Source organism: Haemaphysalis longicornis, unplaced genomic scaffold (assembly GCF_048455015.1).
Source record: "Haemaphysalis longicornis isolate Haplotype H1 unplaced genomic scaffold, Haemaphysalis longicornis Haplotype H1 scaffold_10, whole genome shotgun sequence".
NCBI lineage: Eukaryota > Metazoa > Arthropoda > Arachnida > Ixodida > Ixodidae > Haemaphysalis > Haemaphysalis longicornis.
This window is the reverse complement of record NW_027526204.1, coordinates 102700172-102761119: the sequence shown is the minus strand read 5'-3', so window position 1 is coordinate 102761119 and position 60948 is coordinate 102700172. Positions and strand designations below refer to the sequence as shown.

Genomic DNA, 60948 nt, shown 5'->3' with positions numbered 1-60948 from the left:
AGCATCGCTGATTGTCCGAACGAAGCTTGCAGCTAAGCCAATGCAGCGACCGAAGCTGTGTGTGTGTGTGTGCATCGCCTCCGGTGTGTTGTGGACGCGTTCGTTTCGCGATGAAATGCGACATTGTACTTCTGCGGGTGGATAGTGCTTCCCATGGTCTGGATTATCTTTCTCGAACGACGTACCACTCAACCTCGCATGGGGTATGTGCAGTGTGCCTGGCTAAAAGCCTTCTCGCTTGCGCGCCAGAGTTGTGACTTGCTGCTCGTCCCCGCAAACCGGGTGTGAGGTGAGTGCCGAATTTACGACGGGCAGGAGGAGGCAACTCATCGTCTGTCAATCGCGGTTCAGACTTGCAACGCATGTTGTGACGTTGCGTTCGTTCGAAACGCATCTCTGGATTGTTTTGAAGTTGAATAAAATGTACGCGTCAAACCCGGGCATTCGGCTCAGGGCGTTCTCTGCGATTGCACCAAAGAAGTGCCACGGGACTTTCTTTATGGTACGTACTCACGTAAGATAAAATCCACGTCGTGTTATGGCCGTGTTGCATTCAATACAAACGGTTAAGCGTTTGTTTACACTTGTTTCGTTTGTCGTAAAATGTCAAAGCACTCCGGCACTCCGCTGGCAGATCAGCCGGCGAGCCGACGCTGAGCAGACGACTCATCTCTTTGCCGGAAGTGCGTGAAAAAGCCGCCCAATAGCAGGATGTCTAGCTCATGACGAACATCTGGGAATCGATGATGTAGACATGTGAAGATGGCGGCGTCCAAAAACACGAAGGAAAGGGTGAGAAAAAAGCGACAAACTTTGCAACAAAAGTGTGGGCTTTCCGCTGCGCGTAAAAGAGTAATACTTGGCACAGGTGACGTTGGCGACCCAATCTAGCGATTGCGCTAGTTCATTTAGTGTGCTCAAAATGCCTTTCAGGGCCCCTTTAAAATCTTCGGCTTGCAAGAGGGCGAGTAGGTGCACAGCAGCCAGGATGTGACTGCATGCTGCACTGCAACCCGCGGGGCACTCGCACGCTGCCTCCACAATTGCCCCACTGTCCGTCTCAAAGGTGAGGCACACAACATAGGGCCGGCCACTTTTGTTCTGGGAGCGAAAGCAGCTGCTGAGCACATGGATGAGGCCCAACCTGGAAGAACAGAGAGAGTAACAGTAAATAGTACTCAGGGAAGAACAGGACTAGTCCGCTACAGTTTATGGTAAAGGGACAGAGCAGAAAGAAGTGGCCGCAAGGAACAGACTCAAAATGACCAGATTTTGTGTCTTGCTTAACACTGTTGCAAGGGAAATAGTCTACACCTCAAACAGCAATGATGTCGAAATTGTTTGTCAAGTTCGAGCGTGTAAGTATCTCTGTATGCTTTGTTAATGCATTTTCAGGAGAAGGAAGTTTAACATCTAAAAACCTCACCCTGGGTAATGATACCAGTACCCGCATAATCGTGTTCGTCATAACTTAAGGAAGCAATATTATGATTATCTGGAACTCACTTCCAAAACCTTTCGAGATAAACAGGTGAACATTCTGGCTATACAGATGACCCATTGAATTTAAAAAAATGTTCTAGTTCATTGAGGTCGAGGTTTTACTGTATCCGTGCACACCAAAAACATTCGCCTTAGAAACAAACAAAACCACTCCACCGCCAAAAAAGGAGAAGAACGACACACAAACAGATTTTTGCGGCGGAACATGCGCGATAAATATGAAAACACACACAAAAAAAGAAAATTCAAGGCGTATGTGTGCTTTTGTAGTTGGCTTCGCCGCAAAGCGCGATTGCTTTGCGGCAAACGTGCGGGCGGACGACCGTCACGGAAAACGGCCGAAACCTTTCCGTAAACAACTTCGCCAAAAATCATCCCTTAAATTCGATGTACAGCATTTGAAAATACCTAATCTCCCCACTAGCGGTACGGTCTGGCGATTGTCGCTTTCCTCTTTCAGGGTTACTGCAACAAGGTCCCAGCTACGCATTTGCATGCTAAACAACGGTGAACAAAGTGCTATACAAATGCTCATACCGGTTAACTCGCGTCAAGTGTTAACTCGCGTCAAACAAAGAAGGATTTACTTACTGCGAGTCGCACGTGTTTGTCCGCACCAATGAAGGCGAGCAATGCGCTTCAGTGGCTTGGCGGCATGCCCTGCTCCGCTGCCGCTCGGGTGGGTCTTTGGCGCGGCACCCCGAGAGGTATGAGTCTTCAGACACAGTCGGCAGCGCAGACAAGTCCTTCGTCCACAATCCGCGGTCGGGAGCCGGAAAACGCCGTCCAGTTTGAGCCATACCGCATTACGGTCACCTACTCTTCCACAGTAAACAATACGAGACTTCGCGATCGGCGCCCGTACCAATATGGCCGACGGTCTCGTTTACATCAGTGTTGCTAGATCACCAAGCAATTTCGCATAAGGTCTATTGGCTATAACATTTGAACTACCCAAGATAAGAACATTATAATTTCTGCAGAACAAAAAAGAATGATTGGCGGTTCTCAAAATGTAAGAGAGAGAGAGAGAGAGAGAGAGACAACCTTTAATAGAAAAGGATGACCACTGGTCACGATGGGGGAAAGGAATGGGGAGGGAGGGTAAGAGAAAATAAACAAATAAATGCTGGTCGTTCTCAGTAGACTCAATAACTGGGCCAGTTCTTGTAACCTGCACTCATGGTCCAGTTCATGTTGTTCGCAATAGGGTTTGTGCACATACACCAGTTCGTTCGGCGGAGGACCCGCTCAAACAACCCGTGCCAGACCGCTTTTAATTGAATAAACCGCTGTCTCATATAATAGTTGTGCATCAGTTTGTTAGATGAAAATGTAAGATGAAAACAATGGTACCTACAAAAACGCCTTTTTAAAGGTGGTGACAAAAATTATACAAACCTCTTCTGCCGCCCCTGCTACATAAGTCATCGTCTTTTACCCGCCGCCCATGATGTTCATCCCCTACCATTTCCGAAGTGGCAATGGAGGTTTGTTTACGATTTCATTTTTCATGGCGTTCGCCATGCTTGCATGCCATGTGTGGGTAACTCCATGACATTGCAACCCTTGGCTCGCGTATGGTACTTGAAAAAAAATATACTTTGCAAAGAATTTGTTGTGAACCATGAATGGACCGCCCGGCGCGGAAGTGTCACTGTCAGGGCGCATGTACGGACAATGCGCCGAAGTACACGTCTTGCCGTGTCCGGTGACGGTAGCGTGTAAGGCACGATGATGCTGCCCTGTCGCCCTGGCACCACGGGCACCGTAAGTGCCCCCGTCACATTCATCATCAGTAACTCCATGACATTGCAACGTTTGGCTAGCGTATGCTACTGCATAAAAATGTAGTTTTCAAAGAAGAATTTTCTGTGAATCATGGATGTACCGCCCGGCGTGGAAGGTTCACTGGTTGGGTGCGTGTACGAATGATGCGTCGAACTACACGCCTTGTCGTGTGCGGTGACGCCTGCGTGTAGGGTACGATGATGCTGCACTGTCCCCCTGGCACACCAGGCACTCTAAGGGCTCCCGTCACATTAATCGTTGTCTAAAGCATTGCCAACCATGCAGACCATGACGTTTTTTCGAACGCGTTGAAATATATGGTTGACAGTCGTTCCAAACCGGGGTGCAGATACGGACAATGAAGCAAAACACCCTGGGACAGGGTTGGCCAGTCCGGTGGTGCCACCTGGCAGTGGCGTTAGGAAACCCATGGAGTTGCGCAAACACGACCACTGCCAGAAGGTACCACCATATCCAATTATTCTGGAGCACCCGGCCTCTACAAAGATAACGAACCCCAGTATGTATCTGTCAGCGCCCCATGCTTTGCATTTCTGCAGTGGCTATTATTTCATTTGCTATCGCAAAAATGAAGCATTCATGTGATTTTCCATAAAGAAACACTGCAAAGATCACCTGAAATATCACCTGAAAGTGTCTGATGCTTTGCCTTAGATGCCTTGAATGTTTCGTTTTGCCTCAATAATTTTGAAACGTGTGAGCATTGCCCCCGGACTTCGATGTTTAGAAAGGGCGCTGAGTATATACACGCCTTATTAAACCTCTACAATAATGTGAGCCGGGCAGCTGAAGGGAGGAACAGACAGAGAGAGGCAGTCCGAAATTACGCCGTTCACGTGGCCCAAGAAATACTATCGTCATTTAAAACAGTAACTGTAGTGCCACCACAAAAAAAAAACAAAAAAAAACAGGAGGGTCATTAGTCGCGAAAACTTATCGCTTCTTGATTTGGTTGGGAGTCGAGACTCTCGTAGCCGAGTGAATCGCACAACAAGGTTTACCGTGATAGTTCAGACTTATCGCTGACTTCGGAGCCTGAAGCGTCCACCGCGGAAACTGCTCATGCGGAGCTGTGCTGATCAAGCAATGTTGAGGACCTCACAAGAGAGATGCGTACCATACCGCGTGTCTTAACTGACCTACCGCTTTGTCCACTGTGCGCTGCTTCAATTGCGATGGCGTCGACATAGTGCACAGCACGGCGGTGGTTTGGCGCTTAAAAGTTTTCAATTTTATCAAAAAATAACGGGCACATCGACGATTTTTTGCAATACCTTCCCATTACCGGATGCAATGAGTTCTAACTTCGCAATATCGAGCAATGTTTTTGATTGAACTGCAAGCAAAATTGTCGGTTCTAGAACATCACTTACAATTAGCTGAAAATTCCAATTATGCGACTTCGAATTATCCAACGTCATATTTAGGTTAATTTTCTGTTCGGTCCATAACACCTTTTAGCTTTTCTTATTGTCCAAATTTTTTCAATTGTCACTGATGCTATTTTTCAGATGCCTATTTTTAAAACCAGGCCTCACTAGCCCGGGCCAGAACTTTGGCTTCTCTCAATTTTCAGCCAACCTCTAGTCTATGAAATATGTTTGTTTCTTAAATATTGTTATGAATGGGCCAGCCCCGCAGTACTTCCCCGCATCACTCCTCGGCTGTGCGGCGAAGCCACTCGTGCGCCTTCGAAAACAGGCGCAATCATGTCGGTGACAAGTGGCGACAAGCCGCGTCAGACGCTTCGCTTTGAGCGCATTTCCAAAACTTCGGCGGCTCCCTGCGAGGCCCGTCTCCACGCTCTTCAAGGACACAGAGACCCCGTCGATCGCAACGGAGTCCTCCTCTCTCCCCTCTCTCGGACTCAACGTGCGCGGAGGCTACCAACGGCTTACGAACTCTGGAAAGAGTGTTGTGCGTGTTCCCACTTGTTGCGTTTGACCGTTATCGCTTTTGGGTATAAATAGAGCTGCCCAAGCGTTGTAAACCATTCCTGTTAGAGCAGCGAATCGATGTTGTCGCTCTGCTCGAGTCCTGTATTGTAACCTCGCCGGTCGGGGCATTGTTCTTTGGCTTCGGCTCACCTCTCGCTATGAAGTAAACAGTTACGTTAGCCTACGGCTTCTGGACTTCTTCACGGCTGCAACAGCGGCTGGCCGCTCGCATCATAGACGCTACCACTCGTATGTCGGAGGCCACGGAGCTCGGATCGGGTGCCCCCACCCGGTCGCAACAACTGTTGGCAGCGGTGGGATGGCAACTTCGTAACACCTGAAGCCAGCGGTGCGAGACCCAACACCACGGACGTCAAGGCGGCTTCGGACTTCGCAGAATTCACGGCGGTCAAGCGTGAGTGCGGGACTTTTCTTCACTGAGTTTTACCAGGCTTCTGAGGATAGCTGGTAGGGCGTGTGTTTTTGTCGCGTGGGTTATTCGCGCAAAACATTTTTGGAGCAGTGGGAAAGCAGTACTATGGACCGGCCATGAATTTGAAGGCGTTGAAAAAACCGCAGTTATTGGAGCTTGCAAAAGAGTTGCGCCTGGATGTTACGGACGCGCTGAGAAAGCCAGAGCTGATACAGGCTATACTCGCTGTCGGGGCTGACGATGAGGAGCTGTCGGAATGCATTGAGCTGATCAATGGCAGAGAGACCGCGAAACGTCAGGCCGCCGAGGCAGAGGCTGAGGCTGAGCGCCAGCGTGAGGAGCTCGAGAGGCAGAAACGACAGCAGGAACGCGAGGAAAGAAAACGACAGCACGAGGCAAAGATGCGATGGTACGACCTCGAATTCGAGCGCCTTGAACAGGAAAGAAGGGAGCTCGAGGGAGAGAGACTCCAACGGGAGAAGAAGAACCTAGAGCACAAAATTCAACTCGAGCAGGAAGAAGCGAAGCCTGTGTTTGAATTGTTGCTCGAAAAAGACCTCGTTGTCGAGAAAATCACCGTGCCAGCGCTGCCAGCAGCAGACGCTCGGGAGCTCGAGTCGGAGGGGACGGTTGCGGCCCATCAGCGTGTCAAGGTTGCTGAGAGAGATAACGACGGCGCATTAGCTCACACTGTCGGCAGAGGCGGCAGAGGGCAGTGCGTGTTCACTGAGTGCGAAAATATGTCGGCGTTTGTTTCGGAGATCTCGGCAGAGTGTTCGGACAGTTCAAATTCGCGGGGAGCCTTGGGAACGGCTGCTGACGTGAACGGGAACACTTCGCGAGATAGCGACGTTTCGTAGGAATGCGTAAACGATGAGGTTTCCGAGACGCCGCAAGAGTCCGCTGAAACGGAGGTTGTTCCTTCGGACGGTAGTGAAGAAACGAGCGATGTGGTGGTAAAGCCTGTAGCCGAGGCAGCGAACGGTTTGCACGGTTCAGTTGGTAGAAATGACGATCTCACCACTGAGCAAGCCGATTCCGTTATGCCACCAGCTCAGGTAGCTGACCACGAGCAACGGCCAGCCGAGCTCGTAGAGATTCAGGTGTCTGGGGCGGCTGAGCCGTCTTTTGAGACAGGGCAGCTTGGATCTAGTGTAGGCTTGACAACCGCAAAACAGAACGAAAACACCCTTCGGTGTTCGCTTGCTTAGGCTGTCGCCGAAAGCGCGAGGGGCAACGAGGTAGTGACTGTTCGAAGCTGCCAGGTGTCTAAAGAGCGGCTCGTGGCCTTGTTACTCCCAGCTGATGTTCCCGACGATAGGCCAATGTGGGCTAAGCTAGTTGAGATTTCGGTGGCGCCTGTGGCTGAGCCGAAGTCGGGAACCGACCAGCCTAAAGGAGAGAACGCAAACGCGTTCCGGCGTTTGCTTGCCGAACGCGTTCGCGAAAAGGCGAGCAAGAAGGATAGAGGGAAAACTTCCGGGCGTACTTGTGGCGCATGTTTTAATGCGAGCACGCCGAGGGGCAAGGCCATGAGCTCGCATCGCGCCAAGGGAACGCCGCCTCCTAGGAGGAGTGCGCGCCTTACGTTCGAACGCTGGAAAATCTCGTTCGCTCCTCCGCGCGCTTGACCTTTGTCGAACAAGACGACCGGTGTCTTTTCACGCGGTCGCAGCAGTCTCTTTCAGAGAACGGGCGCACCTAAAGTGCGATACAAATTGGGGAAAGCTCGGAGCAATGATGAGAGCTCGAATCGCAGCTCTCAGCGCGAGAAGTGGCTTGTAGACGCCTGACTTTCTCAAGTTCATTGTTTTTCCTGGAGCAGGTTTCGCCCTTTACGATTACATTTTTTTGTGTGTGTGGGACATTTCCAATCACGCGAAATGTCACCTTTCAGGTTTGTCACTTGTCTAAAGTACTGCTGGGCAAAAATATAACTAGAGTAGTTATTCGCGTACTTTTTCGCAACTAAAAGCCTGGTAGATCTTCAGTGTTGATTTGTCTTCGCACTTGCCGGCGATGCGGTTGTGTCTTCCTGTGTTGTTCTGTTGCTTGCCTGACCAAGCCAGAGACGTTCTTGGGGAGCCACTACTCGTCCAGTGACCCGCCCGGTGAAGCTCCAGCACGGTGTCGTACAGCCAAGGCCTGGAGTCGAGCGTCTGCCGAACACTTCACTTCGACAGCATCCCTCCGGACAACGGTTGCAGACCCTTATCCATCGGGATCTCGGACCCCCTACGAGAAGCTGTTACGAATGGGCCAGCGCTTAGTACTTCCCCGCATCACTCCTCGGCTGTGCGGCGAAGCCACTCGTGCGCCTTCGAAAACAGGCGCTATCATGTCGGTGACAAGTGGCGACAAGCCGCGTCAGACGCTTCGCTTTGAGCGCATTTCCAAAACTTCGGCGGCTCCCTGCGAGGCTCGTCTCCACGCTCTTCAAGGACACAGAGACCCCGTCGATCGCAACGGAGTCCTCCTCTCTCCCCTCTCTCGGAATCAACGTGCGCGGAGGCAGGGGGGTAAAGCGAGCTCCGAGACCGTACGAATCGTGGGCGCTGACATGATACAATTCTCATGGTTGCCAGATCAATTCTATTCAGTCCTCTAAACAGTTGTTCCGTAATTATTTAACTAAAACAAAGAACTGAAGCAAAATAGTTACAAATAATTGTCTCAGTAATTAAACTAGCTCTATAAAAAAACTATTACTGTAACTAAGCTTTAATTAGCGAACAAAGAGTAAGTGCGTAGTTCAGTTTTGGTTTCGATTTTCGTTAAGTGTGCTAGGAAGGGGCGAGGCCCTTGCGCCTGACTTGCGAAATGTGTGTATGCTGTCTCCAGCTCAGATCTGCGTGCGTGCAAAACGTGTACAACTGGAACAACTCGGATGCACGCGCTGAGCAAGTGCCTTCCCGGGCGCTCGCGAGGCTGTCATTCATTTCTTCACGTCAAGCATCCTATCTATCTCCCCTGCACCGACGCCGGAACAGCGATTCCGATCTGACCTTGACTACCGCAAGTTCACTACAGGCTACGGAGTGGAAGCGATCGTTTCCGTTGGAAGAGAAATAAAAGGAGCTTTTATAATCGTTCCGTTCCAGTTGTTTTATTCATGGAACTTCTTACAGCTCTTCGTGCTTCGAACTTTTGCGCAAACGTTCGTAAAGGTAGAACGAAAAAATGGGTAACGAAATGCGGTTTCTTTTTAAATCAGTCACAATAAGAATGTTCTCTCCCCGCGCGCTCTGTGCAGCCCATTCAGTCCCGCAAGCTTTCCCTTTGAAATGGCGGAAGGCAGCTAGAGCTTGACGAATACAGACAGAAAGGAAAACGGGACACGCCGCTGACTATTTCGCATACTTCTTTGGCATGCATTCTGCCACGCCTGCGATCAACTGCGCTCTTTCGCTACTGTGCTTCAAAGGGACCGCGATTCACCGGCAATATCAGCGTTGGCCCATGCGATAACGTTTTTTTTTCTTGGTGTCAATAAAGGCTCCACATTCAGCTAAAGTCACAGTTCACTTTACTTCATTTGAAAAACATTCAGCGACGCGCAAAATGTCACAGAATGGCAAATAAAGCGGCACAGCGCAAAAATGATCGGAGATCATGACGGAGATTCATTTTTCTGTGCGCCCCAGTACGGATCAGCTGATTCCTTGGCGTCCTCGCGCATGCGATCAGTCGCATTCAAGCTTGCGCGCAAGTGTTGTGTGAGCGTTGCCACATCTTGCTCAAATAGACTCAGTACAGCCGGTAAAACGCTTGTCTATAACAGCGATTTCAACTTCAACCAGCTACATCCGAAAAGTGCCGAAACATACTCGTTCCAAACAAGTCGGAGGCAAAAGCGAAGGGCTAAGACTTCAGAATTCCGCAGTAGTTTTATTCAAATCCCGCTCCGGCGGGGCAGGATAGGGCTGAGAGTACGAACGCTGTGTTATAGACAAGCCTTTTACCGGCTGTACATATAAGTCACACGCTGAACCGAGAACACGTCGGTTACCTACCCACAGGAGATAAAACCACGCAATGCTGTCGACGCCGCCTGCACAAAATACGCCTGGCCAGCGGTCCGCCATGTTACAATTAATCCCGGCATGCTCCGCCACAGAACAGGGAGGATTGCTTCGATAGCCGGACGCGGAAACGACACAGTAGCACGTTGCCAGATTACAACCCATCGCTTTCGGCGTTTTTAGTAACCAAAAGCTCAGCTGGCAGCCTTCAAATTGTTGTATCATGTCTGCCACTGTGTGTCGTACGGTTCCAATGCATTGGCTCAGCGGCGCGCTTTCCCTCTAGAGTAAGTATATTATCTCTATGCGCGGAGGCTACCAACGGCTTACGAACTCTGGAAAGAGTGTTGTGCGTGTTCCCATTTGTTGCGTTTGACCGTTATCGCTTTTGGGTATAAATAGAGCTGTCCAAGCGTTGTAAACTATTCCTGTTAGAGCAGCGAATCGATGTTGTCGCTCTGCTCGAGTCCTGTATTGTAACCTCGCCCGTCGGGGCATTGTTCTTTGGCTTCGGCTCATCTCTCGCTATGAAGTAAACAGTTACGTTAGCCTACGGCTTCTGGACTTCTTCACGGCTGCAACAACGGCTGGCCGCTCGCATCATACACGCTACCACTCGTATGTCGGAGGCCACGGAGCTCGGATCAGGTGCCCCCGCCCGGTCGCAACAATATTTAATCCCCAGACACGTTTACCGTCTCGAAAGAGACAGTGTAAGTTGCGGTGAGCTGGTGGTTAAATAAGCAGATAAATCTCCCGTTCCTGTTCTTTGCCTTTTCTCATCCCGACAAAAGCCGTTTGAACAGTATCTTGAATTTGTTGTATGTCAACACTGGCTGTTCCTTCAGTGCAAGGTTCCCCATTGTTCAGTATTGAGGGTAAACATTGTCCAGCACTGGCAAAGTAATAGCATGTACCCAAAAAACATTTTGTGCAAACTCCTGTTGAACGTAGGAGGTAAATGACCAAACTTTGTGGCAAAAACGATTTGAAGCCAAGGTTGCTGTTCTAGAACGAACGCGTACAGTTTCAGGGACAATTGTGCGTATTGTGAAAGGTACTAGGGTTATTTTAAGCTGAAAATGACTAAACAATGAAGCTCTTTGAAGTTTATCTTTGCACCTTGTCAGTTCAGGCGTGCACCAGCGGCTTCTCCCAGCGTCAAATTTAGAAATTCCCGCCAGACCTGTGAGCACGGGAAAGAAATGGTGGATAGCATAAAAATAAGAAACTTGTTGCGCAACAAAACGTTTTTTTTATTATGTGCCAACACCATCCTACATGGTCTTTAATGGAACCTACAAAGTTAGTTTCCACTGCAACTTAATGAAAATAAGTTACAAAGGCAGCGTACATTCGGTTTTAAGTCCGCTCATACGATGTCTTGTAGCCAGGAAAGCGTTTCCATTTATTATAACACACGTATTATGTTCCCACCACTCGTGCAGTACAAGTAACAGGACAGCTGTTCCCCCTTCCAGTGAGTTAGCATGTCCTGCCGCAGGGCTATTTCTCCTTAGGACGTTCGGCTCCCGCATTCCGAAGATAGTCTTCCTTAAGTTGACGGCGGTTGGGTTTTCCCGTGGGAGTTTGTGGTATGACGTCCACGAACTCTACGCCACCGTGAAGTCGCTTGTGAACTGCAACAAGATCTGCCAAAAAATAAATATTTTGTGTTAGCCGACGTAACATGTGACAAAGTTCGCTTGTTTTTACATGAGTTAATGAAACGGATCAATTTGACCTTAATATGCATACATTTACGCTCTGCACAAATGGGCAATCAATCGTCTTTTCTTCAGTGCGCATAAAAACGCTGGTCTCACTAAAGAATGATAAGTCCCATGAAATACATCCAACGCATTTTGTTCATGCCGACTATTTCTTGCCGTGTTGATTGTTGTTATATGCCTCGCGAATCACATTCATTTAAAACATTTCTAATGGACAGTAAAGAAATATTATGCGCAATGAATCCGAAGCCGTGACGCGTGTGGGACGCGCGAAAGTGCATCGGAGAGTAGGAGAAAGGGTTAGGAAGAAGATTGGTCGTTGAAGCACAGCAGGTCGTTGTCTTCTTCAAGTTGCCAAATGACGCTACCTTGTGCGTCGGTCCATGGTGCCGGCTCGGTTACCTCCGCAGCATTGGTATCAAAAGCTAGGAAGGGTGGTTTTGTAGCACTGTCGGGAGTGTCCAAATGAGCAGAGGCTTGCATAGAAAGCCACCATATTTCACCTTCATTCGGAACAGCACCGAGGAAAGTGAGGAGTGAGGTTTTAGCAAGGTTACAAACCACGAATAACGGGGGCCAGATACAGCCTCAAGGAGCTGGCAACCTCTCGACGGGGGAAAATATAAATTTAATTCTTCTATAGGCAGCGAGAAACCAGTAACCCTTAGGTGAGGGCCCTCTGATGATAGCGTACTGATTAGCAATTTTATCAAACGATTACAACTGCTTTCCGCAGTCGACTTATTCGCAGTTTTGTCAAACCTATATAAGTGGTTTTTCTTGATTCTTAAGCACAGAGCAAAGGAGTCCAAGTACCGGTGAAGCCAAGTTCCCAACTATGTTGCAAGATGGCTGCAACGACTTTGAAATCTCTAGCTACATATGTCTTCCGAACTCCATCACCTAGTAAAGCTGTCTGCTTAGAACCCTGGTTTTAAACAAGAACAAACGTAAACGAAAACTGCTGGTAACGTTAAAGGAAAAGTCGGTTGAAATAGACAAGCTTGTTTTCGTGCACCAACCGTAATGGTGGTCATCGGCCACCGCAGCACACACACGCAAAGATATATTGGGTAATTTCTGGGCTAGCCGCTCATCTGTGTACCCGCAAGCGCAAACCTCAGCCCTTCTGGCGGCTCATACAGCCACCACATACAAATTCAGCTGGGCCGACGAAAGTGCCTGAACTACGGAGGGCACCTTTGTAATAAAAACGAACTGTGGTCCTGCCCCATTGCTAAAGACGGCAGGGCCACACTGTCTTCGGTTCTTTTCTAGCCCACCTTCTTCCGACTTCATTGCAACAATGAGTTGGTGCGCCTCGTCACCTCTGGGGATGCTGGTAGGCAGCCCAATTCGCCCGTATGCTCGACATGCCAGCCACGCACCAGCAGCCCCTACCTAAAGACCGTCCACCAGACACCGCGGCTTCCTTTATCTTCCCCGTTCCAGAAGGCCGTTTAGCACTAGGACTTAAAACTTCAAAATAAAGTTTTCTCTGTGTTTCTTTCTCTTTTTCTGTCCACACCATACTGCCCCAGATGTTTGTTAACCGCGTAGTAGTAAAGTATAACGGTTTGCTTGATTGAAGTCGTATTTTTGTGAACAGCATAGGAGAAAATTATAACGTTTTGCTTGATTAAAATCGTATTTTTGTTTTACGTTATTGCTTGAGTGAAGAAAAAAAAAACATTAGAAAATGTAACGAACAATCATTTCCGGCTGTGCCGCATAATCGAGTAATGTACATGATGTGTATGCATTCTCAGAAAATACTCAGCCTCCAGAAAATCATTCCCGTCGTTCCTGCCCGGTGTAGGCGCCTTCTACGACAGATTTCACGTTTCTGGGTGGAAACAACACAAGTAGTGTAGCCTTTTTTTCCCAGGCAATCTTAGTTGGGCTGTTTTTATGTGCACCTTGTTGGTATATGACTTCATTGTCGCCTTAAAAACCCTATTGCATTTCCATGGATATACTACATTGCCGCCACACATGGCACACCTACCGTTTTGTTTCACTTCTTTACAGAGCGACCATGCAATAAATATTCTTTGTGCTTCACCTCACGAATACTGTTTTCTTTTTTTCTTTGTCCTCTATTTCGTAAAATATATTCCACGAACCCGAAAAAGCTTCGACACCCGTCAATTTCAAAGCCGATCGTCTGTCACCTCCACAAAATGTATCTCGGGAAAGCAAACAGCCATTCGTCGTCTTATTAATATTAAAAACCCTATTCACTTATCCACTTTGTCCGTACGCAGAAGATAATGTTTCGGTTTCCGAAGAAACAGCCATCACAGTCAAATAAAACCTGGACATGAAAAGAGCGCGTGGACAAACTGATAAACAACGTCGCCGCTCGATATGCCTGTACGTCACCGGACTGAAAAGATATCGCTCATTCCACATGTATAATGACGTCGATGTGCACACCTTTTACTCCCACAAGGCCAATTTTTCCGGCTCCCTATTCGCAAAACTGGTCAAGATTCAGTATGTACAACTGAATGAAGTACCAAAAATTGTTTGGTGTCTAGCGGCTCACTCAGGGGTCTTCCTCAATAAAGCTCTGCGGTATTATTTTGATTGGAAACGTATTTGGTTAATTCTAATTTCATTGGCGAGTGTGACCTTGGTATGTTCCCGGCAGCCGCAAGCGGCCGCAATTTAATCCTTGATTTTGTACCTACCCAAGTTAAGGTTATGGATTACCCACCTTTCCGCGCAGCAATCTGAACCGATTGGGTATGTCCACTTACTTTCGATGTATTTAACGAATTCTAGCTGCTTCGTCTCCTCTTCCTGGGGCGTTTTTGGTCGAGCCTCAGCCTTAAGCACAATAAAGGCCCTCGGTGCCTCTCCGTAAGTGCTATGAGGGACTCCTACGACGGCAGCCTGCGCGACGTCTGCGTGGTCCTGAAGCAGTTCTTCGAGTTCCGCTGGTGCCACCTGAAGGTCCATGCACTTGACGAAGTCCTTGATTCTGTCCAAGACGTACAGCTCACCACGCGCTGAGTAGTAGCCCGTGTCGCCTAGAAAAGAACTAGACTAAGGATGGACTCCTAAACAACAAAGCATCCCTCATATTTGACTACAGTGCATAAACAATGCTTGCTATTTGAGCGGCTTTGTAGAACTCCGGCGCCTACGGGAAGTGCGTCAGGGCAAAAATAAAGGCGGAGGCATCACTTCAGCGTCTGTATTCCCTGGGGAACCTCAGAAACCACCCACTGAATCCAACATTCGGCCTGCCCTGTTGCTACGGATGTTTAGGCTGGCATCATGTCTTTACTAAGGCCCCGTGATTGAAGATGTTAAACATTCTCAGTGCTTACCTAATACCCCAAACCTAGTAGCACTGCGGAACTGCGTTACACAGTACTGTTCTGGGTCCTTATCGCTGAAGAAGCTATAACTACTTTAAATAAACTCTCCAACGCTGCGAGAAAATTTTTCACATATTGTTTCGCACCTGGACGGAACGAGGAAGTTGCAGTTATCGCCACCACTCAGGGGTACTGCGTGTATTGAGCGTAGAGCAGATACGTCGCGCATTTTCTGCTTTTTTGTTGTTGTGGCTTTCTTGAAAGTGGCTATCGAGTGCGTGTATTGCTGAGAGTGTAATAAAACCGGCCAATATCCTTGATATAGATTTACTGACAAACACTCATGCGGTAAACAAGTGCCAGGACCAAAATACAGAGAAAGATATTTTAGGAACGTTTATACATTGTCTCATGGGCGTAGAGCAGCAATGTTTGTTCAGTTAAACCTGGATTTACCGAAGTCTACAAAAATTCCAAATTTTTTGTTTCATCCTTGTTTTCTTTGCATGCAGGTTTCGAGTTAGGGTTCATGTGAGGGAAGCAGAAACGCAGCCCAAATTACATAGACCAGTCGGGGTTAACTCAGCCTTTAAGGATTTATGTCATAGTAAAAAGCCGTGTGATTTGCGCATGCTGTTTCCCCATTAAGTTATACAGTCACTACACGGCACTCCAAAGAAGCAAGCTTACTTTCCCGCGTGTTCCCAAACGTAACTTAGGAATTACTTTTGACTTTTGACGCTTTTTGGTGCCTCAACGCGTTTCAAGGACCAAACTTGTGCCGAAAGGGCGCCTTTTTATGAAGTTGAGGAACTTGAGGCTCTTTTGTGCACTCAAAACTGGAGAGATGATGATAGATAGGACACTGTACCGGGTGCGACGTTCTTTTTTCTCGCCAGTGTAGATGGCGTTTAAAATTGCGAGCTTCTCTTGAAAGGCAACACTTTTCGTTTTCTGGCATCAGAAATCATCTACGAAGGGACACCACAGATTGCAGTGGAGAAACGCGACTACACGCCGACAGGCAGGTCTAGCACCTAACCAACACCACGCTCACACGTTCCAACGCAGTGTAGTTTGCGGTGCGGGCGAAATTATCTAGAATAATGCATGCCTCCTACCGTTTTTTTTTTTCAAAAAAGCGCAAAAAGCAACGACTCGTCAGTGTATCTCCAGCCGATTCTTGAAGAAAAGTGCACAAAAGAATGACTGATTAGCTTAGTGAGGTTGTTACACCAGGTTAACCTTGGCAACGCCTTCGTTACATATAGGTCGCCAACACATGCGCTTAAACGAGGCTGGCAACGGGGAATTGAAAAAAGTCGTTAAATCCAGGAATTCATTACATACAGGTTCTCTACATCCAGGTTTAACTGTATCACGCTCTTGTCGGCCCCTATGTGTAGTGGCGAATGCGCTGGTTCAATACGTTCTGGAAGTGCAAAGATTTATCAAAAAAGCAAAGTGATGTTGCAGGATCCATTGCCGGTGGAGAAGCAGCGTAATTGTATACGCCGATATCGGATAGTTTTATACAGAATTTTCTGTGAGTTCAGAGCCTCCTAATTTAGAGACGGGTGACCTCAGTCCATGTTTTCTGTGAATACTTTTGTTACTACTGTCTATAGTTATAACCGGAGTTTTTTTCTTCTACAAGTGTTTGCGAATATATGTTAACCTTCAATGTCAAAAAGTGCTTCTTTAGGCATCGTTGTAATATTTGCTTACTTCGAATCCAAACAATGCTTCGCCTTGTATGCAGAAGCCTGCTCCTTACCGGTGCGCGTCTTTTTTTACACAATCTTACCCGGGCAATGAAATGCTAGGGAAATGCATCAGCGCATGAATACTCGCGTTCAGTGACAAGACAAGCACTGCTAAATTGTGCACGCTTAAAAACGCACATCGTTTTTTCGTTCATGCGTTTTACATTCAGATTGGTTGGCTTTATTTTGGAAAAAAGAGAAGAAAAACAGTGCCTAAACTTTTCTTCCTATAAAGTCTGAATAAAGTCGTCTTTTTCAATTTGGCAAAAGCGCAGCAAGGGGTCCCAATAACTGCTGTCATTCCTATGATGAAGGGTATAGTATTTTTCCCAGCCCAATGAAGGCCTATAGATTGCATTTGAGTGCGTCGTTTATTGACATAAAGGAGTACTAATTTCCCGTGTAATTTATAACGTTATATTTCATTTTAGAATGATGTGGGCCAATTTCGGAAAGAAACACGCTAAAAAAATTTTGCGAAAGCGTTATGGATAAAAAGCACGGCAAATCGTCCATGTTATTAAAAAGTGAAAACGATGCCACCACAAATGAATCTGGTACAATAATAAAAGGCAAACAAAAAAACCTGACGGAAAGAAAAAAGTACTGACCTGATTTGACGTAACCTTCTTCGTCGTATATTTCCGCCGTTGCCTCGGGGTTGTCGAGGTAGCCTTTGAAACAAGTTGGACCTTTGATGCATATCTCTCCACACTGCCCGGGTCCAAGCTTCTTTCTTGTGTCTACATCCACCACCTGTCAAAATCAATAAGGAATCAACGCGCATATTAAAGATAGCTTTCTTGCTTATTAATTTTGAATTTTGCTGTCCAAGTTTATGTATTGGCGTTGCAGATTAATCCGGTCATCGGTAGTTTAATTTTCCCCTAGGGATTTAAGCATTATAGATATGCATTTCAGAAACTCCAATAAATTTCCGTTGAATTGCACACCTTTGTCCCCATCTCCTTTACTTGACGAAGAAGAAATTTTTTAATCTGGTTTTCTGTACTATAAAGACAACCTGATCCTCACTGACTACAGTATGTTCATCACTAAATCTCTTGCGTCTGTTTCGACAACTTTCGTTTAAGGAGCTGTCAAGTTCTTAGGTTACATTGCGAGCACTCCACGTTTAACAGTTGTGGTAAAAAATGCATCTTCAGGAAAAAGGAACAAAATAAAGGAATACCCCTTCCCGGCCGGATAAGCGCTTTGACGTTTTTGCCTAATTTCTGTGTTGTACTTTGAAAGTTTCCCCATTGTAACAGGATAAGAATAATTTTGGAGCTCCAGAAACGTTCTCGTTAACGTTAACGTCAACCGTAGGTATAGTTGTATCATTGACAGTATCAGGGATTGGACCTTGATGTTGCAGCGAAGATTTAGGTTAACGCCATACGCACGCACGAGCCTTTTGCCTCTCGCTCATATACTTATAAGTACACCAAGAACTTTGGAATCAAGCTTTGACGGTAAAGATGGCGAATAGGTGCTACTCTGCATTACAAAAAGGAGTGTGTTCTCTATGTTGTGCAAACATAATACTATTGCAGAATCCTGCAACTTACTTCATGTCACCGAAACGGCGTCAACAAATGAAACGACCCTTTACCTTAATGCTGACGCATGGTTCGGGTGTGCCTGCGGTTTTGAAGTCGTGGCACATCCCTCTGGTGTAAGCGATAGCGCAGGAAACCTCGCTCAGACCATAACCTGCGATGTGGTAGAAAAAACCAAGTGAATACTTATAAGAAGTGAAAAATATTTATGGCAGTACATGTGTGATGTATACAAGCTATAGCTTACATTTTAAGCATTTACATATCAGTATTTGTTGGTGGTGAGAACTGTGGCGGCACTAAAACAACAGCGTTAACGGCCCGGTAAGTGATGAGACATCTGCTCTGTGAATGGACCGTTTAAATCCTCCGTGTAATGTTTTTATTGCTATCTTAATCACAGTTTTTTTTTCAGCCCAGTACGAAGGGTGAGTTCAGTACATGGCGAATCGTTCTGCTTATTCGAAGCAATCGTTTGCCTCAATTCGCGATTAATTTAAACCAAGCGTAGATGTGGCCACTTGCGTCTTCCACAGGATCTTTCGCCTGCACGTATTGCTTCCACACCTACTCCGACGTGGTGTATTGATGATCTTCATTACGGCTTGCGCAACCGCAAACACCGCTTTCAAAGCATAGCTTGTGCTGCAATCTCATCAAAACTTTAGATTTCAGCCTTACACTTTGCAAAAGCAGTAGCGGGATACCAGTGAACCACAATTCGATCCGTGAAAACAAATGACGGCCGCAGAGGCGTTCTTGCCCTTTTCCGCTTTACGGTACACCTGGCCATTGCTACAAGTGAACTAGCTCAAGCACGCTTGTAACGTTATCACAAAAGCACAGCTGTATTTCGCATCCTTTCACATACCACTCGTTGAAAGAAGCAACAGACATTTTTGTCCTTGAAAAGTATAAAGTTCAAACTCTTATTCATGACCAGTAATGCCAAGTTTAGTATTGCTCGAAAAGTACTTTTAGTACCAGTTTCACCCAGTGTGGAGTCCGCTGAAACAGGGGAGCTGCGGAGATTGAGTTAGCTTCGGCTTCTTTTTCGTGCGTACTCTCAGAGTCGTCTTCGCGGACAATTGCCATTTAGCTTGTTTCCGCATAAGTCCGGTAAAAAACAGTTGCTGCCATTTTCTGCAACCATACTCCCACCTTTGTTGCCCTTGCATTTCGAGCAAACAGTAATTTCTCAAGGTCTGCAACTTCAGTGTGGGCTAACTCATTATGACAGGTAAATGAAAATAGGCATAATGATAGAGTTGTCCTAGCGGCTAATTTTCACGACTTTGTAGTAACATTGTCATAATTGTCATTTTATTGTCATAATTCTCGTAATTGTCATTATTATTGTCACTAATTGTCATGAAATTGTCATAAGCGGTTAATTGTCATAAATAGCACAAGAGCTAGAGCCGTTTCCTCGACTCATACTCCTCCCTTAGATTCCTGTGGAGGCCATGCCTGCTAAAAAACCAAGCTTCCATTGATTTTCTTAAAGTCCATTTCATCTCTAAGCACAAATGGTTGTCTGGGTAGAACGATAAGCACAAATGGTTGTCTGGGTTCTAGAGGACCGATAATTTCAAGGATAGGTTGATAGCAGTGTAAAGGCTTTACGAACGCCCTTTATCTTTACTTATGGTGCAAGAGCTGAAGGGCGATATTGCGGGGAGGCTCATTCGATGAAACGGTGAAAAGTAAGAGGTCGGGTTAGCTATCACGGTTGAAGAGCTTCAGCTGATACGATTTGCACGTAGCATTTTTGATAACAATCAACAATATGAAATCCGGGTCTAATTCACCCGTATGTCACAAAGTGGTTCATCCTACTTTGATGTACTCACTGGCGTTCAGTTTCTTACCGTGGTAAATAATACAGCCAGAAAATATCTCCGCAAGACCTCTCATGACTTGGGCTGGGATGGAACTTCCGGCAATAAAGATGTTTCGCAAACTGCTGATGTCCAAACCAGGTGGCAGTCCTTTTTGTACAATGTGTAAACCGTGCGTGGGGTACAGCAGTAAGTTTGTCACCTAAAAGCGGACACATAAATTTGGGGTTAGTTTGTAGCCCATAATAGTGTGAAGCTTTTTATCGTGGTTTGCATAAACTATATGCGGTTTAATCCATCATTAGTTTCAGACTCGTTCTCAACCCTACTTAAAATAAATTTTCAGTTCACCTTACCAACGACGAGCTTGCGCCCTTGCCCAAGCTCGTACTTAAAATAAATTCTCAGTTCACCTTACCAACGACGAGCTTGCGCCCTTGCCCAAGCTCGTACATATACTAAAAGAGCTAAAAACTGAGTTTCCCTGTCGTGCCCAATGTTTTTAAAGAATGGGCGCCTCTTATTTTTTAACTTTAAAATTACAAATCGCTTTTAACCTTCACGGCGCCAAGTCCGTAAAATTCACTCAAAATACATCAAAACCCCAGAATGCTCTACGTGTCACATAATGAGCATTCGAAACATCTTCTGCGATGTGAGAAGTCGTCATATATAAAAAGTCCTTTAACAACTGATGTTATAATTTCTGTTGAAATTATTGCTATCGTTTTGTTCGTATTTTCGTTTTATGTATGGAAGTTCGATGCTTTTGTATCTAAATTTATATTGCTTCAAGTGAGCCTCCCGTTAATAGTAAAACCCCGTTAAATCGGACCCCGTAAACTTGTAAGTTCAGATAATGTGGCGTCCCTACACCCTCCCTTCAAAAAAGGCACATTGCCCTATGGCCACGGACTTTCATTATTTTGGTGTATATTTACGCGCGCACCACTTACTATGGGCCAACGCCTTCTCGAAACGTCGGCCGCAGCGCACCGTCCTTCGCTCCAATTCTCCCTCCCCTTCTCGCTATGAAAGATGCGAGAGTACACGCGGCCTGTCAACCCATGCAATGCCGTACTCCTGGCGGCCTACGGGTCGTACTGGCAATGAAGCTACGGATGCTCTCGCTGTTTTGGGAGAATTTGCTATAATTCCCCTCCCAATACTCGTGCCTTTGGCCGGGTCGTTGCACGTCCGAAAAAAGTTCTTTCCGCTCAGCAGTCCGCCAATATACAAGCTAGCATCACCGACTTTTTGCATAGTAAAGATGCTCACAAAAGACTTGTAAGTGTGCTGTTTTTCTTGTTTTGTTGACAACTGGAGATTCAGATAATGCGTACATTTTTTAACGACATCGACATCTCACCTATAGAGCTTTCAGAGTAGAAATGCTTTATTTTTATCTTTTCAACAAGCACTTTTTTCTCTGCGGAAAACAACAACAACAACACTGTAAAAAGTTTTCAAGAGACGCGAAAATACAGCCACTCAGTTTTTTTATAAAAAAACTACTTCACAGAATGAATATTTCCTAAAGGGCCAAAACAGCTTCTTCACTTTGGTCTTATTACAGGCTAGTTCGGCTTCGTTGCCTACATAAAACACTTGAACATTTTACCGGACGCTTATCATATTTATATCTTGAAACACACTGTGGATAAATCTACGATACAGGTTTCATCGACCAGAAAAAGCAATGGACGCTACTTGAACACCATCATTGTTTATCATGGACTTTGGGTTATTTCACAACGAAAGTATTGAGTTGCGCTGTAATTTTCAGTCAGGCACGGCAGCGTTCTATCCTTATTCTATTCGTAATAGGAATACAGTAAAAGCTCAATAATTCGAACTCCCTTAATTCGAACTGACGCCATGGTCCCGGGACAGCCCTGTATATTTCAATGCGGGAAAACTCTCGATAATTCGAACGCGTCGGTATCCAGATCGGTTAATTAGAACTGGGATCCCCTGGTTTCCATCGCTCCCCACAGAAGAAGTGGGCCCAGAGTGATTACAATGTAGTGGAAACCCAAACTAAACCAAGTTTAATCGGGATGCAAAAGAACGAACAATAAAAACTGCCATGTCGGTAGCCACTGTGCCAGAGCATGAGCTTTGCGCCCGCATCTCGCAGAAAAATACACACCCGCGTCCATCGTCTGCTGCGTGTCAACCCGATTATCGGTAGTGGCGCGAACAGATATATTGTTACGTGGCGGCAGGATACGAAAAATAAACGATAATGATCTATTTACACTATTTAAGATCCGCCATGGCAGAGTCCGCTCTGTCTGCACGCCCGGTTTTTAGATGCGACGCATCTCTTGCTCTGAGGCATGCCCCTCCTGCGTCGGCGTCGGCGGCGTCCGCACGCCACGTGCGCATGCGCGACTCTTCTTCGCTCTTCTTTCCGGTAGCTGTGCGCAACACTCTCACTCCGTCTCATTATCATAAACAACAGCTGCGTGCACGCGCTTCGCTCGCTTCGCTCCGCTCCCGTCGCGCAAGTGCGCGCATGCGCGGCTCTCCTCTGCTGTCTCCTCTCCTTCAGGCGCTGTGAATATAAAGCGGGTAGCGCGCTGCGGCGGTTCAGTCAGCGCTCGCTCTCGTTCGATTTCGCGTCACCTTGCTTGACGACTGCGTGCTTGACTTGATTCTTCTGATGAAGACGTGATGGAAGCGACGGTCCCTCCAGCGAGTGGTGTGACACAATCCAATACCAGCGTCACTCCAAACTCTAAAGTAAAATTACGCCCATCTTTCCGCGTATGAGAACACTCGCATGTGATGGAAATGCATCATGCGCGTTCACAACACGTTTCACCCATTTTAGAGAATCAACCCAACGGAAACACCAATTGAACCCCCCGATGCGTCGCATCACACCAGGGTTCCCTAGCGGGAAGATGGGCGTAATTTTCCTCTTCGTCTTCGACGCCGGGCTATGGCGCCATGGGACATTGTCCACCCGTCCCGTGACACTAGCCCCGCCGGGTAAAGACGACCGTCCCGGTCATGCCCACAGTGCTATGCGTCGAAGGTCGTGTCGTTGATTTCCTTCGCTGTTAAAGTATAGGATCGGTCGCTCGGCCTTGTCATAGCAGTGCTCGAGTGCAAACAGCAGTGGTTCACGCGGCTGCTGATGAATGGGTTGAACGCCATTGCAGAATACGGGTGCTGTACGGTTGGAGGTGCCTGTGTGAAGTTAAGCTTGGTAATTGGGGCCTCTCAATCGGGCAGCTCGAGGGAGCTCCTGGTCCACAAGCTGTTACACCAGTGCCTCCATTTCTTTGCGGCAAAGCTTTTTCCTTCGCGCAGAACCCGTCGGAAGAAATAAGCAGCGAGCTCGATGATGTCGACGCGCAGCCGGAAAGTTTTGACGTCGACAGCTGCAGTGAGGATGAGATGCGATGAGTATAGCGATGAGTATAAACAGTGAAGTCCGTGCCGCCACTGACGACGATGATGTTCTTGATGATGCCTGGCCCTACAGTAGCGATGTATTGAAGGCAGAAGCCAACCATCTGAGGAACTCAAGCCACGTCGGACGAGAGGGCTGGGGACGCGGCATCTTCTGTTCGTCTGGTTTCGACTGATAACGTCAAATCTTGATCGGCTGCTCATGGGCTGGGGACACGGGGCGGGGGACGTGGTCGAGTACTGGTCGCTGTGGGCTGGGGCTGTCCGGCAAGGTCAACCATCCCTCAACGGTTGCGCCCAGGCCGAGACGATGCGATGCAGAGGCCAGGATGAGGATTACCCCGCACACTCCACCAAAATGTTACGTGGTGGCAGGACACGAACAATGAACGATAATGGTTTATTTGCACTATTTACAATCCGCCATTACAGAGTCTGCTCTGCCTGCACGCCCGTTTTTTCCTCTTCGTCTTCGACGCCGGGCTATGGCACCGTGGGGCATTGTCCACCTGTCCCGTGACAACATTATTAATCGCACTCACGTTATGTGGTGGCGCTCCACCTGCCCTCGCGCACTTCGCATCACCGGAGGATCAAACCCCGGCTGCGAACGGCGCGCATAAGTGCGACGCTGCATTTGGATGCCGTCGCGGATGTCGACGCAAGTGCACCCTCACCGTATCCACGAATTTACGTCTGGTAGGTGGCCTCTAATACTTGGCTGAGTACAAAAACCGAATAATTTATTTGAAGAAATGCTTGACGCGTACGCCGATTTAGCGCTAGCTATATCGTGCACTAAATGTTTCACCCTCCGCAAAACAACTCATCTCTGACATTAGAGCGCGGCGGCTGGGAATCAGCTGATCTGCGGCGAGGACTTCATATCCATCTGGCAATAGGTAGATCGTATGGTTCTGCACTCAACCGTACTTGGCGTGGAGGTATTACTTTGCGTTCAGTGGGCAACAGTGTGGAAATGATGCAGTTCCTGCTGTCAAACGGACCACTGCGCTCAAGCTGCAACCTTTGTGCCACGACCGACTCACACTCGCTCTTACTTGCGCGCAGATGCAGGGGTTGAATTGCAGAAGGCTGTCGCACTCATGAGCGGAGCCATGACTTTTTGCGAAACTAACGCTATCGCGGTACAACCGACTATCGAATCACTCGCACGCCTTCACGTCTCGGCCCGCGGCCTACCTGGCCGCCATGAAGGCATGGGGGAGAAGAGGGATGCCTGATCTGAGGGCTATTGCGGGCCGTGCGCGCAACGTCGCCTTGGCAACAGACGCTTGGCCACGGATATGGCGGCGCACACACATGGTTGCCTGCATGCATTCCATGCCAGTGAATACCTCCTGTACCCTACAAAAACATGGAATATAAGTGTTTAAAATAAGTGTTAATAAGCAAAGTACACAGAGTTACTATAGCGGTGCAGACACATAAAGTCTTCATAACCATGTCCGCGTATTGTAGTACAGAGCTGACTTCTACAGCCACAGATGTTTCAGTAGCAAAGATTTTCATTGGCTGATAAAAGAAATTTAGTTGGCTGTGAGAAAACGCCTATCAATATTTCCCAGACAAACTTGATTTTAGCTATCGTTTTCACAACGATTAAAGCCCCTAGTTTCGGTGTAACCCGCATGCAAAGCTAAAGAAAGATAAACCACCTGGCATCACTAAGCTTCCCCAGAAATTCAGAGACACGGGAGTTTCTTGTTCTCCTCCTGCGCTGGAAAAGATACCGAGGCGGGTTCGATTCCCGGCCGCGGCGGCCGCTTTTATGATGGAGGCGAAAAGCAAAAACGCCCGTGTGTACGAGATTTCGGCGCACGTTAAAGATCCCCAGGTGGTCAAAATTAATCCGGAGCACTCCACTACGGCGCGCCTCATTGCCTGCGTTGCGTCGGCGCGTTAAACCCTACAATCAATCAATCAACAAAGCCACTTTGGGTGTGCGCAGGCAGTGGCTTGGCCATCCTGTCCTACAACAACAACCAAAAAACACTCGAAGGATCCCGAGCTGTGCAAAGGGCCTTGCACACCGTCTCATTGCACATATTTTACCACGAATATTATTGCGGGAGTACTGTATGTCTTTAAGCGCATAACAATGAATTTGCGAGCAGTGGACGACAGGAAACATTCAGGCGTCTTCAACTTAAAATTTTAGCAGCATACTGAAGGATGCTCGCGCATCGAAAACACAGACATTTTATTTCGACCGACATGGTGCTCAACGTCGAATCGTAGGTCTGTCGTTGTTCGGTCATCTTTTAGTGCATAACTCTCTCCGTCGTGACAGGAAATTGTTTCTGGTCTTAAGCCTGCTAATGACTCGGGGGGTGCAGGCTGTTGACGGTTTTTTGCTGCAGCTAGCACCTGTCTTCTTCCTCGCCGCGTAGCCTATGTTTTCTTGCATTCCTTTCGGAGGCGGCCATGATTCTTGATCACTCCTCAGTGCTACTATAGAAGTATGTGCCTTAGAGCCCATCACAGTACATAAAGTGCCTATAAACCAAACCCGTACAGCGGTTTGATTGCGTCTCCCCGATGCCATTCTTGTGATATATTCCAGATTGAGATGGTTTCTACTCCTTTCTTACTGCGACGGAACGGCTTGGCCAGTCACATTTGGTAGAACATTAAACATGGTTTACTACGTTCGTAAATTGGAACATAAGACCACTCCTTTAGGTCTCTAGTGCAATTGTGTACTCTCAACCATCCAAATGGTCATTTGCCGTTCGGTGCTCAACTTATTATTTCGCCTTTCTTAACCCCCACAACCACGCAATAGTGGGCTTGCTGGTTTGAATAAAATAAGGTCATTTTTTGGTACGCTACATTCAGGCGCTGCAAAAAAGAAATACGAATGTAAGCGCACTTATAGTGCCCGCGTGTAGTGATCGTATAAATGTATTGGCAGTTATCAGAATATCTGCAGCTGCTTACAATAACGTGTTGATTTAAAAGTAGTTTTCAGCCAACCGCAATACTGGGTTCGCTCTTACCTTGTACTTTTGAATGGGCGGGAGAACTGATGCAAGGTCCATGGCTGCTAGCATGACGGTCTCCACATAATGGGTGAACATCGAGAAACAAACCCAAAAGGGAGCGGCATGCATCACCGGCAAGTACACAAGGCACACGTCCCCTTTCTTCATTCCCGGATTCTTGTACCTGCGAAAGATTGTTGGGCAACAAGGCATGGTCACCAACGTGAATGCTGGCACGAAAAGCAATTACGCAGTCGCCAATACACCTCCATTCCATTTCCGTCAAGCGGGAGAGCTGACAGCCCAGCTTTGCTGAATGTGCCCCCAGCAAATTCAGTTTCTTTATATGCACATGTGGGAACACAGTCATAAGAACGAGAAATATTCGGTGGGCCTATTCAAACGTTAGCGTGGATATGAATAAGCGCTCTCAGTGTCCTCTTCACCCTGTGGCCAATCCATTTTCTTTTATTTTGGACATCGGAACAACGCGATAAAAAGAGTTCCGGTTCGTAAACAAAAAACATACGAACCGGACGCGAAAGACCGTCTTCTAAACATAGGTAAGACTGACTCAAGGATGCGAATAAGCAAATAACTCCAAATAAATGCAATCTCCGGACACTCATAAAAAGTGCTGTCTACGATGGGTGCGTCCACAAACCGTTGCGCTATTTTTTTTTTTTTTGAATCCGCGTGTGAAATCTGCGAATGCCTTCTAGACGAAGGATTTACGCCATTCGCTGCAAAATGGTTACGAAATAGGATACAGTGTGCGTATGTACAAAAGAGAGGGTATATTCTAAAGAAAAATTTTGTGTACCTCGCAATAGTGATCCACTGACAGTTCCTTGGTACATCGATCTTCGCAAATCTTAATCTGTGGTTTGTTTTTTTACAACGAATGGATAACATTCTTTAAAAATTGCGAAATACAGAAATAGTAGAAATTCAGCCGCTTAGATTGTGTATACCTATTTAGTTTTCACTAACGGTGACACTAACGATCTACTAGAGTAAAGAGGAGCCAAGGCTCCACTTCCTATTTCCAATAAAACATGCTTCTGCTAAAGGCGTCAATTACTACTTTGTCTCTATCGGCTAGAAGTCTAGCTTTTGTGGTGGGATACACAAATGATTAGCTCACTATCGTTGGTCACAGAGGTTATTGCCTAAGATGTGTATTCAGCGTTTACTCTGCTTACAAATGCATTGAATAATTTTATCGCTCTGTTTTAAATGTATGGCGGTATTATTCACATCACAACTGCATTTGGTACGATTTTTATAGTACCAGGTAACATTCTATAGCCCTCTTTAGAAACGAAGCGACTATACGCTAAGAGGAATATTTTAGCCCGGTGTTATCTCTTGGCGTTCAGCTGCAATGAGAAATATTACTTTCTTCTAATAATTAGGACCCAACTGACGGCTCTTACATATAATAATTAAAGTATTTTTAGGCCCGATTTCGAACTAATATTACAATCCTTCTTACACCAACGGTGTTTAAAATACCATTCCGGCAACCAGGTATTGTGTTTGGTTGAAGAAAGTTATGTGATTTACCCACGGGCAACGAATAAAAATGTTCACCTCATGAAAAGGTGATGTGAAAGCCTTGCCGCAGTTAATGTACTCGGAAACGCCTTACTAAATCGAGCTTTGATGTCTGAAATACGGATGTTAGGTTCATCCTCCTTGAAAAGATTGCTGAATGTGCTGTCTGCAACTGAGAATTCTTTTAGTCACTCTTAACAGTTGTCCTGAATGATAAATTTATGTCTTGCTACGCTTTATTAACAGGACTGAAGTCCTGCCAACAGTTGCAAATACAGGCACACACCTGTAGGGCAGCGTACAGTCGTCAAAACTGTTAAGAACAACAAAGAACGAGGTGCCAGCGTATGCACAGAGCGGCAGCTTACGATAGCGCTCAGGCTGCTAAGCCAGGATGTGCGCATGCGCTGAAGCACCCGAGTGCAGTAGGGCAGCAGCGTGAGGGCCGATAACCAGCCTGCCCATCTGTGCGTAGGCAGGCACCTTGTGTTTTGTTGTTGTTAACAGTTTTGACGACTGTACATTCCTGGAACCTTGCAGAAACACTTCGAGCTCACATAGAAGTGTTTACCTTAATTGCGGACTTACGTGCTTTTCGTGGTACCCTAAATGGCAGCTAAAAATTACAGATCTCGTACAATTTGGCCGTAAATACACAAGAAAAAGGCAGAAATGTTTTGCTTGTTGGAAAACCATTATGAAGTATCCACTATGTATATCGCTGAGGCGCCACTTGAACAAGGCGGAATATTTCCCGCTTATGGGGACCGTCAGCTGTATTCTTTCTATAAAACCTCGCTTCACCAGCGCAAGCGAAACGGCTTGTGGGACGTAACGGCCCTCGGATTACCATCTGTTGTTACCAATGCTTGAAGCTGAGATTAGTAAAACTGCGCAGCCAACAGAACCTAACATTGAAGCTCTGCATTCGGTTCAATAGATATAGCGTTGTTAACTCAGGAAATTCCTGTTGTCGAACTCTTTCACGATAGTGTTGAAATAAGCGATGGCAAAAATTAAAATACTTCTTCCCTCCCCATAATCCGGTGGGAACACCGACCATCGACTGAGTATTGTTAGACACGTTGGCTTCACTAAACCAAAACGACCTCCTCACCCGAAAGTAACAAGCGCGGCGATGAAGTTGTGGTGGGTTATCAGAGCTGCTTTCGGAAGGCCTGTTGTACCACTGGACATAAACACGGTGAAAATATCCTGGGGGCTGGCCGAGGTAGGTTTGTTGTACTTGCTCCTTGGCGTCTCCTTGAGCTTGGAGAACTTCACCATGCCATCGCAATCACCCGTTGCCACCATCACCTGCACGGAATGTGGTTGGAGGCTTCTTTACAAGTGTTAAGAACTGTGCCTGTGGTTTTGACTTGGTCAATATACATAACCTATATGACCTTTACGTTTTGAAAGCTACGTATGTTACGTACGTTTTGTGTGTAAACGGACTTCCCAAATTTGCAACTACCCGATCCTCCTATTGAATTTATTAGAATTCAGCTTCCATTACATACCATCAATATGCAATAAACGTAAACCGGAATAGTATAGGCATGCCTGATTTTATTCTGCAATAATTATTTCCACTTTTTTAGTATTTCATACCATTTCTTAATCGATGCTCGAATTTCTTTTTGGTCAATATTATGGCCTCTAATGCGATAAGGTGAGGTACACGATCCATTTGTTTTAACTCATTTTTGCTATCGCACTTAAATATAACTAGAAGCCAACTTTATTCCATTGCCATTTTCATGTATATATTTAAGTCTCCTGCCTACCTAGGTTTATTACGGTTAATAAAAGTGACGTCAAGTTCAGAAGGCGCAAAAGAAGCAGACGAAAATACGGCAGTAAACACAAGCCGCGCGCACGGTTTGTGTTTACCTCCGTTTTTCGTCTGTGTCTTTTTGAGCCTTGTGAGCATGCACTTAAACCAAGTCCCTCAGTAGAACACGCTGTTGGGCAAGTTGATATATATTTCGTAAAACTATAGAGTGCGATTCAACAATGACGACAGAAAGACGACAAACACAAGCGCTTATTCGCAACTAGTTTTATTGCAGGCATCGTCAATATGATATATGACCGGGCTAAAGTGTTTTTCATACCTTCACAGACGGCACATCGCTGCATGCCTGCTTCACGGTTGCCGCGCTGGCTGCATCGCAGAACACAAGCGTGGGCTTTGTCATACTTAGGACTCGCTCTGCCTCTCCTGAAATAATAGTAGAGAATTAAGCGGGGATTAATAAGGGGAAATTAAGCGAAACTTATTATGAATTCAGATCATCAACCAGTATACAATAAACCTATCCTTCGCAGTCGAGCCTGCAATACAAATTCTGAGCGAAAATTGGTCGTTTTTACAACGAGAAGACGTATGGGGACTTTTTAAGGTCCAATTGAGCCTAAGCAATCGAATGCCTACTGGATGTTTTGAGTTTTGCTCCCTAAATTACTCATAGGTATTCACGAGAGAGTCAGTTACGCCTTTTTCCTGACAGTATTCTCTCAGTCGATCCACAACGTCCACTACTACCACAAGCTGCACATTAACAGGCATTGCAGTTAACAGGTTCTCACATAATTTCAAGGATAGAAACATTCAGTGTTAAACAAAAAGGTAATGATAACCTAGAACTGGGGACAAGCATGACGCTGAAAAAAATTAAATTCGGTCTTACGTTATTTGTTAGGCTGCGTGGCTTTCACAACAACATTTCACGTTTATCCTAATGTAATTTTCAATTTATTGATGCCTGCACTCACTGATTTGTAAAATAAAGTGCTATGCGTATTAAAATTTGCAATGGCGACTCGCTCACTGATTTGTGAACTAAAGTGCTATGCGTATTAAGATTTGCAATGGCGACTGGAGCACGACCGTAAATCATTCCTCTCTACTTCAAATACAGTTAAAGTCAATATTTTACTCATTATAGCTACCTTGTGGTTGTTTTGTAATGATCGCTGCAATTTTATTGCGCATGGAAGTGACTGAACTGAGAACATTCTCAGCCGCGCAACAGAACGCACACAACACAGACACTACTCTTAAGAAAGGCTATGATATATCAAACGTTCATAGCTTGCAGACCAAGGACACGCACTGAACCTGTAGCCAACTTAGACCAAGCAGAAGGTTAAGAAAATAATGCGTTAGACGGTTTTTCAGCGAAACTATTCAGCATTCGGAAAGATGGAATATCCTTTTAAATTGTCAAGGAAGTCATGCACAAGAGGACTAAAATTTCTATAAAGTTTTCCTTACAATTTATTTTCAGGGTACTTTAGCCGTCATCCAAGTGCATCATACTAACTAAAGCAGGCTACTATACGCATATTCGGGTCGCTAAGATGCGTGTTTTTAACATCTTTTTTTTCTGTTACTTTTGTAGGAGCGAAGCCCCTTAGGGGCTGGTGCTGTTGGCCTCTCCTGTCATCATATTCGTCGTCGTAATCGCAGTTCGTTCCATGTAGTCAAGGTACTAAAACACCAAAAAACTCGTTTACGCCTCGCGCAACAACGTAACGCTTGCTAACAAAACACCGGGACACTCTCTTACGCCTCGCGCTGGAGCGCTCCGTAACAAGTACTAAAAAACACCGGGATACACGTTTACTCCTCGCGCTAGAGAGATTTGTGCTTCAAATACAAGAGACGTTTACTGCAAAGCTGTATACCTGTATCCCCTAACGGTTTCATCACCGTTGGCAAATACGCAAAGGCGCCACTTATACACTGCATGCTTCGCCCCTCACCAGGTTTTGACGTTAGTGGAGATGGCCCGCGATTTTTCTAAATATAATGGTGATGCACATTTTTCATGGCAATATCGGCCATTATGAAGTTGCAGTACGGTATTGTAGCTGGATGGAGGCATATATCAAGGGCCACATTTCTTGTAGACTAAGTCTTGATGCCAGCCTTCCTTGCCGGAAATGTAACAAAACATCAACGTCAAATGACTAAATTCTTGGGCTCATGTTCGTGAGTTAAACCGGAAAGAATATATTTGAGCTGCCGCACATTTCTGTTGTTCTGCGCCACGTTTTAATGCAAGGCAATGATAGGTTCTTCTTTTACGTTCCCTTCCTGAACCCTGAACAGCCCCGTTGTTCTCGTTTTTCGATACCTCTTCGAGGAGTCAACTTGACTCACTTTCGTTGAAGATGGTCTTAATACAAGCGATTGTGGCTCCTGCAAAGCTTGCTGCAATGAAGGCAATCATCAGGTCGGCAGTGTTGGGCGAGACAAAGCACATTGTGTCTCCCGCCTGGAGGCCTAAATCCTGGAATCCTGCCGCAACAGACTCGCAGATACTCTCGACATCGCCATAGGTGTACCGTTCGCCGGTAATGCCGTCAATCTGCGGCGATAAGCAGGAGGCAAGAAAAGTGAACCAACTGTATTAACTTTGAGAGCATTGTCGTCGCACACACACCCTACAATTTAATTATACAGCAAAACCATAATGGCTACAACTGCTTTGCGCAGTTTATAAAGGCTAATAACAGCATACTTGATCTTGTTTGTCGTTATTGTAGAAACATCTTTCTTGTACATACAGGAACTCACGGGTCTGCTTAGGGCAATCACCACGTACAGAACGGAATGGCTATTCGAGGAAGGGATGCAAACCAGCAATGTCTAGAAAATTATTGCAGCTATAAAAAAGTGTAGAAATTGATTGATACGGCCAGTAGACCTTCCGCATATTACCGGTAAAGACGTGGTGATGTATGTTCACATCCACTACATCTACTACACGTTCTGCAAAAAAGATTTCCGGGCCAAATTCTACCGCTGTTTGACCCTTATTTCTCATATTGCACTTATAAGAAATATGCGCAACCCCCTCCCCCATTTTAAATCTTTTTTATAATTTTATCACTCGTTTACAATGCGGGTTAATCAGTAACTAATAACGTTGTAGCAAAAAGACGAAAGTCTTTATAATTACTAGGCACTGCTGATGAAGCAACGGAATGGTGAATATACATTCAAAAATGCACAAGATGTAACCAAGCTATTCGCTTTACGCATTTGCGTCGCTTAGAAACGCCGACACTGCAGGCTAGACGGTTTTCCTTGTGTGGATGAGGTAAGCGAGAGAACAATTGCACAAATACAGAAAAAAATGCTTCTTAAACATAATCGCTAGTGCGAAATTATTGCATGCCATATCAGGAGTAATAACCGGCGGTTTGAGCTGCGCCAGGCACAAAACACGCATGCCTTTTACTACAACACAAAAAAACTGAAACCCTCGGAATTTGAGATGTGAAGGCTCAGAAAACAGGGAGCTGATGGTGTTCACTAGCTTTAACTTATCTTTTCTTACGTCTGCCCATCTTAACGGCAGGTAACACACTTATGCCGCCGAGCGTCCGCCATCTCTCTCAGCTTAGATGACACCTGCACGTCAGCGCTCACGTCATCACTTGGCGCGGCCAATCCCCAGCGCGCGCCTCCCCACCCGAACATCTGCATCGCAATGCGCACGCCTCACACCTGCTGCTCGGCGCCTTTTCTCCTCGCCACTTTGCTGCGCCGAGTTTTGAGCGAAGTCAGGCACGGATAGAACTCCATCTTAAACATCCCTACTATTAATAGTATTTTCGGTGTAACTAAATCGGCTTACGTACTTTGCAGGCGAGGGTCCGGAGAGTATTATTAACAACTTCCTTACTTCACAATCGTATTTACATGTCTCTTCGCTTTAGTTTCTTTGTTTGTTTGTTTTTTGGTTCGGCTTACTTCTGCCGATTCTTTTCCGCTGAACTGTGTTCCCGTCTCTTTATTCCCGTCCGCTTCTTTGTCGTACAGCGCGAATTGCGCCAGCGGACGGACCGGCACATGCCTCAGCATCCCCAGAATCGGGGTTGTGCGGTGCTGGGGCGCACCTGTTGAACTCGCGTGCCATAACGTTCAGGTATGACGCGGAAAGCACATTTCTACAAATTTTACGTTTCCCATTTACAGCCTTGTGAATTTTGTAAAGTGGGAACAGTGCCCCTCAACGTTCCCGATTCCCGGCCAATCCCCTCAAATCGTTTATGGACCACGAAGAAAGGAGGACAACTTTTGTTTCAGGTTGGCAACGTGCGGATCGCCATAATTTGTAAATAGTTCTTGTATATATATTTCGGTGTAATTGAAATAAATACCATGGAAGACAAAGAAAATAGGGAGATATCAAACTTGATGGAACAATGGGCTGATACTGTGCAGGCCCGGGTTCACATTACGCCGCATCACGCATGTGTTTTTGTAATTATGCACATTTTACAGCTGCTGCCTTTTTCTTGGCCGTTTTTTCGCAGAATTGAGCGCTTTAGCGTTTCGCGCTAGAACTATTGCAAAAACGAAAAATAACTCAGGGAGGCAAGACATGCTCAGCCAAGTGACATAAACAGTAGTCTACTTATGCTTCAGGGAACACGGTTTTAAAAAGGCCTCAATGCGGTTTCGTGTTTGGAGGCGATGATGTCATGCCTTCCTCTAACGACACAATAATACTACATTGCACGTGCGTCAAGCTGGATCCAAGTGCCTAACGCAAGAAAATTTGTAGAATAACCAGTTTATACGGTGGAGAGATTGGAAGTCTGCATTCGAACAGCTATTCAATAACAGTGAATGATAGGTCGTGAGCCCGATTGAAAAGTCACAATTTCACCGCAAATGTATTTATTTATTTATTTATTTAGATACCCTAAATCGCCCAAAGGGCATTGCATAGGGGGGGGGGTCAGAAAAGCAAAACTTGAACGGATAATATACATATGATGAGTATACAAACAAAACCATCGAAGATTCACCTATACAAGGCAAGAAATACAATTTCTGCATTAGAGAGTTGCCATCAGCCTAACAATAGACACGAAGTGTGTTTTAAAAGAGGCAAGGCAGTACTTGAGAATTTAACACTTGTTTTGACAATTTACAAAGTTATAACATAGACGAAGCAATAAAGGAACATGTAACACTGGGCTTGAAATTGATAAAGTCAAGTTGCGTCTATATGTGCAAGGTACTCATTTTGTAGATAAGATAATAGATCTGTTTGAAAAGATAGTACGTTTGTTGAAGATAGTATGTGTTCGGGCAACGTGTTCTATTCTGCAATGCTCCGGACAAGAGGTGAATTCTGGTATTTATTTGTTCTTGCAAAAATTGGTTCGATTTTAAGGGAGTGGTCTAGTCTGTAGGAAACGTAACTGGCAGGTCGAAGGTGGAGCTGGGAAAACGAAGAAGCGCGGCGAAATACGGAGTGGGAAAAAACAAGTCGATTGTATTTTCTGCGCATGGCGAGTGGCATGAGGTTTAAGGAATGCTTTAGGGTAGATGCGCTCCGATGCCGTGAGTAAGATGACGAGATACACCTCCTATTTGCTTCTGACCCAATTTTGCGCTCAAGTCTTCCATCACAATCGTAAACTGTGTTGTTTTCTTCTTTATTGTTGATTTTGCGTCCTCGTAGAAACTCCGCATTGCCGCCTGGCTTTGCACAGACTCGAGTAAATTTGTTAGGTAATGGTAATGCGGGTTCCAGATAATTGACGCATATTCTAACGATGGTCTGAAAAGCGAAGTGTATGCAAGAAGCTTAGTGCCCAAGTTCGCAGTGTGTAACCGACGTTTTAGGAGGCCAAATTTTTTGAAACATTTATTAGTTACGCACTCTATGTGTTAGTTCCAGCTCAGATCAGAGGTTATATAAATTCCAAGATATTTATACGATGAAGCAGATTGTACGTCTCTGTCATTTATTCTGTAGCAATTTAAGACCCGGTCAAGCGCACAAGAAAACCTTACGTGTTTTTTTTAAGTTTATGCCCATTTGTCATGAGTCACACCATTTCGATAGTTGCGTTACGTCACAGTGAAGAGCAGGCACGTCAGTGGAGTTAGTTATCTGCCGGTATATTACGCGATCATCTCCGAAATGTGGAATTGAAGAGGTTATGCCAGTTTCGATGTCATTGATATAAATAAAAAACAAAAAGGGGCCGCAGACTGAGCCCTGCGGGACGCCTGATGTAACGGGAATAGGATGGGAAATGTAGTTATTTAGTTTAACAGACTGCGTACGGTTCGTCATGAATTCACCAATCCATCTTGTTGTATTGTAATCAAGGTTTACTCTACGAATTTTTTGAAGTAAGCGTTTGTGAGGCAAACGGTCGAAGGCTTTACTAAAATCTATAAAAACAGTGTCGGTATCAGGGGACATGTGAAGAGATTTGTGAAGGTCAGACAAAAATTCATAAAGCTGTGTTTTAAATGAAAGGTTTTGTCGGAATTCATGTTGGTTTTGGAGCACAAGATTGTTTTGGTTTAGGTAGGCCATTATATGGCTATACAATATGTGCTCGAATAATTTGCTGCAGATAGAAGTCAGAGATTAAGGTCAATAATTTGTATGGTGCGTTTCTCCCCAGATTCTAACAATGGCTTCATGTGGGCAGCTTTCCAGTCTTTTGGCACGCACCCAGTTTCTATTGATTGCTAGAATATGAGGGTCAGTAAGTAAGCTGATGTAGGGTAAGTAATCTTAAGAATCTTTGTACTTAGGCCGTCAGGGCCGGGGCTTGTAGTCGTTGAAAATTTTTCAATTGCACGCGTGGCACCATTTACTGTGATTGTAATAGCCTCAAACTGGTGTCTTATGGGGCTGTGCGGTGACGTCGAGGAGTGGAGAAGGAGTTCGTGCCTGAAATTATCTTGGAAATGTTTGCTGAAAGATTCGCGCATTCAGCTGAAGGAAGCGTCATACCGTTATAATCTTTTAGCTGTGGAACTGCTTGGTTACTTTTAAGGTTCAGCACACGCCAAAATTTTGGGGCCACTTTTTAGGGTATCCGGAAGGGTTTTGTTAAAGTATTTATCTTAGCTTTCTGAATTTCATCTGAGGAGTTCGTCCTTGCTGCCTTCCTGTACGTTCTTTTCGTTTTTTTTTGTTTAAACGTGTGTTTTTTTACTTTTCGTATAAAACCCGCCGCGGTGGCTTAGTGGCTAAGACGTTGTGCTGCTGAGAACGAGGTCGCGGATTCGATTCTCGGCCGCGGCGGCCGCTTTTCTGATGGAGGCGAAAAGCTAAAACGTCCATTTATACGAGATTTCAGCGCATGGTAAAGATCCGCAGGTGGTAAAAATTAATTCAGAGCCCTCCACTACGGCGCGCCTCATCGCCTGCATTGCGTCGGCGCGTTAAACCCTACAATCAATCAATCAATACCCTTGCCGCATAAACAATGGGTGGTTTATCCCTGTCTTTATTATCATTAGAGGTACGCATGCGCTTCCACTTTCTTTGAGTTTATAGCAAAACACCATCCAGTTTTTGTGTGCATTTTGATTATGGAAGTTAACCTCAAAGTTGCTCGCAAAACTCGTCATCATAGGGCTTATCTTTTGTGTCTCGGTGTGCAAAATTCCGAATTTGTGTTGCAACTCCCCCTCTATCTGCGCGTGGGAAAGAAAATGTGCAGTGAAACAGCTTATGCTCACTAATTTCTTGTAAACCTTGATTGATGGACTGATCGGGGTGGGTGGTAAAGGTAAGGTGTAAAATGTGATTGCTACGTGTAGGTTTTACCACAGGTTGGGTTGTGCTCGTCATGTGAAGTTGGTGCCCATGAATGTCATCTTGGGTTCGTATTCACAAGTTCAGGAAACAGGTTTGAGTGTCTTTGGAATAGCAATACATATTGACGGTACACTAGCAATATATACTGACGGACTAGTCGTACACATGAACGGTAGCGTATACAGCTACCGCCACTCATCGGAACATAAATCGCACACAGGGAGGCGTGTTCAGAGCCCACTTGTTTTAATTCTTTTCAAGGCCTTCGCCACACTAACACGACATTCCAGGTATACTAATCATTGCATATATCCTTTTATAACGAAAGCATTCTGGCTTTATATGCATCTTTTTTCTTTTGGTGAGAGCCAACGCCAGTCCATTTTGACCAATGGTTCGAGATAAACAGCGCACAAAAAGGCCGCACCAAAGCATGTTGTCACTATGCGTACATGCTCGGAAAAATGTAACAGCACAAATGCCTCTAAGCAGCGCACAAAAAGGCCGCACCAAAGCATGTTGTCACTATGCGTACATGCTCGGAAAAATGTAACAGCACAAAGGCCTCTAACCAGCGCACAAAAAGGCCGCACGAAAGCATGCTGTCACTATGCGTACATGCTCGGAAAAATGTAACAGCACAAAGGCCTCCGCATCAGCCCCACACGCATGGGACTTACTAACAAGAAAATTTTAACCCTGTTTTGAAATTTGTAATATCTATGGCCTCAATTTCCGGTTTTCTAAGAGAAGAGCTTTTTTGTCCAATACAAACCAGTCCTGCGTAGACGGAAAACACCGGAGCCCCAAGAAAAAGTGTCGTTATAGAGGTCCCGGGAATCGAACCTGGCACCTCTACGCCATGACACTGGCCACTAGGAATCGAACCTCGGTTCCTCGCGTTGTGAAACCGGCGTCGATCCGATTGAGCTATCATCGCATCCCGGGCGTACCGGATTTTCCTTGGGTTCGAAGCGCGGGGGTTGGCTTTGGACTTCACCACGGGTTCTAACGCCACTTTGGGAGAGATGTGAAAGCGTGCAGCCGAAAGGACCCGGGCCTGCCAGTCATGGGCAACTTTCAGAATCAAGTTCAGAAATAATTGTGATGTAATGACAGAAGGAGCGAAAACGGGGTGCCTTACTAAACAACTTGAAAGCAAACTTATGTCGGCTCAACGGGCCATGGAACAAATAACGATCGGAGCAACAGTTAGAGACAGGAAACGAGCTACCTGGATCAAAGAAGAAACTACAGTAAAAGATACTGTAGTTCAATAAAGAAAAGGAAATGACTTTGGCTGGCCACGTGATTAGGCGAAATGAGAATTGGTGGGCTACCAGGGTGACAGAGTGGGCGTCGAGAGGCGGGGCTACAAAAAGAGGAAGGCCAATTTCTCGGTGGAGGGACGAAATAAGAAAATCCGCAGGCTAACAAAGGACTCCAGCGGCGCGAAACAGAAGCGGTTGCAGGTTGATGGGAGAGTCGTTCCTCCCGCAGTGTACCCAGTGGGCTGCTGCTGGTGATGAGATGCAACAGCCGGGCCTCTGACGAAGAGAGAGGGGCCGCGAGCTCTGGTGTTTCTCAATCCTAGCCGCACCAGTGCACGCTGCGCCATTTTTTTGCGTTTGTTTTGTTGCCCTAAAATTGTATGCACAGCTGATGGCACGAAATCGGCCTGTAGTCAGTAGTCTTCCACCTTATTAGTACTATTTCAGCGGCCATTGTTCTGCCCCACGTTTATGACAAAATGAACTGTTTCATCAGAGATATGGCTTTTCCCCGCTGTCGCTGAACCAGTCAAACGTTCATCACCGTCAATATTAGGTGTTGTGTGCGACAGGGCTTGGAAGCTTGCTGATTCAAAATTATATACGTCTACTATGATTCGCTTTGACGGCCGCGCATTTTTAATTTTCCTTGATTCCTGTCAAAGAGATAATTCATACTTTCTCAATACTCATTTCAAGACTGTCAACTGGAAGCTACTTACAAGTGCAGTGGCACCAGGGTGCTCCCTTAACCGTGTCCTCATAAAAGCGGCGAAATCCATATCCGGAATAGGCAGGTCTTGCACGGTGGACTTTAGCACCAGGTCCTCAATGACCACATCCTCGGCCATGCCTTGGGCGGTTTCTTTTTCCTGCGCAAACGAAATATTCCTCTCTCTATTATTTTAAATCATAACAGTTGAATTTGTGTCGGGAATCAGAGTTCGCCGGAACACAAATGGTTAAAGTGGTAAAAAAAACATCATTTTCAAGTTGTGAGTACGAAAAACATCTTTGAAGAAAGTTTGTGTCCAAAAGCAAAAGGATCGCCCCCTTTTGAATCCGCAGATACGCAGCAATAATTGACACGGGATCGCGCTTCTAAGTACCTATGTTGAACATTCTGTTCCTGTCGGACATGGGTGAGCCGTGATAGATGAATTAGGGGACGTGGTGCTTAACTAAATGTGGTTCAGGGAATAAATCAGAGCCGCGTCAGACCGGTACGATGGGTATAACTGTCGTCTACACCTCTGATCATACCAGAACTAAAATGTAGCTCCACCACGCCTACAAAGGAGAGAGTATATTGTACTGGGTGCCACAAACGGCTGGCCAAACTTTCTAACAGCGGCAACTGTGCTCGAAGCGTACACGTTTTGAATGTTCTAGTGGATCCCTGAGAAAATGGTAGAAAACAGCGCAGGAAGTGGGACAGCAGAAAACTGACCGGGGCGGGCGCTACCTGTAGGTTTGTCTGTTTGCTTTTGCACCGTTCCTTGCACTGTTTTCTACCATAAATCAATCCCGACTCTTCTAGAGTGGCAGGTTATTCCACGAAAACTCTTCGGCTAAGTTGGTCAGTCAACTGGACTTCTTCTTTTCCGCATACACGTGGTAGTCTTTCCGCTAACCTCTTTCGAGCAAATGTGTAACTGGAAACGACGTCTTCCACTGGTAAGGCGAGGAATCGACTTCTTTTTCTAGGTATGAGTTGTCGTTTGCTTCTTTAATTCAATTCCGCAAATCGGCAAACGACGACGGTCGAGCTCTTTCGTATGATGACAACTTATATTGGCGTTACGGGAACCATCACGGAAGACACGGTCGCAATCTTACAGCTCGTATTTCTTTCATAATGAAATCTCTTTAAGAATCTGCGGAAATTAGTACAATTGCCTACAAATGCTTAGCATTCTTATGCCGCTCGTGTAGAGTGAGAGTTGTTCGAAGGGAAATACGGCTATTAGTAGCGAAATACGTTATGTTCTTCTTTATACGTTTCGCTAATGATGCGAATTAATATCATTATATCGATAAAGTGCTTCCACTCCGCTAATTATGTTTTGTTTCCTTTTAGTGCAGGGTGAATCCATTTTCACTTTTTGTCTCGCGTGCAACGTTCTTTTACGGAGTTAGTCTCCTTAGTCTTCGGTTTTTGGCGGAGATGTATAACACGCATACTTTTGGTTTTGTCGGATCATCTTTATGAACCGTTCACTTTTTATTTTTCTTGGTGTCTTGGTTTTTAAAAATTATGTTGGACTTATTATCTCCATTTGCACTTTAATAGCAAATGAAGGGGTCACTTCACCCAAATCTGCATTTTTTGTGGAAATGCAGGGCTTAATACGGTGCTGGCTATGGGGTAATAGGCAAACATTGCTACGGATTAAAATAATTCCAAGGGGCCAGCATTACTTTTACCAGTCGTAAAAGACAAGGTTACAATCTTAATTTGCAATCGATCATGAATAACTCGAGGCCGCTAATCAATATGTGGATGTTGTGAAGAACTCGAGTAATGCGACTACAGACCCTTTTAGATCCTATATGCCTTCCTGCTAGCGGAAACCTGCTGCGTGAAGAAATTTCGGCACGGCTCGTATTGGCTGTGCAAGACAAACTTGAGGACGCAATAATGCTTTAATTGTTTATTTTAGGTTATACGTATGATGAGAATACCTTATATGTCACAAGGACTCCTTACAGTATCATGGGTACTGATCACGATCACGATGACGAAACCGGCATCATTCATTCCAGAGCGACTCATTGCACAAAGTTTGCAATTTCAGCAGTGTGAAAAGCACCGTTCTCCAGGCGTGCGATCTAGCGGACTAGCCGCAGTGAACCACAGAAGTAGCCCACTCCACATTGCGGAGATATAAAAAGAAAGCCTTGGATGTCGGTGAACTGATTACAAGGGTGCTTTAACACAAGGAAGCGCACATGATGACTACGAACAGAACACGAAAACCTTTATTATACGTTTGTCCATTGTGCACTCTCCACTGGGGGAGCACGGGTTACAAAGAAAACATTTCCTATAAGAAACGCACTACAAAGAAAATATTTCTTATAAGAAACGCAATTTCTGGCCAGGCGGCTTAAACGAAGAACGTCCATGCTTATCCAAGATAGTATGCGCAAACCACCGAAAAAAGCTACCAGTATTTCTAGCGAAATTGAATATCCTTTGCACCCCAGAAACGACATGAACTCTGCGCACTTAGACAGCCACGGTTGAGATAAAACGTAAATACTTATCCACCCATCGGCTTAATTGTAAATAGCAACATGCCGCTGCAAGTTTCAGAACAATATATCATCGCCAAGCAGGCTGCCATTTAAAGCAAAAGGATTCGTGGGATTTGGTTCAAAGCACCGAAGATATGAGGCATGCCGTAGTGGGGGGATTAAGATTACTTTTGATCATTTGGGAATCTTTAACGTGGGCCTAAATCCAGACGCCTAGACGTTTTCAATTTTCTACTTCATCGGGAAAGCAGCCACCACGACCGGTATGGAACCCGCATCCTCGATCTCAAGAGCAGAACGACTTAGCCGCTGAGCCGCTAATAGGCGATCAGCTGGTAGGCGGCTACCGGGGGCCACCAGGCTGGCGGAGTGCATACCGAGAGACGGCTCTTGTAAAAGGAGGAGGCAAATAACTCAATAAGGAGACATAATAAGCAAGTTCGGACGCAAAGAATGGACTCGAACAGCGCACATCGCGGAACAGGAGCGGTTGGAGGTCGATGGGAAAGGCCTTTCCCCTGCAGTGGACGTAGTGGGGTTTGGATGATAATAATAATGATGATGATGATTTATAAAAGTGGTTCCCACCGTTTGCGTTTGCTAGAACCAAGATGCTATTAGTGATTACATCTCTAATAAACTATCTCTGCCTCTCATCACTAACCAAAAGTAATTTTTCCACACCACTGCGACGACCTCAAACATACCCTTCAAAGGAATACGGTGCTAACAATATCAACGACCCCTCCGTTCTGTGCGGCTTCAAAACCAGTTGCCTCGGCAACAGAGTCGTAGCAGTTGGCTAGCCGCGCTTAATAATCTCTTTCCATACGGTGTCTGCTGTCTCTAGTTTCTGTGCCACCTGCGCAGCAGAGGTCGGACGGGCAATTTGCAACAGCCCTTTTTCCCGGACCTGCACATGTGTTTCCAGATTCGAGTTTCCTCCGCAACGAAAAACTGTCTCGTCAATACTCTAAATTTCGTTTCTATCAATTTCCGGACTCGTTTTGATACCAGGGTAATTTTCTCTATACGTTAGCCGGAGGACCTAGACGCAGCATAATTCTTAAAATGCATATATCTGAACCTGCCTTACACCAAATTTAGGCTGCACCAAATGGTATGTTGTAGTTATTTCGAAGCATTACATCTGAGTTGTTAGCGATATACCTTGTGTTTTGCTGAATTCTCAACCTCAGCTTACAGGAGAACTGTCTCTTTTATAATATAGCTTGAGCGGTAGGTTTCCTAATGAAGAATTTAGCAACGAGGTGTTGAAAACGACACCAACCCCTCAAGCAGCAACGCGAGCTCACTTTAACATTTCAGCTCTCTAGCTCAAGCCGGAGATTGGGTTGGCGGGAAAGTTGGCACATGTGTGTATGTGAATGAAAACGGAGGTAAATATGGCACATAAGTAACGGCAGATACAAATGGCAGGTGCTGCCTACAACTACTTGTGCCATTTAAATGGACGGGGAAGAGAAAGAAAGAAAACCCGGGCCATCTCCACTAACAGAAACCTAGCAGGGGTGAAGGAAGTAGTGTAAGAGTGGTGTAATTACGAAGACGGTGGAGAAGTGAAATTCGAAACGGAGAACTGCAAATTTTAAAGTTAGAGCGAGTGCGGAGCTAAATGGAAGGGTGCAAGAGAGCGCGAAGGAAAAACGAGTGCACCTTTGTTGTTTAGTACGTGTTTTTGCAGACGTAAATAAAACGTTCTATCGCGAGGCGTTGGAAAACGAGTGCCCGGGTGTGTTCTTTTACCTCGCGTTACGTTGTAGCGTCAGGCGTTGACAAATTAGTGTACGGGTGTTTTAGTACCGTAACTACATGAGAATTCGACGACATGAGACTCCGGCGACATGAGACGTCGACTGCCCGAGCCCCTACCGTGATCCGCTCCTAATATACCCCGGTATCGAAAAGTTATTTCCAGACAGGACGCCATCCCCCACGTCATGACGGTTCAGAGTCAGAAGATCATAATAAACACACAATGTTCTGTTAAGTAGTGAAGCTGAAGGTTTTACGCGTTTCTTTTCTTGTAGAGGTAAGCTACAGGAAACGCAACGAGTTGACGAGGCGCCACCTGGTGTGACCCTGAAATAACACCGTGGTTCAGTGGTGGCTCTGCACTGTGGCTCAATTTTAACCTAGCTGCCCCGTTTGCTATCAAATGCACAGGCTTTCATGCGCCCACCCGGTGGCTGGGATCACTGCGTAGAAAATTTCACTGTAAGTTAGATTTCACTTGGTTATTAACTACAGCCCTTCAAAGTGCGTTTGACATCGCCGCTCTGAGTACGCCTAGACGGGGATTTTTATTCTGCCGTTTCCTGCGGCCTTACGACAACGAAATAGGCTTTAAAGAGGCATAATCCTCAAGAGCGTCCCTAGAGATTCCCTATTGCGCACTTGTTCTTCGACAATTCCAATGCGAGCTTTTGTTAACTTGTGAGGTTTTCCAACATTTTTAGCCAGGTATAAGTGATATTTACTTACCCTGTGGGGAAAAATCGCTCCAGGAGTGAGAGAATTGAACTCACTCATTTCAATTACGCGTCCCATATCCTGCCGATGTGGAGATTTGAGCTACCCTGCTCTCCGCCACTTCCTTGATTATATGCTGATATAATTAAATCTTGTGCCTGATAGTTGTAGGCAGCGTGGCTCCGACAACTATGTGGTAACGGGTCCTTCTTTTAACTTCCGGGGTCTGACCAGAGTACCTACAGTCTGTCAAAAGCAGTTGACTGAAGGAAATCCCCCTCGGGCTACATCTAGCATTATGGCTGCTTTATACCAGCTTCTGGCTATGCATGTAGCCTAAGATGTTTTGGTATTGAGGACTCGTTGAATGAACACAGAAAAAGAGACAGTGTTCTCGTTCTCCAAGGAAAGCAGAAAGTAGTAGTTTGATTTTTTGGATCATTTACGTCACAAGTGTTTGTCCCAATTGTTCTCGCTGAAGAAGGTGCTTCTCATGCTACTTTCAGGGTGTATATTAATTTATTCCTCGCATATCTCCAAGCACATGTTAACACATCTGTAACAATTGTTCGGGCTTGTGCGGCGACATCAGAATACCCTTACTCATAGTTACTTTCCCCGCTTACCGCGCACACGAGCACCGGCCTAACGAAGAGGGTTCGGTGTCGTTCAGGCTTGCGCGTAGCGCTCCCCAAAAACACCAAGAAAACAGTTCACATGCGTCAGTACGTCGACGGGAGAGCACAAAACAGGTCGCGCTACAGACGCCCAGTTCGCGAAGCCGGTTGTCGCTGGTTCTAGCGCGTGTTGACCGGTTGCACTTTTGGAGATATGTTAAAGCCGCCGGACAAAACGATGTGGGCCCGCACGTCATGCACGAGGAAGATGACGATTAGATGGATGTCACTATTATTACTTGCGCCACAGTGAAAAGCCACGACGGAACTGCCAATAAACAAGTTCAAACCCAACGCAATGGGTGGTGGTGTGTCCTTCAATGCTTGCGTATAAATAAGTACTCTAGATTCACTGTGGTTCAAGCCTTGCGCAACATAGTGCAAGCTTCGCCAATTTTTGCTATACTTTTCGCGTTTTTTTTAATTCCAGGATTTCCTCTGCTTTCTTCGCTGCATACCAACAAACGTCAGTAGTTCTAGGCGTATAATATGCGTTCTCCCGGAGGAAGCTTCGAGTTGTGTCGCCGAGGTTAAAGATGCGGAGCGCCTGTCCACTGGCCACAGCCATTCGCGAGAAACCATCTCACAAGCTAAGGATGAATTACCGCAAGAATATGCGCAGGATCTGGCAGAGTGCCAGTGACATATCTAAAGCTCAGCGTACAAAGCTTTAGTACTTACAACCCTCTTGAGTTCGGAGGGAGCAGTTGATATGCCCCAGATTGAATTCGTTTGCACAGTATTCTCCGTCATGCCACAAACCTTTAACTACCTTAACTACTAAGAAAAGGCCCACGTGAGTGTCTGTTCAACTCTGCCCACCCGCGCACGCACATGTGCACGTAAGCATACGAACACTTATGTGCTCACATGGACACAGAAACCACAAATCACATTTCTTAATAAAATGGGAATACGAGTATGTTGTGGGTCATACATGTCAACAGGGTTGAAATAATCCTCACATTATTTCTCTTCCTGCCGTGTTCCCGCAGTGGCTAAGGCATCGCGCTGATCTGGGCCCTGGTGGCTGCTTTTCTGACGGAAGCGACAAGCGAAAACACCGGTGTGTCAAGATTTGGACGTGCTTTAATTATTCATAGGCAGCCGAAAAGTATCTCGGGCCTTCTTTAGGGCATTCCTCAGAGCCCAGGTGTAGCTAGGGATAGCTGTATCCCGCAATTACAAGTTGAATTATTTTATCACTATCACATTTATACTATTTCTACAGCTGTCATGGCACATAATGCAAAAGTTATGTGGCGTCCCTAACTAAACATTGTATTTTTAAATACTAAAATAGTGCATTTTTCGAGGTGTCCGACACTGTGCGAAAACCAGCAGCTACCCCAATATTCTACTTGCTTGAAGCCATTTCCAGGGGGTGTGGCTCGGCCACAACAACCATTCTTTTGGATGCTCCCGATGTACGTTATTGCGCTCAAAGACGGTATGGAAACGATGTTTTGAAACCTGTAGCAGTAGCCTAGCTTTTTATTCTTAGTATTCCTTGATCATGTCTGGCATTTTTCATTGCGCTACTACGGGTAACGGCACGTGTATTTTCTCGGGTAATTTTTAGTACAAGTAATATTTTCTTTTGTGAATCGATGTCTTATATTTTTCCGAGCAAACACACTAAATCCTAATTTTGAATAAAGAGCACTACACCATTGCAGTCAATGCAAGGTGTGTGATTAATGCCTAACTTTTTTCATGAAATTCAAACCTAGTCGGAGTACTATATCCAGTTTCCAATTGCGTAAGGGACCCGACAAAAGTTAATAAATTACACCTATCGAAGTCTGCAGGTTTTTTGGCAACACACTTCTAAGGACCTATTTTTAGATAACAAGACCTTATTAAGCCCTTAAAAGCCAGCCCGCCAAAATCCGTATATCCAGTTTTGAACTCATAAAATATCCGTCAAGCCTAATACATTGTACCTACCGGAGTCTGAACGTTATTGAGCAACCTACTTTTAAAGATTTAGTTTTTAGGGAGGTGGCGTAGTTACCCTTTCTATGAGCGTCCTATTGGCGGCGATACTTTCAGCGTTACTTAAGCAAAATGCAAATGCGGTGACGCCTAATAATAAGTACGAGATGCAGAGGAAGAACTTAAGGTTGTTACCTGGGACATTTTTCCCGAGGTCCTTTAGGTTATCAAGCTCCGACGAGACCAACGAGATTGTGCGCGAGCCAGCCGCAATTTTCAGTCGTGGCCGTAATGGAAAAAAATTCTCTGCATTCGTTCGCCTGGCTTTTTTTGGTTTCAGGAATTTATTGCGTCTGATTTTTTCTCTTTTGGCAGCTGCCATGTTATGTGACATCAGCCGTATCATGGCTGATGGAAGGTTTGAAGGTACCATGCGTACAATCCCGAACTCTCAGCTCAGGCCCCGCATAGTTCATTGTGAAATCGGTGTTGTCCTTTTATTTCTACAGCCATCTGCGTACATGTTACTTTGAGTGTTTTTCGACTGAGGTATTCTGTATATGGCACCACTTTCGTGTTTCAACCTGTAAAATGACAACCATAAACGCAATTGCAATGTTAACATCGCTATTGGATGCGCGTTTTTTTTATGAAAGAATTCAAAACGACTTCTCAAAAAAAGGCCAAACTTTACCGAGGCTGTACATTCGGAAGTTTGTTTTGAGGATGCTGTCCAAAAGAAAACCCTGGAGGTAAAAATGCCAGATACTGCGCCTGGGCGCCCGTGTAGGTGCACACAATTTGCGCACGCCGTGGCGGATGTCTGCTTGGCATACAGTTTTGTAAATATGCGGGCTATTTTACAATTTTAGCGTTTGGTTATTAGGGTATGAATATGAGCTGTAGGAACATAATTATTCGGAGAAGTTTGTTATCGCTATTTTTGACCCGAACATATAATTTATTCTCAGCTCTCTCAATTATCTCCTGAGCGTGCAATAAAGAAAGTAATTGTTTATGAACTTTTCAGCTTGAGGGTATTCGGAGGATAATTTGCTCAAAATCACAAAACTGTTCATCGTATTTATTTTAATGTTTGTAGACCTTATTCCCAAAAGCAATATACAGCGTGTCCCAGCTATCATGAACCAAGATTTTAAAAAAGAGGAATGGCGTTACTCCAACAAACCCTCGCGCATAATGTTTCCAGTATAGTGGAGTAGTGGTCCGTAATATTTTCGTATTTGCAATAAAATTTCAATAAATATTTATACCTAATTATCTAACTCGAGCAGTACTGCCCTAATCATTGAAGTGTCAGTGAGACACGTGTAGGTACCCACGAGAGGAATCTAACTGCGGTATCTTCAGCGACGAACTAATTACGTTCTCATTCATTCTTACTGATAAAGGAACCCCATGGAATAGGAAAAATATCACGTGACGGCGCTCTTGCGCGCATCGTAAAGCAATGCCCTCGAAGAGGCTGCGTCTGAGTCAGCCAGAATTACGTACAGAAAACAAATTAGAAACCGTGACCAAATTATGCCGAACCTGCGGTTGCTGCTCCTTCCATGCATGCCATTATCGATGTGATGCGCTGTCTTTTCGGACGTGTAACGGGCAAAGCAGTCGCTTTCAACCAGTGTATTTGATCACGGGTTTGTGTGGCGCGCGGGAGCGCAGTTACATGGTAATTTTCATATTTCGCGCGGTTTCTTTATCAGTCGGAATAAATGAGTACGGAATCAGTTCCTCGCTGAAAATATCGCAGTTAGATTCCTCTCGTGGCTGCCTACAAGTTTCTCACTGACACTTCAGTGATTGGGGCAGTACTTCGCGAGTTAGATAATTATTTATGAAAAAGAATTTAAATATAATTAACGAAACAAACCACTGTCCGCTACTCCACTGTACTGGAAACACTATGCGCTACGTTCTGTTCGAGTAACATTAGTGCAATTTTTTATAATCTTGGTGCATGATAGCTGGGGCACCCTGTAAAAGTGTACCAGTACCCAGGAAATATTCTAGTAATGGGTTGTGGCACAGAAGTCCGAGCGCCCGGGCGCGGTTCCCAAAAAAGGCATCGTGTCCCCAGAAAATCACACCTTTAGTGAGATCAGAGCCGGTCTCCACACGTCAAATTTTTCCGAAGCCCAGGCACGCACTACCACAGTCCCTTGTCTCGATCCCTGTGCACACGCTGCGCGTGCCCCCCAAGTGCCTTCTTTCTCGTCCTGTTTCATGCACAGTTGCCACAGGGTATATCTGCCAGACCCCGGGTAGGGAGGCAATAATATTACAAATGTAAATTTTCGGAAAAAAGCAAACGAAATAGCAAACAAAACCAAAGGAGGCCCCATATATAGGCGAACAGTATCCCATAATGGCTACCCATTGCAACTACCTGCTGTAGTAACTCCAACGTACTTGTTCTTTGACAATTTTCGGAAATTCCTTGTTTATTTTTTGTTAACACAATCCAGTGACACTTGCCCAAAAGGAATGTTGTGAATGGGATGTGAGTTGAATTGCACTAGCACTGTTCTTGCAATTGCTTTGCTAAGAATAGCTCACCTGTAAGCTAAAATACTTAGCAAAACGAACAGTGGTAGTCATAATGACGGAGGTTATTTTAAAAAGCATATTGCCGAGACTACACACTCACAACTTGCTCTGATTAGCATAACTCGGACTTTTTTTTTCCGTTCAAAAGGACATATCAACTGGCATCAGCTGAAATGAGCTTTGAAGCGTACCTCCTTATGTGCTGTTTCACATAGAGAAGAGTGAATTTACACCATTTATGCGTACTCCAACTATAGTGTTTTAAAACTATTAGATACAGCACATATGGTGGAATGGAACGCCCATGCATGCACGGAGACGCTAACGCAACTGCGAGTCATAATAGGGGCGCCGCTGCAGGCTTTTGCGAAAACTTTCTGTAAACTATTAGGACACTAGAAACTTGTTTAAGTTCTTCGCACCGCGAATTTTGTCCTCTATTGCACACTTTGGTTCCTCACCTAAAACAGGAACATCTGCTTTTATAAGAACTTTTTCCCTTGAGTGGGAAATCCCCGACCAATGGATGTACTTTGACATTTACCTGTAAATTCATATTTACATACCTAATATAAATTCATATTTACACGATATCGCATAAAGGTTCAAGTTGAAGGTTCGAACTAGCCCTTCTGCATGCGTAGATTACGTGTTTGCTTAGGTTGGCACTTTCAAAAGTTTAACAATTCAGGCCGTTTTTATTTGTAAAGTTTTTATTTATGTACTTTTTTATGTACTTTTACTTATGTACCCGAGAAACGCGCGATATCTTCAGCATGAAACTTTAGCGAATATTACTCTTGTTTCTACAATTTCTTGTACACATCGGGTATACGCAGTTATCGCATTGGCATAATTTATTTTCTTGCTGAATCTATACCGAGGTCCAGTTTTGTAAGCACATTCTACCACAGACAAATATAAGAAAGACATTTTTGAAGGTGTTAGGGGCGAGTTTTTAGATTTTTCTTCAGACCAAATGAAAATCTAATGCTTCAACGATTACAACCAGCATGTTTGGCGATCATATAAATCAAGTTTATGACTTTTGTAACGATGTAAAACCAAGACTGAATAAGCATAACTCTGATTTTAAAGATGACTTAAGCTCATTCTCTAAGGTCTCCTAGGCATTCAAAACGCATTTCCTTAATGAAAGGAGAAAATTCGCAAATTTAAATTATATACGTGCTTTTTGGGTTAAGTGGGTAGCATAACTATTACCTGTGGCATCTCTTCTAGCAATCCTTCCTGACTGGAGCCCTGACGAGACTATCAGTGCAATATGTTCAGTCTGGCTACATTTTTGCAACGCCGCCGGAAGCGACTGCAAAACTACACAGATGGCTTTTTACTTTTTATGTTATAGTTCTGAGGTTTAAAACACTGTTTTTTTCTGTTTTACATCTTGCACGCTAGGAGTACCATGATAGTAAAACTCCATTACAAAGTTACAAACCAGCCTCGACTTCAAAGCTTTGTGATACCTCGTCATAGTAAATTTAAAGAGCGAAGATTGCTTTCTAATCTAAGAATGACAGCCACAGTTACTTTCGAAAGCTTTTTTGCTGGGTCATTTCTATAACTTCCAAAGGTTTCATCGCATCTTCGCCCCCTTCTAACGAAGTTTACAAAGCTCTCGTCTGCTGCGAAAAAAAAAGTGATTCATTTAGTTCTTCCATATACCTGTTGCAAAGAATTGCTCAGAAGAGAAAGCCCTGGCGCTATGTAAGGAACACTTTAGCAAGGCTCCCAAATTATGCGGGCAATGTTCTGGTTCAATGCTTTCGTAAACCCGCCACTTATCCGGTTGCTCTGCGTAACACCGTTTGTTGCAAATATGATAAGGATTTACGCACTTCGGGGCGACACCATTTTTCCGCGAGGATCCATTTATGCCATTTTATGCACTTCCTCAGGATTAGGATGAAGTTGACTCAGACGGGAAAAAAACTCAACGGTGTAACAGCAGTGTTTTCGTTGTGTCATGCGATAAGTAGTAGTGATATATATTTCGTTAAAGCCAAGTTTCAGTGTCCCCACTGATACCGCTGTACGCTGCAGGATAGCCAACTATCTCTGACGATGATGCTGAATGATTTGGGGGTGAAGTTGAACAAAACAAATTACACCATCGTCCCGTAGGGGAACCCTGAGTAGTATGCAAAGCAGCCATGGGGTCGATTCAAGTGCCCATTGGTTTTCAGTTCGTCGTTTTGGTTAGGTTGAGGTACGTAGCTACCGTTACATATACAGTTTGGTTTCCATGGTAACTACCACACTTTTCACTTACCGGAACTACGAAAGGGGAAATTGCGTTGAGCCCATGGCTGTTTCGCATACTACTCAGGGTTCCCCTACGGGAAGATGGTGTAATTTTATTAGATGCGACGGGGCTATGTCCCTCCTTTGTCGTTGTTGCGCCGTCCACACCCCCACTGCGCATTCTCGGCTTGCTGAACGCCCGGTGGTGTCTTACCCTTTATTGGCCCCTGGATCGACAGTGTTACCGGTGTCTTCCTAGCCCGGCCCGAGATGAGCCGAGCATGCGGAGTGGGGGTGTGGACGGTGCTACAACAAGGGAAGTACATAGCCCGACCATGAGATGCTGGAGCGACAGTGTTGCTGGTGTCTCCCTGGGCCGGCACGAGACGAGCCCGCTTCCCCTTAAATGGCTCCTGGAGCGGCAGTGTTGCCGGTGTCGTCCTGGGCCGGCGGACGATGTACGACGGAGCCGAGAGCAAGAGATGCTTTGCATCTAAAACGCTCCCCGTGGCCGGAATCGAACCTGGGTCCCTCCCGTTTAGTAGCTGGCTTCTAAGCGATCACTCCATTTCAAACACGGTCGAACCGAACGCAAAGCAGCAGGTACCGATTCGCGCCGTACACCGTAATCCCAAATGTTAGGACTGCAGAATACACACCCAAGGCTTCCTGTGGGCATTCTAGAAAAGTGGCGCATGCCTCTAAAATCGCAAATAATCGCAGTGCGGGATTGGCCATCCAAATAATCCATCACGAGAAGGCTGGGATGACGATTTATTTGTCAGTTTTATGTAAAACATATCAACGAGACTCATGATTGGGAAGGCGTTTTTCAAGGAAGGAAACTCTCTTAATCAAAGTGTAGTGGGGATGGCAGTACTCGAACCATCCTTCACACATGCAGTCCACTTTCCTCTACACTGGGCGAGTTTCGCAGACCCAGCAGAAAATATGCGTTCACCGAGGAAGTGAACATCAAGCAACGCTTTGGGAACCCTTTTAGATTGTAAATGTACTTAGCACGAAAGCGAGCCACTAAATGTGCCAGTTTATTGCCATGTCAGTGTACACGCATTCAACTTGCGTCAAGCTGCAGCTGCGACATTGGCGGCTAGGTCAACGTGCGGCGGGCTCAACAGGATGGAGGCCACATATGCGACGTGGAACAGCTTTTATCCGTTTTTGGGACACAGCTTACTGAAGACTGTCGTATTTTGTCGAGGGAAAATGGAAGCAGAAAATACGCTTTATGCCTAGACTTTTACCCCATTGAAGATAAATGCACAATAAATGAACGTTCTTTATCTTGAAATTTTGAGGTTGACGCAACCTCGGGTTCATAAAACAAAAGCTCAGTCAACAGTATCCGGAGTTACAACCCTCACAGCTTCCTATGCGGCTAGCCAAAGCATTTTAGATATATGCTACAATTCAACCATCCGAATGCATCCGCCGCGGTGGCTCAGTATAAGCCTGACAAGTGGAAAGGGTGGGGACTGTCTGTGTTCGCGAGTGCCACTGTTTCCAATCTATTTCTTGCCAGCAAGCTTTGGTATGTGCTTCAAGTGTTGCATTGTACAAGAGTAAACGTGCAGAAGATTCACCGGGTGTTCGCCGTGTTCGTGTGGGGTTCAACGTGGGAAAGAACAAGCAGAACAAATCTTTTTCGGCCGGTCCGAGAAGGCGGTCTCGGGTTAACTCATCTGTTTTTAAGGCAACTGGTTAATAGTTTTTTTTCTTACAGATGTCACAGACCCTTTTTTTCGAACGGTCTGTCAATTGAGGCTTGGAAGTGTGCTGTCAGAGTATGTCGTGACCACCGAATATTTGAGCGGTGGGGTGAAGGGCTATTTCAAGTGGTCTTGTCTTTTCGTTTCCTCACCGCACATTTCTCTTTGGAATATTTGAGTACGGTCACAAGGAAAAGGCTGTACAAAGATATTGTCGACATAGTGCTGCCTATACCATTGTACTGAAGCATGTACACCCTGGGGATCGAGCGGAACGTTCTGCAAAGGGTAAAAAATATGCTTGTTCCATCTGGGGTGAAAAAACTTCTTTTTCAAAATGCACATGGGTACACTTGAGGTAAAGACATGGAGGGAGCAGAAACAATTTTTTGTACCATGGGGACCAGACTGGTTTGTATGTAAAAAACCGGAGACGATCAAACACGTTTTTTTAGACTGTTGGGGGGCTGTATTCTTTTGGGATATTTTGCAAAGAACAATAAAAAAAATTTATGCTGGATCCCAAGGGTATAAGGTTCCTCTCTGTAAAAATAGAGGATGGAATTCCGTATAACACCGTCATGCTGTTAGGACTGCACAGCATATGGCGAAACAGATTGGCTGTAAGCTACAGTCACGTTAATGTGAGAAGAATACCGGAATATTTCAAAGAGTCGGTACATCTTTTTGTAGAAATGTATAAAGTGCGAGAGGTTGACCCTGAGTGGATACCTGTTTTTGAAGAGCTGTTGAAATTGAAAGAGTATTGAAGGACCAGCATCAGTCTAAGTCAGACTGACGTTTTTTTATCAATTGACAGTTCTGCGCCCGGTTTTTGGTTCACTTGTAAAAAGGCAATAAAGAAAAAAAAAGCCGCGGTGGCTCAGTGGCTAACGCATTGCGGTGCGGAGCACGAGGTCACGGGTTCGATTCCCGGCCACGGCGGGTGGTTTTATGATGAAGGCGAAAAGCAAAAACGCCCACGTGTACGAGATTTCGGCGCACGTTAAAGATCCTTAGAAGGTCGAAATTAATCCGGAGCCCTCCACTACGGCACCACTCATCGCCTGTGTTCCATCGGCGCGTTAAACCCTACAATCAATCAGTCAATCAAGCATTCAAATGCGTCTGTACTGAGTGTGTACTAGTGATTACCGTTTGAATCTCGGGTTAGGAATCTCACGTAAATTTCTATGGACATTTCACTGTGAAGCATTCGCGGAGTTCCTGGATCGGTAGGTGAGTTGGTCGAGTGGTAGTCACAAACTTTTCGTCGTTATTGTAGCCCTCACCAATGAGTTTAACGGTTAGAAATGATATTTTGCTGCAGCGAACCTCACTCAACGCTTGCACAGGAAAACAATGTTCGGTATTGCGTCGTCAGCTTCGCCAACCACGACACTAGAAAAAAATGAGTGCCCTTTCACTCTGTGAAGAAGGATGGCCTGGAAAGATGGACGCAGTCCACGGATTGCACAAAACAAAACACGTTTATCGTGATTTGCGATTGAGCATATTTCCTAGCCAATTTGCTTAATGAACCTCTGACGGATCCAAGCTTTGTTCTTGCAGATAAACATGGAACTGCATGTGTTCCTCCCGCGTCGTAAGCATACAGCAGTTTGTGTAAGGCCGGGCCCAGACTGTTGCCGCAACTGTCGTGATAATTCTAAAAAATGATGTCATTTCACGTCTCAGCCAACCTAACTGCGTGACATGGCATTTTTCGCGTCCATACATCACGATACGGGTTTTGCGTCGGTAGTCTGAACATAGCCTAACACACAAACCCAATCCGCTCTGCCACTAAAAATTCCGGACAGGTCCCAAGGGGCCGTTTAACGTCCGCGATAGAATCTCGCACCAGGCACAGACATAAAACCTATAGCTGCGCGTGCACGCCTTCCCTTCTGCCCCCCCACTATTCTCCACTACAAACCTGCGCATGCATAAAACATCAACCGGTCATGAGCGCGGGCTTAGAAGTGACAGACGCCGTCCAAAATATCCGCTGAAAGCTCTCTGAAGAAGCGATATTGGCTCACGCTGGTGTTCCAAGCGTGCAATTTGCTGTTCATCCTGGAGGTATTCGCCGCTACTCCACGAGCTGAACTTGAGGCGGTAACGGCGGCTCCAGCACCGTTCCGTTATTTTTGCACCCATTCGCGCTTGTGTTCGGGCCAACGCTTCGATTCATGCTCTTTTTTCTCAAAACGAAAAGCGTGCATCAGTCCCGTATCGATTTAAGACCTGGAAGCCCTTGAGCTCTATTCTCGCGTACGAACATGTGGCTGTCCATTTTGCTTCCCCCTCGTATGCATCTCACTGTTTGTAGATGTCTGTGTAAAACATCGACCTACACCCACACCGCTTGATTAAGGACAGCCTGCTAACCGCATTGAGCCAATAAATTTCGACATTTAAATCTCCCACCAGGACAACCAGCACTTCATCGATAGCGGCATGAAGACTAGCGTGGACGTCCCCCTTTTCCTGCTCGCAAACCATGCACTAATAACCTGGCAACCGGTAATGGCGCATATGTATATAGGCGTGAAAGACACCGGCGAAAACGTCGCTCGGAAGGCCTTCCAAGCCGAAAAAGAAATATATGCGCATGCCGGCGTTCCAACTGGGGAAATTGCTCTTCTAGCGGGAGGGATTCGCAGCTACTTAGCGAAGTGGAATTTCAGTGGGAACGGCGACGGCAGGTTTTGTTCATTTTAGGGGGCAGCCCTTTGGCAGCCATTACCGGGGCTCCGCGGGAGCGGCGTCTGTTTATGTAGCGTAACCGAGTAAGCGAACGCGGCAGCGATGAAAGAATGGAAACGGAGCGGAGCGTCTAGCGAAGGGCGAGATGGAGTACGACACGTGCGGCCACGGCTTCATTTCACTCACTGCCTTTTCCTCACACATGTCTCTTGCGTCGCCACCAAGGAGCGGCCTCCCCCCTGACACTTTCCCAAATGCTGTTCCATTCTCCATCAGTCCAAACCACGTGACGTTTGCGCGGGAGGTTCAAACACGATATCCAAAAACATGCTCGCTGCTGGCTTGTGCGGGGTTAACCCGAACCAAGTGACATTTTCCCGGGAGGTTCAAGCACGATTTGCAACATGGTGGCCGGCGGCGCCGGTGCACTGCGAGGTAGCATCATAGAAGCGCACGCCGCCGTACGTTCGCTGATCACGCGAACACTTCCTGAGACGCAGCAGAAATACGCCGTGAGCGAAAAGACTGCAGTTCGCTATGCGCACAAATTTAATATTAGGGAGTGTATTAATAGTCAGTGCATTTTTTACGCCCATCCGTGCTTCTGTTTTCTTTTTCGCAATCATCTGGTTGCGAAACATACCACCGTTAGCTGCCAACTGCGCAACCTGCCAAAACGACAGCAGTGGAGGCGAGGAGGAAATTAGTTGTGAAAGAGGTGTCAGCGGTGATGAGGAGGAGCCCCAGAGCGGCACCAAGTAAATCGATGACACGGGAATGAAAGCTGGGGGGCAGGGGGCGCAAGAGGGGAGTTAGGCATATGCTGCTTTGCAGTTAAATAGGTGATAGATAATGCAGCACTTACCGTCGTCGTCTCCGACCGTGTCGACGACTGCAGAAGTTAGGCTGAAAATCTTTCACGACATCAAATTACTATTGCTGGTCCTGTGCAAAGCTCAAAGCCGGTGGTTCCCCCTTGTAAGACGGACAGATGCAGGCATGAGCCACCTTCTCTGAAAGGCATTGTGAGCATTCTCCAAGTGTCCACTGGGGATAGAACCGCAAAGATAGTCATGTTTTGAACTCTCACAGCGGATTACATCATACATTGATACATACAGAAGCCCTGATATTTTCGTCCGAAACTGGTCAACTCAGTCTGTGACCTCCAAGCACCTTGGTATTTAGGTAGCGCGTTTGATTCACGGCCGCGGCGGCCGATTTTCTGATAGAGGCGAAAAGCAAAAGCGCCCGTGTGTATGAGATATCGGCGCACGTTAAAGATCCCCAGGTGGCCAAAATTAATCCGGAGCCCTCCACCATGGCGCGCCTCATCGCTTGTGTTGCGTCGGCCCGTTAAACCCTACAATCAATCAAACCAATCAAGCACCTTGGTGTTTCTCTGCTCGTTTTTCCCATTATCCATGAAATTTACCTAGGATAGTGACGTAGACAATGTACATTACGAGGTTTTTAGGGAAAATAGGTCGGCATTTTTTTCCTCATAAAGAAGAAAGCTGCTTGCCAAGCTCCTTGCTGAAGCTGCTTTCCAAAGCTGCTTGCCAAAGCTGCTCTACGCCAAAATAATGTTACCTCGGGTAGACTGAGTTACCGCCAAGTGAGCCGACTCGCCCACGAGGCGGCGCCCACCACGGGTTAGCGCAGTTATTTGTAACCTCCCGTCTCCCCCCCCCCCCCCCCCTAGTTTCGCCGTATCCCAACTTTTACTTGCTCACTTGAAACCCGTCCCAACGACCAGAAATTTGCAAAACAAACCACACAGCAACATTCCTACCTAGGACCGTCCTTCTACTCCTCGGCTACCGCACATTCTGCAGCTTCTCGTTCCCAAATCATGAAATAAAGCCGCCCTCACAGAAGATATCCTCCACAAATGGCGAACATACACCCCAAAAAAGTGGCGACCGGTCATTTACCCAACAGGAGACATTGTCAACAATCCGCCATCAACAGTTACGCCATCCCTCACTTTTGTGAGATGCACTGCAACAGCCAAATCGGGCATAGGGCAGCTCATTTGCACATGCATGAGACTACAAGTCAAAGGAAACTGTTATAATTCTATTGTGCGATGTAACTGGCGGAGGTTTACAGTAGTGTGACTGGATAAGCTTACAGAGTCATCATCATCACCAGCCTATCTACGCCCACTGCAGGGCAAAGGCCTCTCCCATTATTCTCCAATTACCTCGGTCCTGTGCCAACTGTTACCAATTTATCCCCGCAAACTTCTTGATCTCATCTACCCATCTAACTTTCTGCCGCCCCCTGCAGCGCTTGCCTTCTCTAGGTATCCACTCTGTTACCCTTAATGACCAGCGGTTATCTTGCCTTCGCATTACATGCCCTGCCCACGTCCATTTCTTCTTCTTAATTTCTACTAATATGTCTTTAACACCAGTTTGCTCCCTGACCCACTCCGCTGTCTTCTTGTCCCTTAATGTTACACCTATCATTTTCCGCTCCATTGCCCGCTGAGTCCTTCTCAATTTAAGTTGAACCCTCTTAGTGAGCCTCCAAGTTTCTGCCCCGCAGGTGAGTACCGGTAAGATGCAGCTGTCATACTTTCTTCTTCAGCGACAATGGTAGGCTGCTATTCATTATCTGAGAATGTCTGCCATATGCACCCCACCCCATTCTGATCCTTCTAATTATCTCTGCCTCATGGCTGGGATCTGGGGTCACAACTTGGCCTAAGTAGATATATTCGCTTACCACTTCCACTGCCTCGCCACCTATCTCAAACTGTTGTGCTGTCCCGAGGTTATTGATCATTACTTTAGTTTTCTGCATATTAATTTTCAGGCCCACGGTTCTACTCTGTTCGCCCAGTGCGGAAAGCATGCTTTGCAATTCGTCCCCCGAGTTACTTAGCAAGGCAACGTCATCAGCAAATCTGAGGTTACTGAGGTATTCTCCATTAACCCTTACTCCCACCGGTTCCCAATAAAACGTTCTGAATACTTCTTGTAAGCATGCTGTGAATAACATTGGAGAGATTGTGTCTCCTTGTCTGACACCCTTCCTTATAGGTATTTTACTGCTCTCCCTATGGAGGATGATGGTAGCTGATGGTAGCTGTAGACCCATTGTAGATATCCTCTAGTGTTCTTACATAATGCTCATCTACCCCCTGGTTCCGTAATGCCTGAATGACTGCTAGGGTTTCGACCGAGTCAAATGCTTTCTCATAATCTATGAAGGCTATATATAGGGGTTCAGTATACTCAGCGCACTTCTCTATCACCTGATTGATCGTGTGAATATGGTCCATTGTTGAATAACCTTTACGGAACCCTGCTTGTTCTTTAGGTTGACTGAAAGCTTACAGAGTATGGGCGCTCTTTTCTGCTGTTGTTCCGTGCACCGCCGTGATCATTAGTCAGTTCGCATCACGTGACAATTGTTTACAATACGACAGTTCGTGGGTGCCACCATTTTGATGTCTATAGGTTTTAGTCGGCCACTGTGGTAATCGTAGCTTGCCCTCTCTTCGCTGCGGCTGCACGCGACTGGCATCGTTTCGAACGCGAACCCATGATAACGCGGTAACAGTATTTTAGCAGCAGAAGTATGTCGAAATATCCCGTTTGCTTTGTCTTCACAGAGTTGTTTGCAAATGACCTCGTCAAAGTTAGCGGTGAAGCCTCAGCGGCGGCAGTCTGGCAACACTGATAAACACCAAAATGGCCGCCGTTGCTCACCTGCGTGCATCAGTGACGGTACTCTGAATCTTGTCCAGTGACACTAGTTTACACCATAAAACAGTTGAGCCTATAAAATGCTCTCATTTCACGGATTCTATAAAAGTCACAACAAATCCTCACGACATAAACTATTTGGGGGCGCGATAAGTACAAAAAGCTATTGGCCTCATAATCTCGGAGTTATGAAAAAACTAAAACCTTTAGCATTTTCGCCTCTGCTGTATTTCAATACGAGCACATTTAAGAAAGTCCGAGAAGAGTATCTATTCCGAGAACCAAATTTGTGTCCTTCAATGTCTGATTTTAGTGCACTGCCCCATTTTCATTTCAATTTGGTCATTAAAGGGTAGGACCAGCAATTGGGTATTATAGGATTATTCTTGGCACCAGGGCAGGTAAACACCACAGCAGGAGCTGAGCCGCCTTGAGATCAAATTATTTGAGCATAATCATCGATTCGCTTATTTTTGTTTGCCTAGAAGTTGTAATATTTGTGTTTACGAAAAACAAACATTTAACTATATTTCTCTGTTACAGATTACGTTTTTCTCTGTTGCCGGTGCATGAATCCAAAAATGCTGTCATGTATAGAAATGGCTTAGTGCAAAATGTTCGAAAGCGTTGTTTGAGCCCATGGCTTTTCAGACAAAAGAGCAAAGGTAATTACCAAATTAAGGTATGCTCACGTCTGAGCCCAGGGTTTTACTATTGCTTGCAAGATGGATTCAGATGTTTTCAACAGGCATGAAACGGCGGATG

General features: G+C 45.7%; 1 protein-coding gene across 1 annotated transcript; it reads right to left on the bottom strand.

The window, feature by feature from the left end:
• Positions 1-10939: 10939 nt before the first annotated feature.
• LOC144157883 (uncharacterized) lies at positions 10940-47469 on the bottom strand. Its single transcript, XM_077688600.1, has 11 exons — positions 47379-47469; positions 39537-39686; positions 32110-32317; positions 30056-30162; positions 29053-29252; positions 26391-26559; positions 19972-20143; positions 18154-18254; positions 17150-17294; positions 14206-14478; positions 10940-11359 (listed from the first exon to the last, which is right to left on the bottom strand). The coding sequence occupies exons 1-11, from the start codon at positions 47385-47387 to the stop codon at positions 11214-11216; spliced, it is 1680 nt and encodes a 559-aa protein (XP_077544726.1). The 5' UTR covers positions 47388-47469; the 3' UTR covers positions 10940-11213.
• Between the last annotated feature and the right edge of the window lie 13479 nt (positions 47470-60948).

What these genes read in the sequence shown, in the direction of transcription:
- LOC144157883 (XM_077688600.1), bottom strand. An exon ending in AGAAGGTTACGTCAAATCAG is followed by an intron (nt 14,479 to 17,149) that starts GTCAGTACTTTT and finishes GTTCTTTTCTAG; the next exon opens with GCGACACGGGCTACTACTCA. An exon ending in ATTCGTTAAATACATCGAAA is followed by an intron (nt 11,360 to 14,205) that starts GTAAGTGGACAT and finishes ATTTTTTGGCAG; the next exon opens with ATCTTGTTGCAGTTCACAAG.